Raw genomic sequence first — 72,089 nt, 5'->3', positions numbered from 1 at the left:
CTACACGCACCCCCCATAGGGGCCTCACGCCCCCCTCGGGACTCAGCCTCCTCGCTGAGGTTTGCCCCACCACCGCGCTCAGAGGCTCGGGGGTCGGCTCTGATACCATTAATAACATCCAATTCAAGCGATAGGAAGGACCGGAACAACTTACCCTAATGGGCCTACACGAACTTCCCAGAGGGGTCACCCATCCCTGGATTACTCTAGGTTAAGCACGCTTAACTTGGGAGTTCTTTGCCAACATTCAGCCCAAAAGGTATCCAGCTGGTGTTGTTTCCTTTCTTACACTATCCTCGATATATACTAACTTCTCTGGGCTCTCGGGGTATTACACCATGGCAAGGAATCAATTTTGATGAGCCTTGGCGCTACCCAACCCGACGACAACAAAGCAGTAAAGGTAATGGGGAGCTCACATCCTAGAGGGTCCAGCTCAACAAGTGGCAATTTGATGCTAAGACCACGAACTTCCTTGATTCCCGAATCCATTTCGATGCAATGCCGGCAGGCTAACCTGGATCCCTTGCGTGAGTTCGGTGTTAAACCTATAAGCTAACCTTGACTCCTTGGTAGATTTGACACTAAGCCTCTTGGCAAACTTGGATTGACCGATAGTAGTCTAGCGAATAATCTTGGGTCTAACCTAGAGCCCATGCGTCAAACAAGCCCAAAAGGGCCCTAGGAAAGCATAAGATGGCAGTTAGCCTTATATGATGAACTCGCCCAGCTGTTATCTGGCGCAATAGCCCTTGACCCTCCTCGATTCCCAGATGCATTTCGATAAAATGCCCCCAGGCTAACCTGGATCCCTTGCGTGAGTTCGGTGCTAAGCCTATAGGCTAACCTTGACTCCTTGGTAAATATGACTCTAAGTCTCCTGGAAAACTTGGAACATTTAATGGAATTCCAGTTTTTAACCCTAGGTTGAACCTAGATTCCCTGTGGTAGACAAGTTTGAAAAAAGGCATGAAGATATGGGAAGTGCGTACAAGGCTAAACGACTGTCTCGGATACCTGAAGGTGATCTAGCACAATGCCCCCTAGACTAACCTGGATTCACCAGTGAAGTTCGGCATTATTATGGGAAACCAACTTGGATCCCCTTGGTGTTGACTAGAGTTAAGCTGCTGTGCATAGCCTAGACTCCCTGTGAGGATCCAGGGTTAAGTTTCTCAGCAAACCCGAACATGTGGTTGGAATCTGATGCCAAGTCCCTTAACAAACCTGGATACCCGACGACCATCCTACGCAAAGAAAATTCAACAAGAGCCTACAATCAGGGAAAGATCGGCTTGAGGGGCCCTACATTGACCTACAAGGCCTAAAGCCTTAGCTTGAACTGGTACTCGACACTAACTCCAAATGGTGGAGGCATACTAGAGAGGTGCCACAGTCATCCGTCAATGGGGGCTAAGGATACAACGAATCAAATAAAAGAAGCCAAAACGGATCAACTCCCTGAGGTGGATCTTTCGGAGAGGATCTACTCTCCGCATTCACCTAAAGGTAAAGATAGAGAGTGGGGGTCAATTATTGTACCCTCCCTCTTTGTTAGAGAGTTCTCTTTAAGAGAGTTATTTGGGAGATAGAGCTCTCGGGGACTTTTTGGCAGCTGCCGATGGGCTCTCTTGGGGGAGAGCGGATAAAGGTCTTTGCATAGTCAAGAAATTACTCTCTCGAGAAGCCTCTTCGAGAGGCCAACAAGGCATTGCACACGTGTCCCAATCGATAATTGAGATCATTGAGATTTGTGGGATCAAAACATTTGGTAACCGAATCTTGATTCTCTCAAACTTTCCTTTCCAAAGTCTTTTACAGTTCTTTTCGCGAGCTTTTCCTTTTTCCCATACTGACGTTACCGTTGGAAGGTCTTTGCAAGAGATCCTTCCCACAAGTCTTCTAATGTTTGTCTCATGTTGTAGTTTTTCCAGAACCTAAGCCCAGGTCATCATTATCCCAGGTCATCATTGTCCTTCCAAGAGAACCCTTGTCTTTTCCGAGGCCTTTGATGCACCTTTCTAAAAGAGACTCATTCTCTTCCTGAAAGCTGATTGATTCCTCCTCGAAGGGTGTTTCTGACCCTTTCCAAGAATCATCTACCGAATCCAGGCACTGGGCCTGTAAGATCCTATATTTTTGCGAGGTTGCCACGTAATTTAAGTAAGTTTAGAATACTAAAAAATTGCCTTAATAGCAGTTACAAGTACCAAATTGACTGCAGGAAATGCCTCAGAGTGTAATTATCTAAGAAAACAGGTACGGTCTTGACGAGCATCCTGAGATAGAATTTATGGTATCAAAAGAAATTGGAATTGAGATGGTTTTCGGTACAGGTAAAATACAACTTCAATTCAAGCTGAAAAACTGAATCATCATATGAGACTTCCAAAAAATAAATGAAATCTTGAGGGGGCTCCGGTTTAGCGTATGGATCAACCCTGAGGTGGTTTCAGGATGAATCAATAGCCTGGTGAGGACAGTAGGGCGAAATCATCCTTATCGAGTAAGCTATGAATTATTAATTTTGCATTTTCAATACTGTAATGCAAATTAATTAGACGTTAGAGGGTGTATTTTCAATTTAAGAAATTCTCAAAGGTAATAAAGATGTAAAATGAGAATTAATTTGATGTTTGAGGGTGTAATTGTAATTAAAGAATTACCCCGATGAAATAAGTATTAAATTAGGAGTTCATGTGGGAAAATATCAAAGCTTGAGGACATGAAATAAGGGCCAAAATGGCATTTGGAAGAAGCATGGGGTATTAGTTTGGGATTTCAAAACTCAATCTAATATGGCTTAGGATTTCAAGCAACATTCAATTTTAGTTTTGAGTCTATGAAGTACAAATCTTATCAGGAGACAAGTGGCGTCATGTGATTGGTGGATTTCAAAACTCAAACCAATATGGATTTGGATTTCAAATAACATTCAATTCTAGTTTTGAGTCTTTGGAGTTCAAAGCTTATCAAGCGACAAGTGACGTCATATGATTAATTCCAGAAATCTATAAATAAGGACCATGAGTCATTCTCAAATCATTCCAAGGGAGTTTGAGACTTGAGGGATTCTAAGGCGAAGATTTTGATCTTGAGAGAGGGGAGAAAATTCTGTAAGAAGAAGGGAAGGAACCGGAGGAGAAACGAAGGAGAACGAGCCTATACGGAGTTTTGGGTCTTCGTCGAAATTCATCCCAAACATTAAGAAAAAAGGCAATATAAGACCAATTTGTTTTAATATTCCTATAGAGGGGGAAGAAAGGGACTTGCAGGTTCAAACGGGGGTTAAATCGGAGTTAAAATGAGGTAGATATGGCCGAAATACGAAAGTGATGCAGTGCTATCATGGCTGTGCGTGAAGGTGCGTGAGCCACATTCAAAAGGCGCATGTGGGGCCCATTTTCATCGAAAATTTTCAATTATGACCCATATTTAATTCCTTTCAACCCTATGTAAAAGTTTTGGAGGTTAAGTTTACTAAAACTCGTGTTTTCTACAGAAATCTAGGCCGCTTGTTATGAAACTGTAACTTCTAAAGATAAACCTTCAAGGTGAGTAATATTTTTGAGAAAATTCCAAAAATTTAGCAATATTATTTTATGAATTTTTATAGTAAAATATTTGAGAAAATAATTGAGAAATATTTAGTTTGAATTTATTCAGGAAAAATAGGAAGAAATAGAGAGAAAAATAAGAAAATGCAAGAAATTATGAAAAAATAGGTTTTAAAGCTTATCTAAATAAATATGATGATTAGGATGTTTTGAAACTTAAGTTGAAGTGACTTGTGCAAATTTTGAGGTTGGTACGCAAATAGAGATGATACATGTATTTCGAAGCAAGGCGTGAATATCGAGGTAGCCGATAAGCTTGAGAAGGTGAGTGGTTCAACTCAAAACCCAATTTTAAGTAAATGATTTTATCATGTTGTCATGCCTTGATGTGAATATATCATGTGGATTGCATTTACATGTATTGATGATGAAATGTGCATATGTTTATGATGATATTATTGATCATGCATCGCATAAGGGTTTGGGATTATGGACTGGCACCACTGCTCTACCAAGGGTGCGCCCATACACCTCGGCCTGATAAGGAGACTGTAAAAATGGGGAGCAGCAATTGGGTGTGGTCGACCCAAACTAAGATAAGGAATAAGACATTTTGCATAATTGCATCTATGCAAGAGATATATTTATTGTTCTCTTACTTAGATGATTCATCATCTAACTTGGGTTTTACCCCTGGAATATTCAAACGTTCCAGATGGAGAATGTAGCAGAAAAGATGATGAATGAGGCATGAAATAGCACTTAGCAAAGTGCATGATAAATTGAATGTATGTTATATAGCCCATGTATTTAAGTTTTACTACTTCGAATTCTGAACGTTTTGAGGAATTGTGATGTATAATCTTATTTATGGTACATGAGGATATAAGAATTGATTTGTGATTAATGTTAAGATGTTAGGTTCGATTCTAGCTCCCGCATTTGATGTGTATGATGATTCTCTTTCGAGATAGATGTATGGAAATTGAGAATGATCAAGTTAGGAATGATTTAGTATAGATCGAGAATCCTAGGATGGTTAGATTAATGCTTTTGCATAATAGAATTTGAAAATTTTGACGTTTGATTTTGATGATGGATATTGAGATAAGGTGAAATAGGAATTGAGGTAAAATTATCTCAAGAAAAACATCTCACATGAAGGAGCCATGTATGTTTGGTTTAGTATTGAGTTATGGGACCCTGATATAATTCATGTCAGAGCGAAATTTTATTTAGAGACTGAGAAAAATCTAACTTGGAGATTAATTATTATTTTAGTTGGGGACTCTCATAGCATAGCCTTATTTGGAGATTTAGGGAATAGCAACTTGGAGACTTAAGGTGATCCAATACGGTTAGAGCTAGTTAGTAAGAACCCAAAGTGGAGACTAGGGGGGGAAAGAAACTGATGGTTCGTAGAATGAAATCCCTATGTATAGATTCAAAGATTGTCAACTAAAGTCTAAAAAATTATTGATTTGAGGATTCTAACCTTGTTAAGCAATAGAATAGCTGGTCGGAATAACCTAAGCTATGAAAGGTAGGATCCGATAATATGGTTCGGACATAAGGATGATTCAGTAATCATGAATATGGAATTATGAGATTTGGAGACTATTGATTTGAGGTCATTAATCGAAAACATTGCAATGAATGATAGGATAACCGGTAGTTATCAAGAATAACCGAATCATGAGAAATTAGTCTTATGTGACATAACCTAGCTGTTGAGTTAGGATCAAATGATAAGTATTTTCGAGGAACATTTAGTGACTCTGAAGAAGAGATGCGTAGATCAAGGATCCTCGGGATTGGGTCGAGTGAGAGATCAAAGGTGGACAAGTGATGGCGTGTGAGTTACACTAGTTGATGAGGCGATAGTGGTGCATCCAAAATGACTCGCAGAGATGGGACAAGGAACCCTTGCAACGTGACAACACTACTAATTTGGTGTTCGAAGTGAACAGGTCTGGATCTAAGGACCCACTGCAAAGGCCTGGTGGATGGCTTATGGTAAGGTACAAGAGACCCGTCAACCAAAGCGTCATAGCAAACGGTATAGGAGATGATCAAATGCTGAAGATCTAGAACAATACAATAGGGTTTGTACCTTATATGGGGTTCAACTCCCAATGAACTAGAGTGCGAGGTGTGCCACTAGCTGGTGGCATGGCTATGGATTGTTGTTCCGATAATTGTGAGAAATCTTTAAAGCAATCATTTAAGGTGAAGGTAGGAAGTTATGAATATAAGGAGCATGTTAATATATGGTACAGGCACTTGCGGTCAATGAAAAATCGTAAGAAATTGAGGTAATGAGAGAACTACCAGAATGTATTCTCGGAAGACGTATTGGAATTATTTTCTCGATAAATAAATTCACTATCAACAGCTTAAGGTTATTTGATGCTTAGCTATGTGTGGCTTGACTAAGGATGAAAATTATCAGGTTTTAAATAAGGTGATAATTAAGAATTAGTATCTTTACATCGATTTCAAGAATTATTGCAAGAGGCTGGGATATTTTAAGATTGTTATGCAATCAAGGGTAAGACAAGGGAATGAGATATTAGAGTAACCAAAACATAACTTTCATTCCATATGTTCAAAATATTTATAAGAGATCCAAACCATGAGATAGTACCAAAAAAAAAAAAAAAAAATCAAACCATAGAACTGATAATGTTGCCGATGCTCAGTGTCGATGATGATTGCCAAACACGACGGGTCCGAGCTCATCGATGTCCTCTCGGAGTGGGCTTTGGCTACTACTAGTATCGACAGGGTAGAGGAGCAGCCTCTAGGAAACTAAGAAGAGGGACGTTCCCTGGGATGATGGGAAGTTTGAAGCTTCAGTTTGGGTTTTGATCAGGTTGTGGGAGAGACCAATTTGGAACAGGTCGGCGATGTGCAGAATAGGTTGCGAAAAGTAAATCCTATAGTAGAGCTCGATAAGATTGCAGATCACTAACCTATTGTTAAAGAGCAAGAATATGGGATACACAACCATAGACGGGATTCTGAAGCTAGGCTTGAGCTTCAATGAAGAGTGTATCGGCAGCCCTAAACCGGTCACCTAAAGAAAGATGGGCCAGAAGGTTGGAGGCATTTCTGGCACCGAAAACATAATAGATGGTAGCAAAATGAATAGCACTTTCCGTATGACCGAAGTAAGGGGCAAAAATGCACTAAGGAATGCATCCTCTATTCAAGACTATGCAGGCACCACATCGAAACTGGATTCTTGGCATGATAGATCTGAGTTATGTCAAGATCTAAACAAATCAGGTATGGATCAGATCTAATTGGATGGGTCAGATCAGGTATGGGTTGGATCTAATCAGGTTGGGTCGACCCTGATCTGATTTCAGATCTAGAAACAATAAGGCGGTCGGGCAGTTCCGAGGCAAGCAGTGGCTGATCTAGTGAGGGCAACCGGTGGTGAGGGAGATCCGATGAGAGGCAGAGGTGGCGTTGGTCGCGATAGCGGCTGGTAAGGCCAAGACGTGATCGGTGGCTGCACGAAGAAGCAGGCGCAGGCGGCAGTGAGGCTGGATCTGGCCGACAAGGGCGATCGATGATGGTAGAGGGTGGTCGCAATGGTCCGATCGGTGATCGCACGACTACTGGAGGCGGCCGAAGGTGGCAACGGTTGGTTGGAGCGGCGGGGGCGCTATGCGCTTAGGAGGTCATGGCTAAGGCGGTGGAGGCGTCGGTCGGTGGAGGCAATCGAGAGGTCGATGTGCTGGCCATAGGCAGTTGCAGCGGCTGCAGCGAAGGCCAGGGGTGGCGGTGGCTGGTGCAAGTGTTCGCGGAGAAGAAAAACAAAGGAAGAAAAAAGAAAATAAAAAGAAAAAAGAAAAAAAAAAGGGCAATAGAGAAGTGATATTGATGATTTGGTGAAAGCAAACTAGTTGATGATATGAGAGTCGTGGGCTCATGTGTGTACTGACTGGGATGGTAGCTCAGGTTGGGACTCGTGGCTCAAGGATCGGGATATGTGGTTATAGGCCTTGAAAGAGAAATTTGAAAGGCATGCATGGTTGACAAGTGTACTTGTATAGGGATTAGTGAGCATGGGCAACCCAAGGGTTCTAATTTTGAGATGCGCAATGGTATCCTCAAATTTCGAATAGGATATACACACCAAAGATCTTGTGATTAAGAGATGATTATAGACGATATAGTTTTCCTTGGGATAGGAGATTACTTGTGAAGAGCTACAATAGGATTATATGAAATAAGATATTAAGGTATGTTCAACCCTAGATATTTCATTAGTCGGTGTTAATTTCGATGATGAAATTTTGAGATTTAAAACATATGGCAAATTTCGAGGACGCAGTTTTTATAACAAGGAGAGAATGTAAGATCCCATATTTTCATGAGCTTGTCACATAATTTAAGTAAGTTTATAATACCAAAAAATTGTCTTGATAGCAGTTACAAGTACTGAATCGACTACAAGAAATGTCCCAGAGTGTAATTGTCTAAGAAAACAGATATGGTCTCAACGAGCATCCCAAGATAGAATTTATGGTATCAGAAGAAATCAAAATTGAGACGGTTTTTGGTATAGCTAAAATACCGCTTTAATTCAGGTTAAAAAATTGAATCATCATAGGAGACTTCCGAAAAATAAACGGAACTTGAAGGGGGCTCTGGTTTCACGTAAGGATCAACCCTGAGGTGGTTTTTGGATGAATCAATAGCCCGGTGAGGACACCAGGGTGAAATCTTCCTTATTGAATAAGTTATGAATTATTAATTTTGTATTTTCAGTATTGTAATGCAAATTAATTGGACGTTAAAGAGTGTATTTTCAATTTAAATAATTCTCAAAGGTAATAAAGATGGAAAATGAGAATTAATTTGATGTTTAAGGGTGTAATTGTAATTAAAGAATTACCCAAATGAAATAAGGATTAAATTAGGAGTTCATGTGATAAAATATCAAAGCTTGAGGACTTGAAATAAGGGCCAGAATGGTATTTGGAACAAGCGTGGGGTATTAGTTTCGGATTTCAAAACTCAATCCAATATGGCTTTGGATTTCAAGCAACATTCAATTCTAGTTTTGACTCTTTGGAGTACAAACCTTATCAAGGGACAAGTGGCGTCATGTGATTGGTAGATTTCAAAACTCAAACCAATATGGATTTGGATTTCAAACAACATTCAATTCTAGTTTTGAGTCTTTGGAATCCAAAGCTTATCAAGAGATAAGTGGCGTCATGTGATTAGTCCGAGAAATCTATAAAAAAAGACCATGAGTCATTCTCAAATCATTCCAAGGGATTTTGAAACTTGAGGGATTCTAAGGTGAAGAGCTTGTTCTTGAGAGAAGGGAGAAAATTTTGCAACAAGAAGGGAAGGAATTGGAGGAAAAGCGAAGTGAAAGAGCCTCGACGGAGTTTCAGGTCTTCATAGGAATAAATCCCAAACAGTCAGAAAAAAAAAAAAAAAAAGGCAAGGTAAGCCCCTTTTTTTTAATATTCCTTTAGAGGGGGAAGAGAGGGACCTTTAGGTTCAAAGGGCACGTGAGGGCGCATGTGGGGCCCTTTTTCATCCAAATTTTTCAGTTATGACCCATATTTAATTCCCTTCAATCCTATGTAAAATTTTTGGAGGTTAGATTTACTAAAACTCGTATTTTCTTCAGAAACCTAGGCCACTTGCTGTGAAACCGTAATTTTCAGAGATAAACCTTCAAGGTGAGTAAAATTTTTGAGAAAATTTTAGAAATTCAGGAATATTATTTTATGAATTTTTATAGTAAAATATTTGAGAAAATAATTGAGACATATTTAGTTTGGATTTATTGAGGAAAAATAGGTAAAAATAGAGAAAAATAAGAAAATGCAAGAAATTATGAAAAATAGGTTTTAATGCTTATTCAAATAAATATGATGATTAAGGTGCTTTGAGACTTAAGTTGAAGTGACTTGTGCTAATTTTGAGGTTGGTATGCAAATCGAGATGATACACGTATTTTGAGTCAATGCGTGAATATTGAGATAGCCCAATAAGCTTGAGAATGTGAGTTATTCATCTCAAAACCCAATTTTAAGTAAATGATTTTATCATGTTGTCATGTATTGATGTGAATATAACATGTAGATTGCATTTACATGTATTGATGATGAAATGTGCATATGTTCACGATGATACTATTGATCATGCATCGCGTAAAGGGTTTGGGATTATGGATTGGCACCGCTACTCTGCCAAGGGTGCACCCATACACCTCGACTTGGTAAGGAGGCTGTAAAAATGGGGAGCAATAGTTGGGTGTGGTCGACCCAAACTAAGATAAGGAATAAGACATTTTGCATAATTGCATCCATGCACGAGATATGTTTATTATTCTTTTACTTAGATGATCCATCATCTAACTTGGGCTTTATCTTTGAAATATTCAAACATTCCAGATAGAGATTGTACCAGAGACAAGGCTGAATGAGGCATGAAATGGCATTTAGCAAAGTGTATGATAAATTGAATGTATGTTATGTAACCCATATATTTAAGTTCTGCTACTAGTAAAAACCTCGATTGGAGACTTAGGGGTTGTAACACCTGGTGTAACCGGTGTTAAGAGAATAGGAAAGGAAGTAAGTAAACTTCCAAAAATGCCCTTGAGAAGGAGATGGATCCTTGAGATTGAGAATGTCCATGAGAAGGGTATTTTGGTAATTTGGAAAGAGAAATCCAATAAAAAGGTATTTTGATAAATTAAAAATAATTCCTATGTGGAATTAGGTGTCTAAGTGAATAAAAATCCCAATTTGGTATTTATGAGGAGATATGTGGGATTAATAAATTCACAAATAGTATTTGGGAATTTTGGAGTGATTCCATGAAGGAAATTAATTTTGGAAATAGGGAAAATAGTGGATATTAAATTATTTGAGGAGAATAATTAAATTTTCCCTAAGTTAGTGAATTAATGTGGTAATGCCACATGAATGACCAAGATAAAGACTTGGAAATCAAGGTTAGTGTCTTGTTGTGACACTTGGCATTTTGTGGTTCAAGTATAAATGAGAGATTTAATTAAATGCAAAAGAAAAGTTAATTGGTCTTTCAAGCATTTAATGAGAGGCATAATTATATGGATTAAAATAAATCCAAAAGAAAATGGTAAATGGTCACCATTAATGCCTTGAAAAATATGAGCTTTAAGTAAATGCAAAAGGAAAATGGGAAAATGGTCACCCATTAATGTTTGGAAAATATGGGATTTATTTAAAGGGAAAGAAAGCATTTATGTCTTTCAAGTGGTCTCTCATGTGATGGTAGAAATTAGTCCCATTAATTTAAATGGGAAAGAAATGAGAAATGAGAGATGGTGGTTAGTGACACATGGCTTAATCTTGTGAATCAAGAATAGGCATTTAGATGAAATTCAAAATTGGAAAGTAAATGGTCTTTCTAGTGTTAAATGCAAGCCATGATGTTGTTGCCTAAAAAGAAAATACAAAAGAAATGGAAATTATTCACTCATTTATGAGTGAAAATGGGAGGATTTATTTAAATGAGAAAGAGTGAAATTAGTCACTCAAGTTGATTTGTTGAAATTAGTCAAAATAAATATTTGAGAAAATGGCTAATTATGGTATTGGAAGACTAAATGATCCAAGGGTTAGGATCAAGTCTTGAAAAGGTGAGATATATCCAATGGCTTATATTTAAGTCTTGAAAATGGATATGAAAATTGTCTCATTAAAGTAAATGAGAAAGAAATGAAATTTTCAAGAGGGGTTCAATGGTTGAGATGTATTCTTGAAATAGAGAATAAATCCAATGGTGGGGATTTAAAAAGAGTAAATGGCATGGATTGCCAACCTATTTAAAAGTGTGTTTTCTCCTAGAGAGAAGTCTTGTTTATTTGAAATGGATGGTTGAGATTAAGTCTCCCTTAAGCACATGGATTGTGCTTTAAATGGATGGTGAAGATCCATTCTTGAAATTGGAAAATGGTAGTATATAAGGGCAAGTATGGAAGACTTGTTTTCCCTTTGGCCATTTGAATGAAAGAAAAGAAAGAAGAAATGAGAGGAAAGGGAGAAGAAATGAAGAAGGAATCAAGGTAAGTCTCATTCTTCTTCTCCTTATTTAGTGTTCTTGTATGCAAGGAAAGTAAATATCTTTTGGAATGCCATCTTAGATGGGAGATAATGAAGATAGAAGCTCTCTTGAAATGGAGATTTAAATATTCAAGAAGAGGTAAGGGATGGCCCCAAGTGGTGGAGGCCTTGCATTGCATTGTAAGTAGGTTGCATAAATTTTTATGTATCTTTTTGCATGCTTTACTTGTTCATGAGACCTATGGCCATGGGGTGGGAAAGAAATGGTAGGTTGATGCCTCAAACCATGTTGGGTTGTGAGGATGGAATGACCTAACCATACTTGCATGCATTTGTCATTACATAGACTTGTTATGCTTTTATTTACCTTGCATATGCACCCTTACTGAGCTTTTAAGCTCATGAGGTTTTATCCTCCCCTTGTAGGTTGTTCTCATGTCAAAAGAGAGAAGAAAATGGTGCAAGCTTGTGGTGGGAAGCTCATGGTGTTTAATTATTTTTGTTGTAAATTTATGGCTTATGGAAGCCTATGTGATTGTGTTTGATTTATGAGATGTAAGACTCATTTGATTGATAATGACTTTTTAAAGCCAAAGCTATGGGTGCATTTTCGTTGAAGTGTTGATTTTAAATTGAAATGAGATTGAGGTTTATGGCATGTTGAAGCCTAGGTTAAATCTCACTTTGGTATGAGTTGTTGTGGAAGCATCAAGGGTGTGGTTTAAGCCTTAATTTTTGGAGAAAATAGGCTAAATTTGATGGAAGTGTAGTATTTATATATATTTTAAATTTTTGGGAAATTTGGGTTTTTAAAGCCCAAAGAAAAAAAAAAGAGAATTAGAGAAGTGAAAAAGGCAGCAGGAGGCTGCAGGCGCGCGCACGGGCGCGCTGCCCCGTACGGGCGTGCGGCCCCGCGTCACGGATGCGCGCGGGCGTGCGGCCCCGCGCGGGCGCGCGGCCCGCATTACGGGCGCATCGTGGGGCCCCGGGCGCGACAGTGGGCCCCGCCGGCCAAATTTTTTTTTAAATTTGGAATTTTTGGAGAAATTGGGGCAATTCTTAATTGATTTTGGGCCCCGGAGGAAATTTCAAAATAAAGGGATTTTTCGGGATTTTTGGAGAAAATGCCGAAATTTTGGAAAAATTGAAAATTTGAGTTTTTCCTCCAAAATTAGTAATCAATCAATGGATTGATTTAAATGGTGATTTATGGAGCCCGGTAAAATTCTTGGATGGAAAAGAATTAAATAAAAAAATTGAGAAAACGGCGATTGGGCGTCTAAATGAGATTTTCTTCATAGCCAATGCGGTGTGGTTAAAGCCCAATTCTGCTAGTGAATCCTAGGATTCAGCGAAGGGAAGGACTAGCCTAGTTCCCACCTAGGGCGTTTCGTCTTGAAACATGGTCCACCATTCGCCAAAGGCCGGGCAGGTGGACAATTCGGGTGATTATTCACGAGTAACACCCGTAAGTGGGAGCGGGGCGTTACAGGGGTACTAGTGAAAATTGAGAATGATCGAGTTAGGTATGATTTAGTATAGATCGTGAATCCTAGGATGGTTCGATTAATGCTTTTGGAGAATAGAATTTGAAAATTTCAACATTTGATTTTGATGATGGATAATGAGATAAGGTGAAATAGGAATTGAGGTAAAATTATCTCAAGAAAAATGACTCACGTGAAGGAGTCATGTATGTTTGGTTTAGTATTAGTTTTAAATAAAAAAAATTATTATCCCAAAATTATCCTAAGATATAGCACGCCAAAAAAGTGGGGTGTTATAGGGCCAATCGTACCTTTCCGAGAGACGCTGCCTCTTTGAGAGATCTAGCTTTCTCCAAGAGACGCTTCCTCTCTAAGGGGCCCTATTTGTAAGGCTTTCTCAGCCTTTTCATAGCATTCTTCTCTCGGGGTGCCTTCTCTCCGAGAGAGCCCTTTCAGTTGTTGTACTTTTGGAGACCAATATCTCTCTTGGCTTTAAACAACGATTTCCCTCACTCCGATGAAGTTTCTATTATTGTATTTTGGCAACAACAATCTCAATAAAAGTAGGAGTTTGAATAACATTAAAAGAAATATTATTAAAAAAAATGTTGAGCTATTTTCATGTCCACTGTATCCTTATCCTTTTTGCTGTATATGGAAGGTATTAAAGTTTGTAGTAAACTTGACAAAGTTTCTTGACTAGTTCTGGAACTTTCAGTAGATAATTTTGCCTTTTTACTACCACCCCCAATAGCAATAACAACTAAAGATTCTACCTCATCTAGCACACTTGGACAAACCATAACATCATACCCTGTCTGACTAGATAAATGCAATTTTACTCGAGATATAGCATCGGGATACTATTTTTGACAAAATTTACATTTGTATTATAGGTCTAGATTATCAGCATACTCTCAAAATTTGTCTCTTTGTTTCATTTCACTTACTAATATGCATAACCATTAATTAACAAAAATTAACATGTACAAGGAGAAACAAATTGATCAAAAATTTACAATTAAGAAAAAAAAAAAACAGATTCAACCAACCTACATTAACACAAGATTACACGAAAAAACTCAGATGCCATAAATGAACAACAGATTCAAGTTCTAGAACAAATTGATAAAGCTATGTTGAAGCAAAACTAAACTTCAAATTCAAACATTATCAAGTTAGGCCAACATTAATGAATTCACTCATATGATTTGTGTATTTTCAATTTATTTCTTTTTTTTTATTTTGAATAATGAGTTCATAACTTTTTTTTTTATCAGAAAGGTAAATATGTATAAATATGAACAAACTGTACAAGAATACTCTGGGTATACCAAGGCGAAACAAGACATGAAGCTAATTACATACAGCCCAAAGCTAGAGATTCAAAATGGACCAAAAGATAGGGATACATGGTAAGCATTACTTTGTATACATATGTTTTAATCCTCCTAATGATGGTATCTTCGTTGGGAGTAATGCCTTCAAAAATGAGTCGATTGCGAGCATCCCAAAGAAAATAAATCGTGTTGCCAAAGACCAACTCTTTTCACCTTGCTTGGCTAAAAGGATCCACAAGCCTCCTTCTTAAGCCACTTGAGGGCACTAGCAACTGTAGACAGATATCTAGAAAGACCAAGCTAGTCCCTTATGCTGCCCCAAACAAACGAACTGAAAGGACATTGGAAAAATAAGTGGCGGACAGATTCTTCCACAACATTGCACAACGGGCATGACTGATCAATATCAAGAAATGTGATCTTGTCCCTTTTTAAGAGACTAGATTTGGCACATAGCCAGAGAATAAACGCATGCTTTGGCATTAGGCATGAGCTCCAGACCACCGATGCCCAAGACTTGATCTGTCCCTTAGGCTGAAAATAATCATATGTTGCAAATAGGTGCACATCAATCCCGCAAACCCAGCTAGCCAACAAAGAATGGCATCAGCTATTGACCCTTATCGATGACAAATCATGTCCCTAATATCCAACAGTCATTTAAAGAGGGGCGAATCATCCTTTTTAGGCGATCGCTCCCATATGGAAGATGAGGAAAGATAATGGTGGTGAACCCATCTAATTCAAAAAGAATCTTTTTTGTTATGAACATTCCAGAGGGCTTTGGAGAGGAGGCCCATGTTCCAACTCCTAAGATCCTTGAGACTAAGGCCGCCCTCATTTCTCAAAAGGCAAATGCTTGACTAGGATACGAGAGAAGACTTCGAACTCCACAAAAAGAGCCTGCAGATTCTATTAATTGTCTCAATAACAGTAGCGGGAATAGGAATAATGGACAGCTAGAAACTTTGAATTCCCTGAATAACAACTTGAATGAGCTCCACCCACCTCGCATAAGAGAAAGAGGCCACGTTCCATGCCTTAGTGCAATCTGAAATTTTGTTCACCAGCGGAGCAAAGTGACTGACCTTTAACTTTGTTGCAGCCAAAGGGATACCAAGATAGTGAAATGGCATAGTGCCCTTAGTGAACCTCATCATATTAAGAATCTGGAGAAGCTTTTGATTAGTCAACCCAGCTGTGAAAATGCTAGACTTAAGGGGATTGGCATGAGGCCCCAACTTTCCTCCAAAGTCTCGAAGACAATCCATGATAATTCTGATTGATGGAACGTCACCCTTGGCAAACATCAATAAGTCATCGACAAAGGCTAGATAGGTGATATGAAGACTGTCGCATTTCTGGTGATAATTAAAATCGGATGCCTCTATTGCTACTTTAAGGCTCCTTGAAAAATATTCCATGTAGATAACAAACAAAAAGGGGGACAATAGATCACCTTGTCAAAGCCCTTTTTCTACCCTGAAAGAAACCATACATGAACCCATTGATGATCAATGAAAAAGCTAGGGTAGAGATGCATTCAAGCATCACTGAACAAAAGATGGAGGAAACCCCAGCCCCTCCAAAACTTGCTTGAGGAAACTCTAAGAAATAGAATCAAAGGCCTTACAGAGATATACTTTGATAGAACATCTAGGTGAGATCCTTTTCCTTGAGTACTTTCTTAAAAGCGCTTGGGCGAGCTGGACATTATTAGCCAAGTTACGGCCTTGAACGAATGTGGATTGAGCCTGATCAATAATGGCATCAAGGTGCGGCACCAACTTGGCAGCCAGGATCTTGGCAATGATTTTATAAACCACGTTGCAATAAGAGATTGGACAAAAATCTCCCACTGACGCTGCATGACATGATTTAAGAATGAGAGTAATAGCAATAGCTATGTGGTTGATCTGCTTAAGTAACCTGCTAGACTCAAAGAATTCCTTAATTGCAAGGGAGAGTTGGGGTCCTATAATATGCCATGCCTTCTTAAAGAAGCATGATGAGTAACCATTAGGCCCAGGGGCTTTATCATCCCCTATATCGAACAAAGCATTCTTAATCTCCTGGTCATCAATAGGGGCCACTAGCCTACTGGCTTACTCGTTGGAAAGCTTCACACTGAAAGAAAAAATAGTAGGGTCAATTAGATCACTAGGAGCAACTATCCCCAAGAGATTTTCATAAAATCTGATAAACTTCTTAACCACCTGAGAATAGGAAATGGATAATTCGCCATTCTCCTTAACCACCACCGCAATAAAGTTGCGCTTGGCGTTACGCTTGACCATGCCATGGAAAAATTTAGAACATCGATCACTGTGCTTCAAATAGTCACATTTAGCCCGCTGGAGGAAGAAAAGCCTCTCCACTTGTAACGGCTCTCCTCTTCAGGGCATTTAAATTTATGTTATGATTTTTTTTTATATACACAAATCATAACAAAATCCTTAACATAACCATGTAAGAAAAGCATTCCCCATAATATAATTAAGGAACGATAAACTTAATCATAAATGAAAGTAGAATCAGAACCTAATGATCTTGCAACTTAATACGAAAGTAAATTCATACATATTACCCGTCCAACGAATAATTACAACAATAGTATACTAAATACAAAACTATCTAAATGACTAGTCCTAGTCCTGGCATAGGACCTATAACTTCCACCATGCTCACGCCTCGATAACCCCTTTGCCCTTCCGGCTGTTTGTCTTGATTGGAACATGGAATATTTCAAGGACATAGTCCAACATTAGAAGATGAATTTTCTAAGAGAGCATTAAAATAACATGAATGAATGATGCACGGACATGTATAAACAGATACCCTAGTGTAACTTCTCTAGCAAACTAGTCTGGTACGAAACCCTAGGCAGTAGTCCCGACTTGAACACAAGGCAACGGGGTACCCCAAATGTTGTTCGAGCAGTACCCTTGGGGAATTATGGCTACATTATCATGGTGACATCCCAATCCCATGCACAAGTATCAATATGTCAATAACATCATGTCATGTGAAAAATTTGACTAACGATGCAACAATACATGAACAAATATGACAAAGATGATCATAAATCTGGTGAGTATCATGCATAATATAAGCAATCACATCACGTATAAGCTTTTTAGAGTAAAACCACTCACCTTTTGACAAGATTCAAATCACTTTGAAAAACGTACACTGCCTTGATTTGCATGCCAAGGCTCAAAAGTCGCACAAACACTCAAATCTTGAGCCACAAAGCATCCTATTCATCATATTTCTTTAAATAAATATCAACCCTATTTTTCCATAATTTCTTCTCATTTTTCAGTATTTTCTTCCTATCTTTCCCTTCGAGAAATCCAAAATAAATACGTACTCAATCATTTTTTCAAATATTTTTGCACCAAAATTCCTAAAATAATTTTCCAAGAATATTAAAAAAATTACAGAAAATACCTCAAAGCCACGCACCTAGCGCGTGTGCTACGAGTGAGGACTGACACGTGCACCTCACACGCCATTTGTCTTCTCCAGCACTGGCACACCGACGATACTAGTTTCTTCTCTTGGTTTGTTTTACTCCTTCCGTTGATCAAGATGGTGGGCTTGGATGCTTGAAAAGATGGCCGGAAGTGGTCTAATTGGAGGTTTAAACTTTCGCCCGATGCACCCATCTCGTTTTTTTTCAGTGACCCTTGAAACCTCACCAAACCTATGCAAAAGCTCTCCAAATCCTCCAGAAACACTCCTCAACCATCAAGGAACAAAATCCCCTTATCCCTTGCTCTCAATTCAACCCAAAATGAGAGAAATTTGAGTTTTAATTTTTGAAAACTCTTGGCCCTTTTAACCCCTATTTCTAGCCAAAACCAAGCCCCAACACATCCAATCATGTCTAATCCTTGGTCATTAATGGCCTTACCTTCCTTAAATCTACCTAAAGATATGATTAAAGCTCTGAAAATGACCCCCTAAAGCCTCGATTCTCTAACCAAGACACGGCTAAATTTTCTTGAACAAACAATAACGACGTGGCCGAGAATGACAATTCCCAAAGCATCCCTAACCCTCTAGAGCCCTTCCTCGAACCCCCTACTAGCCAAAATCGGTGATGGGAGAGGTGGTCGATGGTTGGCAGTGTTCACACTACTAGTTTTTTTTTTTTTTTTTGAAATTCCACTTTTACCCTTCTGACTTTTTGAAATTCCATTTCTGCCCTTTTCAAATAGCCCCTGAACTTTCCAAAACTTCCATTGAGACCCTTAAGTTCTAAGTTTCTCATCCCCACCTTGAAAATTTAGAAATTACATCATTTTGACCTCCCTCGGGCATTTTTAAGAAATTTACTTTGGCTCAAATAGCTAATTTGATAGTAAATCCTTTTATTTCAACCCAAAACCACTTAAGAGTTATTTCTCATGCAAAATTTGACTCTTTTAAGGGTTCTATTGACTTCCCAGAAATCCCTTATATCAATTCGATTTTTTAGCCTGAATTATAACTGTACCAAATACTGTTTCCAATCCGACTTCTTTTGATGGTAAAAATCATACCTATTTCCTTAGGTATCTAAGTTTTTGGGCCTTCCCTCTAGTTGATTTTATCATTTTCTCAAGCTATTCTGATCCCGATTCCTATGAAACTTCGCATTTTCTTCCCAATACTATTCCAAAGACAACCCAAAGTTTATGGGTATTACATTCTCTCCCCCTTAAGAAATTTTGTTCTCAAAATTTTTTCTTTTGTCTAACCAAATTTCCAATATTTTGTAGACCACTTGCAATTTCAATGGCCTTAATACCTCAACCATAGATTATCATTGATCTTCTCAGTAATCATCCAAATTCGTACCATTATACAAGCAGTGCATTTTAGGCATGCTATGTTTTTCACATAATTTCCCATTGTACCTCTTTACCAACGGTCACATTCGCCAAGAATGGCCTAAATTGTTGCAAAGATAAATACACTATTCGCAACCATTTCTTTATTTCACAAAATTCTTGGTAAAACCATTTCTTTATTTCACAAAATTCTTGGTAACATTTTACAAAAAATTGCTATTTTATTTCCATCTCTTTGAACAACTGGGGATATTTTTCCATAATCGTATCCTCAAGCTCCCACGTAGCTTCTTCCTCAATGTGATTTCTCCACTGACTCATTACCAGCGGGATAACTTTATTCCTTAAGGCTTGGTTGCGATGATCCAAGATCCCTTCAGGCAGTTCTGGATAAGTCAAATTGTCTCTCAGCTCGATTATTTCTACCCAAATTTCTTGGGTCTGGTCCAATATATGGCTTCGAAATTAAGAAACATGAAAAACATCATGGATGTTGGACAAGGTAGAAGGAACTTCTAGACGATAAGCCAATGGTCCAACTCACCCTATTACCGGATAAGGTCTTATAAAATGGGGTCTCAACTTACCTTTCTTCTTTCCTTGAGTTGTCAAATGCTGAGGTGATACTTTTAGGTACACATGATCTCACACCTCAAATTTCAGATCTCATATTCTCTTGTCCGCATAAGACTTTTGTCGACTTTGTGTGGTTCAGATTCTTTCTTGAATCTATTAGACCTTCTCTATAGTTTAATGTACCAGCTCGGGCCCCAATATCTATCTCTCTCCTACCTTAGTCCAACAGATAGTTGATCAGCATTTCCTTCCGTACAGAGCCTCATAAGGTGTCATTCCCATACTGTTTGTGATAACTGTTGTTGTAAGCAAATTCTACCAATGGTAGGTGCTCTTCCCAGTTACCCTTAAAGTCTAAGGCGCAGGACCTTAACATATCTTCCAATGTTTGAATGGTCCTTTCAGACTGCCCATCAGTCTATGGGTGATTAGTAGTACTAAGGTTTAGTTACGTTCCCATGCATTCTTGTAATCTTCCCCAGAACCTTGAGGTAAATCTCGGGTCTCGATCTAAGACTATGCTTATTGGTGTGCCATGAAGTTTGATTATCTCTCCAACGTATTGCTCCACAAACTTTCAAATTGGCCTATCCATCCATGTCGACAAAAAGTGTGTTGATTTGGTCAATCGATCTACGACAACCCAGATTGCATCGTTGTCTCTTTGACTCCTAGGAAGTCCTGTCACAAAATCCATCGTGACATGTTCCCATTTCCATTCTAGGATATCTAAGGGTTTCAGGTTTTTGGTGCTTGATTTTTACTCTCTGGCATGTGTCACACTAGGCTACCTTTCTTGCCACACTTGTCTTCATCCCCGGCCACCAGTAAACCTCTCGAAGGTCTCTATACATCTTTGTGGCTCCCAGGTGCACTGTATATTGTGTGTTATGTGGGCTTCGTTCAAGATTCTTTGCCTTAGTTCCCTTTGGTTTGGCACGTATATTCTTCTCCAAAATCTAAGTATACCATCATGCATCTCGAAATCGGCTTTCTTAGGCTGGCCATGCTCATCTACCAATAAATATATTCACTTATCATCCACATACGCCTCTCGTATTTCGTTCACCAAATCCAGTTAAACTACCATGCCAACAATAATGATGGATGATTCTTTCAGTGCTACACTCATCGTTAATTGGCTAAAAACCTCCAACATCTACCACTCAATGGCCATCAACCTGGCCATAGAAATAGGCACATTCCTACTCAAGGCATCGACCACCATATTGACATGCCTCGGGTGATATTGAATGGTGCAGTCGTAGTCTTTGAGAAACTGCATCCACTGTCGTTGCCTAAGGTTCAGCTTCTTTTGCGAGAACACATACTTCAAGCTCTTGTGGTCTGTGAACACTTGAAATGTTTCACCATATAGGTAGTGCCTCCACAGCTTTAGAGCATATAAGACGACTGTTAATTCCAAGTCATGTGTTGGGTAGTGTACCTCGTGCCTCTTCAATTGTCATGATCCATATGCAATCGCTCGACCATGTTGCAATAACACGCAACCTAAGCCTATCTTTAAGGCATCCATATACACAAAAAATCCTCCCAACCCATCTGACATAACTAAGACTGGTACCAAAGTTAACTTAGTCTTAAGTTCTTGAAAGCTTTCCTCGCATCTTGTCGTCCATTCATAAGTAACTTTCTTCTGCAAAAGTTTTGTTAGGGGTGCAGCTAACTTTGAAAATCACTCCACGAACCTTCAATAGTAGCCCGCCAACCCTAGAAAACTTCATATCTTTGTCATATTAGTCGGCTGCTTCCATTCTTGAACAGCTTCGACCTTGGCTAGATCCATCGAGATCCCTTTGGCTGATATCACATGACCAAAGAATGCAACTTGGGACAACCAAATCTCACACTTCGAGAACTTGGCATATAATTGATGTTCCTGAGAGTTCCTAACACTATTCTCAAGTGCTCTTCATGCTCACTCTCATTCGAGGAATACACTAATATATCATCTGTAAACATGATTATGAACCAATCTAAGTAGGGTCTGAACACCCTGTTCATAAGATCCATAAATGCTTCTAGAGCGTTTGTTAATCCAAATGGCATTACGAAATACTCAAAATGGTCATACCTCGACCAAAATGCCATCTTTAAAACGTTATCTAGCTTAATCCTCATTTGATAATACTCGGATCTCAAATCAATCTTTGAGAATACCTTCACTCCTTATAGTTGATCAAATAACTCATCTATTCTTGAGAGCGGATACTTATTCTTAACCATGGCTTTGTTTAGCTGACAGTAGTTGATGCACATCCTTATATTACCATCTTTCTTCTTTACAAACAGTATTGGCACCCCTATGGCGATGTACTTGGCCTGATGAATCCCTTATCGGTCAGCTCCTGCAACTGACTTTTTAATTCCTTCATCTCTGCCGGAGTCATCCGGTATGGTGGAATTGATATTGGTTAGGTTCTTGGTATTAGCTCAATCGAGAACTTGATCTCCCGAGACGGAGGTAGTCCTGGTAATTCTTCTAGAAACACGTCCTCATATTCTCGTACCACTTGTACATCGTTAAGCCTTAATTTTTCCTTCTTTTCCAAATGAGCATAGGCCACGTATCCATGAGCTCCTCAACTCATCATCTTCATCATTTTTATTGTCAAAATCAGCTTTCTAATCTTGAGGTTACCTTGCCCCCAAAATTTGACCCACCCTCATTCGGGTTTTCTTATGGTCATTATTTTCCTTCGATAATTATATTAGCATCATAATTGGACAAAAAACCATTCCTAATAAGATATTGAAGTCATATACTTCCAACAAAATCAGATCGGCCTGAAACTAAACATTACTTAGGCTAATTTTAACCATTTTATGATTTTCGAGGATCTCATGCTTTTACCCATAGGTGTCAAAATTATCATAAACCATAGATTTAGTTTTTACTCCCAACCTCCCCGCAAATGCATGTGACATAAATGAATGCGCTGACCCAAGGTCTATCAATGCATGAATAGAGATTTTCGAAATAAAGAGCATACCTTGGACGACTGCTAGGTCTATCCTCACATCTTCTTTAGTTAGGTTGTAGACGCGTCCTTGACGAGTTCAACAAACTTCTCTTGTTTTCTCAACTGGCCCGTTTGCTTATCTGACCTTCAGCCTTTTTAGACAGTTCAATCTTTTTAATACTTTGTTGTACTAGCGTTAGCGGACGCTATCGCCGATATTGTTCCAGCACATTATCAGTGTGTCTGGCCGGTTCTCCCCTAGTTGCGTAGGTCAGAAGGTTCTCCATGACCTTCTCCATTCGATTTAAGCATCCTTCTAGACTATAACTCTGTTTCTCGTGCCCCACTCCTGATACTACTACTGTTGCTACGACTATAATAACAACTCTCAACATCTTCGACATCCTCAATTCTCTGGTTGGTGATGAGAGTCCTGTTTCTTTGTCGCCTTGTAGTCACCATCTGAAAAGGAAAGTAAGGACAATATTATTCTACGAAAAATTCTTTCCAAAAAGGGATTTCATTTCATTACTAAGTTGAAGTACAACATATAGTATTGCTTAAGGAAAGCAACAAAATATCATAACTGACACACTACTAAACAAAAAGCAAAGCTGTTCGAGACTTCTTTTAGGGATTGTTCAACTTCCAGACCCAAGCATCATTGCCTATCATGTTGTCCCCAGTCTCGACCTATGGACCATCAGGGTCATTATATATAGTTGCCCCCTCTTCCTCATCATCCAAGCTAAAGTAGTCGACATCCATCACATTAACCTCAGTTGCTTCGTCGGGGTCCCAGTCTCCATCTGAGTCTTCTTCATCTATTAAGTCCCCTTTGTAGATGTCAGCAGCATGATCATAGAATTGTTGACAAAAGAAATATAACGATGCGTAGTTGCCTTAGTAGCGAACCCCTTCAGCTAGGGCTCTCTAATCCCCCTCCAAGTAATTGATCAAGAAGTTTACCTAAGCATGCGTCAGGCTCGGCTGCACATAACTGCTTGGTGTCACGTCTCTTAGGATACCCTCGAGAACATCTAGGCGGCCAAAGACATCTTCCACCATTGGCTCACTATCCACCCATCGAACGGTCCAGTAAGTCACCCAAAATTGCTCTAGGTAGTCTCCTTCCATTCTGACATATCAAATATTGATCAGATTCATTACTCTAAGTTTTTCTAAACCTCGGGTTCATAGATCCCTAATGACCTTTCCTAAGTCTCTAAATAAACTTTGTTTTAATACCAACTGTAACACCCTGCCTCTTCAGGGCGTTTAAATTTATGCTAGGATTGTTTTTTTTTTTTTTATACACAAATCATAACAAAATCCTCAACATAACCATGTAAGAAAAGCATTCCCAATAATATAATTAAGGAACGATAAAATTAATCATAAACGAAAGCAGAATCAGAACCTAACGATCTTGCAACTTAATACGAAAGTACATTCATACATATTATCCGTCCAATAAATCACTACAACAATAATTATAAACTAAATACAAAACCATCTGAATGACTGGTCCTAGTCTTGGCATATGACCTATAACTTCCGCCATGCTCACACCTCGATCACTCATTCGCCCTTCTGGCCGCTCGTCTAGCCTAGAAAGTGGAATATTTCAGGGACATGGTCCAGCATTAGATGATGAATCTTCTAAGAGAACGTTAAAATAACATGATTAAATGATGCACGAACATGTGTAAACAGATACCTTTGTGTAACTTCCCCAACGAATTAGCCCGGTATGGAACCCTAAGCAGTAGTCCCGACTTGCACACAAGGCAACGGGGTACCCCAAACATTGTTCGAACAGTACCCTTGGGGAATTACGGCTACACTATCATGGTGACATCCGAATCCGATGCACAAGTATTAATATGTCAATAACATCATACCATGTGAAAAATTTGACTAACGATGCAACAATACATGAACAAATATGACAAAGATGATCATAAATCTGGTGAGTATCATTCATAATATAAGCAATCACATCACGTATAAGCTTTTTAGAGTAAAACCAGTCATCTTTCGATAAGATTCAGATCACCTTGAAAAACGCGCACTACCTCAATTTGAGTGCCAAGTGATTAGTGGTTAATTTTGTAAAAATTTTGTTATAATTATATCCTTCTTTTAATCTTAAATATGGTTTAAATTAGATATTAATATATATTTTATGGTTATATGCAAGTTTAAATTGAAAGATGAATGAAATAAAGTTCTAAAGTAAATAATAATAATATATAAAATTATATATAATATATATACATTATTATATGCATGCATATAATATATATATATAAAAAATATAATCTAATATATATATATGTGCCATGTGTAATACATATATATAATATATAATTTATTAATAACATTAAATTATTTTTTATTTTAGGCATGAAGAATTCAAGCCCATGAAGATTTAAAGTCCATGAAGAAATCAAGTCCATGAAGAATTCAAATCCATGAAGAAATCAAGCCCATGAAAAATTCAAACCCATGAAGAATTCAAGCCCATGAAGAATTAAGGCCCAATTTGAGCAACCCATGGAAGATATTATTTTGAGAAGGCCCAAGAATTATTTTTAATCCTAATGAAGATTAAAAAATAATTTATAGAAATCTATTTTTATTTTTTTGTGAGAGCTTTATTAGGTGTGTTTTTTAGCTAAAATCCATTTAACTATTAGGTGGATGTTATAGCTAAAATCCATTTAACTTTATGAGTGTTTTATTAGGTATGTATTATAGCTAAAATCCATTTAACTTTAAGTGTGTGAGTGCCCATTAGATATAATTATGTCTAATTGAATAATTGAAATTGTGTGGTTTGTATTGCATCTTGTGGCCTATAAATAGCTCACTTGATTGCATTTGTAAGTGTGATTATTATTCTTGAATCAAAATTTAGTTGTTTCCTTATAATTCTCTTCTTGAGAATTGTTCTTGTTCTTTCCCCTTTTCTTTAGTATTCTCTCTTGTAATCTTACTTCCTTCATTTCTTCTTTTTAATTCTTATGTCATTTATTATTACTTTATTATTCACCGCCTAAATGGACGGTTAATTTATGTCTTTAAATTTCTGTAATTTTTATTCTTGTCATTTAAATTATTCACCGCCTAAATGGCCGGTTAGTTTATGCTCTTTAATTTCTGCAATTTTAATTCTTGTCATTTAAATTATTCACCGCCTAAATGGCCGGTTAGTTTTTGCTATTTTAATTCTTGTCATTTAAATTCTGTTATTTAAATTATGTCATTTAAATTCCTGTCAATTAATTAATGGAAATGAGTAGCTAAATCTAATCTTGGGTTAAGGCAAGGACAGTGTCCAACGCCAATGATTCCCAAAGAAAGCTACGCTTTAAATGAGTAACATTAATTTAAATTTCAGTATGAGTGTGTTTTAATTATTGAGAAATCACTAGGTTTGGATTGGAGCGTAAGCCTAACTTAGAGCTTTCATGTCACGCATGAGAGTTACTAGAACTGGAAACGCTATCATACCCAAACCCGGATGATTAACTTAGTTGTTTTGTGTATTAATTGCAATTGAATTTATGGTAGTTGTTTAAATTAGAATCCCGCATATCATGTATGGGGATTGCTTAACCTAGAACTATCATCATCTCTAATTGCATTTAATAACAAACCCTCATATCTGAAATTAAATTAATGTTACTAACCTTATCTGTTAAAATTTGGGAATCAACGGGTTGGCACTGAAATTGTCTTAACTCAAGTACTATCTAATTTTATATTCTCACTTTAATTATTTATTTCAATTACTGCCTTAAATTATTTCCTAGTATCTGTTGTTTAAAAAAACTATAAAAAAACTTTGTTGCCAATTTGTCCAAATGCGTGTGTACTTGTGTGTGACATTCTTTTTATTTTGCCATAAATAAATCTCTCAGTGGACGACCTGGACTCATTCAGAAAATATAAATTTAAATTTGGACTACAACTGCACTCGTACACTGACGAGTATAAACCTCTCACCTAAATAAAGAAAAAAATATAAAATTTTTATTGTGTTTTGTTTTGTGTTTTAATTGCAGGGTGGGAGTGCAGCCACCAAGCCTCAAAAGTCGCACAAACACTCAAATCTTGAGCCACAAAGCATCCTATTCATCATATTTGTTTAAATAAATATCAACTCTATTTTTTCATAATTTCTTTACATTTTCAATATTTTCTTCTTATCTTTCCCTTCGAAAAATTCAAAATAAATACCTACTCAATCATTATTCTAAATATTTTTGCACTGAAATTGCTAAAATAATTTTTAAGAATATTAAAAAAACTACAAAAAAAACCTCAAAGCCACGCCCCTAGCACTTGTGCTGCGAGTGAGGACTGGCACTTACATCTCACACATTAGTCATTTTCTCCAATTCTAGCACACCGACGATGTTGGTTTCTTCTCCTAGCTTATTCTACTCCTTCAGTCAATCAAGATGGTGGGCTTGGATGCTTGAAAAGATGGTTGGAAGTGGTCTAACCAAAGGTTTAAACTCTCGGCCAATGCATTCGCCTCGTTTTTCCTGCGATCTTCGAAACCTCACCAAACCTATGCAAGAGCTCTCCAAATCCTTTATAAATACTTCTCAACCTTCAAGGAGCAAAAGCCATCCCTTGCTCTCGATTCAACCCAAAACAAAAGAAATTTGAGTTTTGATTTTCAGAAACCCTTTGCCCCTTCGACCCTTATTTATAGCCAAAACCGAGCCTTAACACGTCCAATCCTGCTAATCCTTGGTCATTAATGGCCTTACGTCCCTTTGATCGACCTAAATCCATGATTAAAGCTCTGAAAATGACCTCCCAATGCCTCGATTCTCAGGCCAAGACATGGCTAGATTTTCGTAAACAAACTGACGACAACGTGGTTGATTCTCGGCCTAAGGACAGCTCCCAAAGCATCCTACCCTAGCCTTGACCCTCTAGAGCCCTTTCTCGAACCCTTCACCGGAAAAAATCAATGATAGGAGAGGCAACCGACGACTGGCAGTGTTCACACTGCTAGTTTTTCTAAAATTCCACTTTTGCCCCTCTAACTTTTTAAAATTTCATTTCTGCCATTTTCAAATAGCCCCTAAACTTTCCAAAACTTCCATTGAGACCCTTAAGTTCTAAGTTTCTCATCCCCACCTTGAAAATTTAGACATTACATCATTTTGACCTCTTTGGGGGTATTTTTAAGAAATTACACTTTGGCCCGAATAGCCAATTTGATTGTAAATCCTTTCATTTCAACCCGAAACCACTTAAGGGTTGTTTCTCATACAAAATTTTACTCAGTTAAGGGTTCTATTGACTTCCCAAAAATTCCTTACGTCAATTCAGTTTTTTAGCTTAAATTATGATTGTACTGAATACTATTTCTAATCCGACTTCTTTTGATGCTAAAAATCATGCATCGAGGTGCTTGTTAGGAACATACCTATTTCCTTAGGTATCTAAGTTACTAGGCCTTCCCTTTAGTTGATTCCGTCATTTTCTCGAGCTATTTTGATCCTGATTCCCATGAAACTTTGCATTTTCTTCCCAATTCCAATTCCAAAGGCAACCCAAAGTTTCTTGGTATTACACTGCCTCTTTAAAAAACATGGCCTTTTTCCTTAAGGAAGCAACCTTGAGTTGGAGATCCTCATTATTGGGCTGGACTTGCAAGAGGAGCTGGGTATCTTTAAGGTCTTGGCTAACCTTTTTTGCTCTAGCTGAGATGTGAGAGAAATTAAGATCATTGAGCTTTCTAAGCGAGAGATTGAGATGCTTTAATTTAATACAAAGGGCATACTAGGGCGTGCCCTTAGCAGGTTGTTACCATTCTGCACTAACAAAGCTACAAAAGTCTTCATGATTAGCCCACATATTATAAAACTTAAAAGACTTTCTCCTCAGCCTTTTAGGCTGGAAGATGGATACAATACTCGGAGAATGATCAAAGAGACACCTTGAAGAAAAGAAATTGGCCTGACTGAATAGCCCCTCCATCACCTAAGGATTATTAGCCATGACTTGGTCTAGCTTAGACATAATCGAGTTATTAGACCAAGTGAAAAAATAGCCCACTAAAGGTAGGTCAGAAAGCCCCACTACAGCACAACAATCATAAAAATCATAAATTTCATAGGTCGAAACATCAAGGACGTTGCATTTCTCCTCAGGCCTATGGACGCTATTGAAATCTCCTAATAACAACCAGGGGCCTGAACACCGGGAGCCTAACTCCATTAGATTGTACCAAAGTGGTCTCCTGCCCATAATAGAGTGGAAAGCATAAACAAAGTTAAGATGAAAGGTAAAAGATGATACCTTGCATTTAGCTAAGTAGTGGACAACCTGGGGGGAAATTTCAATTGGCTTAATGTGAACTTTTCTATGATCCCAAAGATGAGAATTATGCCTGCTTTGTGGGTATGAAAATTATTAATATTCTGCTAGCCATTGAACTTAGTCCACATAATGAAAGAAAGCTTGGATTGATCAATCCTTGTTTCAAGAACACACATTACATCAATAAAGTGATGCTGCATGAGATGGGATACCCCATTTTGTTTCAGGGGTCTAATGAAACCCCTAATATTCCAACAATCGATCTTCATGATTGGATAGGAAAGGCTTGGCCCTTCATCCCTACGAGATTAGAATGAGTTTCATCATTCGATGCATTAGGAACCTTCGGCTTAGGGTCCCTAGCTTTGCCTTTGTTTTGCTGTCCAAACATCCCTTTTAATTGGTCCATCGAACATTCAGCTTCACACATCTGTGGGACATCATGCTGCTTACTGCCCCTCTTAGGATCCTTTAACTTAAGGTCCCCTGCATTAGCAAGAATCTTCTTACCATCCACTTGCTGGCCTATTAACTCATCTAATTGCTTACTACCTATTTTCTTCATGTTTTTAACCAGCTGGAAAGGACCTTCCGGCTCTGCCCCTCTTGAATAGTCCTAAGAAGATGAGCCAACAGCCTGGATGCTCACGAGATCCCCTGAAATCTTGTCCCCCACTATATCAGCATCAGCAGCCTTTGCATCAATATTCTCATAAACATCCTTAGCAAAAACAACTTTAGAACCTTCTGGGAGAATATCATTAGGGCCTTCCGAGAGAGGGAAGAGGGTCCATACTCCCCTTAAGGGCCGAAGAGGGAGCCAAGATCTCTTTCTCACCCTTAGGAGCAGCTGAGGGCGGAACAGGGGCCAAGATCTTTCTCTTTTGCTTAGCCAAGCTCACCTTTGGGACAGATGAAGTCGGGCCCGACCTCGAGTTGGAATTTCTTTTGCATCCCAAAGCAGAGTGACCCAACACCTTACACATGGGGCAAAATTTTAGTTCGTTCTCATACAACACCTTCTGTTGTTTGATTTTCCCAGATGGCATATGAATTTCAACAGATCGGGTAAGCTTCTTCGTAGGGACAATCTCAACCAGAACTTGGGTAAAGGAAATCCTCTCCTTGGTGTTCATAACTTTTACAACTGCTTATGTGTGTATATATACTCTTTTTTGTTGTTTGTTAAAGAAGGTATTTTTAAATTTTTAATTTTAGAAACAATTTCAAAAATCAATTCTTCAAATGTGTCATTTTACATTATTTGATTTTCAAACTAAAAATTACTTTTTAAAAAAATGTAACAAAATAAGCCTTGAATAATCTTTTGTGCATATAAAGACAAAGATAAAGATAAAGAATTAATACAGAAAAATCACTTTAAGAAATGTTGAGAAGAGCACAAAAGAAGGAATAAAATGAAGCAATCCACGAACGGAGAGATGGAAAAGAGCTTTCTGGTGTGTGTGTGTGAGAGAGAGAGAGTGAGAAAACGAGAAACAAAGAGAACTCGATGAGGATTGAGGAGTGGGAACAAAGTCGCCAAAAACAAAAACTCTAGAGGGAAATGTGGGAACAAAGTCGCCAAAAACAAAAACTCTGAAAGGAAATGTGGCCAGCGATTCACAGCAATGAGAATAGCTTCTTAGAGAAGCCAAATTGAAAAGAAAATTCACTTTGGCTGGCGAACGTGAATAGCTCCTTGGAGAAGCCAAATTAAAAAGAAATTGAACTTGAAGAGACAATTGAGAGAGCAGGTCTATAGGTGGGTTGGTTGCATAGGTAGAGGCGCAACATGATCATGATTGCGTACAAGGCTACAAGCAATGTAACACAGAAACGAATTGTCAACGAATTTTTTCAATTGAATATTTGAAAAATTCATTTATGTTTGTTTTAAACTTTTTAATCTTAAAAATCATGTATTATTCCAAACCTTTCAAATAAATGCACGTATACTACTTTTTAAAAAATATGGAATAATTCGTAAATTCAATCTATCCGGTAGCTAGAGCTCTCTAATCTACCTGGTAGCTAGTCTTTCACTTTATTTGGTTGCCAGCTCTTCAATCTAGTCGAGAGCCCGTCGTTCATTTTACTTGGTAAGTAGCCTCTTGTGTATCTACTTTTCCTAGACAGTGGAAATACCTATACATTTATCCCACAAGCGGACATCCGATGGTTGATTGCATCGCTCTATTGTGACCAAAGCATTCTCATGGTATAAATTTTAATTGTTGTATTTTGACAACAATACATGTAATTTCAAGTATATGAACATTAATTTTTTATCGTTTCATTGTCCTATTCTATTTTCGTAGCTTTTGATTTTTCTTTCAATTGACTGAATTTGCAATGTCAGATTTGTTTATTGAAGTCTAAGAAGGGCTACTAAACTTACAGTAATGTTTGCATATTTGTTTTTGTCCAACATATGGTACCTAATTTTTTATTTTAATTATTTTTCTCTACTTCGTAGATAAATATTATAAATAATAAATGCTTACTTTTATATAAATTTAACGGTATGAATATATATTTTTTTGGGGGGGTAAGTTAACGGTATGAATGTTGATGAATATATATTATTCAATCACAATATAATTAAAAGTATTCATTAAAAATTCAATATATTACCTAATGTATTAAAAATATCCGTTTGAAGAAAGAAATATGAAAATTTAGAGGTATATGGGGTCTGGAATCGGACGGTTCCGAATCGTCCAAGTAGACAGAAGCTTACGTCACTCCACGTAGCACGTAAAATCTAGCTAGCTTTTGGAAACTGGACCCGCATTTGTTTGTTCACTCGCTCGCTCTCTCTCTCTCTCTCGATATCTCTCTCTCTTTCCCTCTTTCTTCTTAGAACCCTAGATCTCTCTCAAATTCGATCCATCTGCTACCTCTCTCGAGGGGTCTCTACGTTCTCTCGGGCGGATATTATCGATTGTTCTTTCTCTAGTCCTTCTCCGCGGCTCGCCTTTTCCCTACCTAAACTCGATCTCTTCGCTGGTTTCAATGGAGTTCGGAGCTGCTCGAAAGAGAGGGAGGCCAGACGCTGCTTTCAACGGCAATGCGGGTTTCAAGAAATCGAAGCAAGGTACTCCCTTTTTACATTGCCCTTTTCTCACTCTGTTTGCCTAAATTTCTCGGCGTATCTGATGTGCACTCATTTCTTGAATACTTGTTTGGGCTGTTTGTGATGTCCATATAGATGTCTCTTAGTCTTGTTACATTTTTTTGAGTGTTTTTCACGACTCTTGATCTTTGTACTTCTCTTTGAGTATTTTTTTTTCCGAATTAAATTTGAACCTGTCTCTGGCATGAAGGATTTTAGAGATTCGGCATCTGGTCGCTCTGGTTTAGGCCTTGTTGCTTCTTTATAATCGTTTGCTAGTTCTGCTGAGTTTTTCTAGCTGCTGGTAGCGTTCCTATCTGGCGACTGTCACTCACACTCTTAATTACAGTTCTGTTTATGTTGGAAATGAGTGTTGGGTGTTTTGTTTGTTTTAAGCTGCTCTTTTTTGTTGATTGCTGATTTTAGTCGTTTGTTCCTTTCATGCCGGTTTGTTAAATAATTTGCATAGTCTATTATGGTGGCATTTTCATTAAGATTGTGCCTTAGGGAAATTGTGGGTTTGTTATCAATATTTCGTTCAGGACTTCGATCTGTTTGTCTTGGTCTATATACAAAAGGTCCAAAGTAAATATTTCAAAAGGATATGCATAGAATAGTTGATAACTGGATCTCAAAATGCCTAAACTTTTTTCCCCAATGTCTCGGTGAGTTTTGTTAACTTTGGGACAAAAAGATAATTAGAATAATCTATTTCTGATTTATGTTATTTCTCTTGGAAGAAAAAAAAATAATTAATTTGGAATTTTATTTTCTTTTCGTCCTTGAAACAATTAAGAATTTAAGTGTGGTTAGGTCATTTCTGAGAACAATTGAAGACTTATTATGTACTTGTCGAATTATAAAATTGATCTGTCAAATAATAATGCATTGAGATCCGCAGTGGAGCTCTCCTAGAACTATTTTACTGAATGTAATAGACCTTTGTTAATGGTAGGTCTTCTATGTTGCTTCAAATAAGTGTGTGTATATATATATATATTGGATGTCTTTAATATGGAAGAGTCATGTTGATAGTGATAAAAATATCGCTAAGGTGGCCCATGGATATTATGCAAATTCCAAGATTAAAAACTTACTGGAATTTTAACTGAGAAAGATAATTAATGTTCTGCAACAGACATGGAGTTCTTTCCTACTGGTATAGGCAGCAAATCCAAGCCTTGCACAAAGTTTTTCAGGTTCAAATCCTAACTCATCTAAAATAAGTACTTTCAATGCTATTTATACTATTGTTAATGTTTATACAGATTGTAAGAAAAAATTCTCTGTACAATCATTGCACCTAAAAGTAGTGTGATTTGGACTAATGAATTGGGTGTCTCTAAAGTTGTGATACAGGTCATGCACTTCATTTAAACATGATAATGAGGACTATTGGGAAGAACTGCTTGATTTTGTGAGATTACTGATGTGTTGATTACTTGCTATACTATTTATTGTCCAGAAGAAGCTGGCTGCAATATAAACTCACAGTTGCACACATTACTTGCTAGACTATCAGAGCTGGGAAAGAAAGCTGACCTGAATTTGAAACTTGAGCACTCTAGCCAAATTCGTTCACCCCGTATACAATTGGTCTATTATATTCATGGTTGTCAAAATACAATTTGGATCGTAGGATTTTAAGTTCCTGCTATCTATTTTCAAAGAACTGTTCCTAATTACATGAGGAATGCATTCTTTAGTATCCAGCTGGATTGGAGCTGGATAATTGGATGAAGCCAATCCTACATGGTCCAGTTTTAGCCACTTTTTAAGTTAAGATTTTGCCTTATCCTTTTTGATCACTGAAGGACTGAAAGGACAATTCCTCTAATTGAAAGATTACTCAAAGAAATGGGTTTATTGCACTCATTTTGATCAATCTAAAGCATATTTGAGCTTTGCCTCTTGACTTCTTCTTCGTCTATGGAGCTTCCATGCTGCTTCTCTCTTGTTGTCAGCTTCTTCTGTACAGCTTGTGTTGGCTTATATAATTCCTTGTTTATCATGATATTTCTATTACTTCTTCCCAATGTTCCCATGTAATTTAGATTTATTCTTTTATATTTTAGACATCTTATCTCATAAAATTTTTAGACTCAATATTCCTTTCTGAAAAGATTCGATCCAGAAAATAGTTATCCTGATTTTGACACTAGGGTTATATTAATGTGCGGCTATCTCTCAAGCAGCAACCTAGAAAAATTCATTGCATGTTATGCCTAGGGAATAACAAACATTGTGAAGAAAGGTAGAGTGAGGAATGAAAATGTTTTATTTTCTTTTTGTGGAGAGAGATTTGTCAATTACATCATGTCTTCCCATTCTAGGTTGCACGTTGAAAAGGAAATTCGTGGAAGTATATTTTCTTTTTTGATAATTACCTCTTTGAAATACAGTGGAGGAAAATTTTGAGCAGATTCTTACTTGTAGTTTGTGTCGAGATTGAGAATTGGTCCATGATGATGATATTTGATAAGAGTATATCAAAGATCACAGAAAATAAGCAAAAAATGGCAAGCATGCTGGTTCTAAGTTGTGATTTTAATGTGAAAATATCAAGCTGAGATGCATATGGTCTTATGTGTTTTTAATGGAAAAGTACCAATCTATGAGATCGACATGGTTTTATGTCTGTATTTCATTCCTTGTTTTCTACCCATTTTAGGGAAGGAAAGGCTAGTTTTTGTTTTTCATTATTATTATTATTTTCATTTTTATTTCTGTGGTCTGGGTTGGTCCTTGTTGTCAATTGAAATAGAGGGCGAATGAAATTGTGGACATGGATATGACAATTTTGAAAAACAAGGATATGGACTTGACAAGGATATACAAAACAACAATCATAAGCTTTACTCCACTAGGTAGACATGAATTGTTGGTCTGCAACTATCTTGGACATGAGAAGGATATGACAACAAATAATAAATTTTTTGTTAACAACATTTTTGAAAATGGTAACCAAAAAGAACTAAACATATAGAATAGCCATTAATATGATATGAAGATATCATTCAATCAACAATGATATTAATATATAAAAATGTTGAAAACCTGTAGTAAGTTGACTCCATGCTCTCCTTTGGCCATCTGTGAGCTAGTACGGGATTTGTTGAATAGGACTTGGATAGGTTGGGAATGGGGGAAGGGAGCTGGCTTGGGTTTTTGGGAGGCTTACACATTTAAAGAATGCAGTTGGATTTTTTTTTTTTCTTTGTTTTTTTGTTGGGGGGTGGGGAGGAGTTCTTTGAGGATTTAACTCCTTATTCTTTATTACTGGTGGTGGCAGAACTCTCAGAATGTGCTTTCTAGAAATGTGGAATAGGTGCGAGATAGGAAGGAGCTTATAAATTGTAGCATTCAGGGATTTACAAAGAGATCTGATTTTCTTTTCTTGTGAATCTTAAAAATATGACTTAGAACACAAAGGGTTTGAATGCCTGGAAAGAGGGTAATGGAGCAATTTTGAGAGTGAAGGTAGATGTGCTTCTATTCATGAATGATGAGGCAAAGATGGAAATTTGAACCCGAAGCTGTAAGAAGCATTTACTAGTTTTATGGTTTATGGTTGGGTTCATTTGGGTATAATAAATTATGTAGGTAGTTTCCCTTGTCATGGGATTCCAAGTTGATGGAATAGAAAAGTGTGAGATTGGCTCTGTCAATATATGTTTTTCCAGATGCTTGGACAGTGGGCATTTTGATAGTTTTTTTAGTGGTATTGATGGTTCATTGGAGGATGCATTTTGGTGCATTTCTTGGGAGGAGTTGGTGGTGGTTTTTAGATGTGGATGCTCTATTGTGTGTTTTGGTGGACTTTATTTTGATTTCATTCTCTTGAGAGGTTGTGGTGCTATTATCTGTTTTTCTATATAGTATATACAAACTAGCATGTGGAGAAAGAAACCACCTTGAAGGGGCCAAACCCATTCCCTATCATATATTGTGGTAGTCTTTTACCATAAATATATTGTTGTAAGTAAATTTTGGAATTTGGATTTACAGCTGTGGTGGGGATTCTTGTTTATTTTTAATATTTTGGGGAGTGCTTTAAAATTTAAGTTTTTCTTTGGCCGTCCACCATGGTTGTCAAAGGCACACCCCTAGGTGCAAGGTGCAACTCTGTGTGCCTTATCACCGTTGAGGTGCAGCACCATGCTTGATGCGTTGCCTAGGCACACGAGACGGGTGCCTCATGCAAAGCGCAACCCCATCAGGCACATGCCTTGTATATACAAGTGTACTAAAATCCTATTTCTTGTCCATTTGTCATCTTAGATCTTATTTCTTATTCATTTGATTGCATATTCTTGTATATTGGTGAGGCAAACCTAGCAGTGTAAGTTGGAGGTCTGCCGGATGTCCCACTCATTGGAGAACTAATCATGTCTGTGTTCTGCTTCATTCTAATTTCTTTTGCAATTTAGAAGAAACTATTTTTTTGCTATATTGTTTTTCACTGTGTGTTCTACTGTAATTCTTGTCTTTCTTCTAATTTCTGTTGCAATTTAGAAGAAACTAATTGCTAAAGAACAAATGTTTTCATTGTGTGCTCTACTGATATTTTCTCTCTCTTCTAATTTCTCTTGCAATTTAAAAGAAAATAATTGCAAAAGAAACTAATTGCTTAACTGTTTTTGCTGTAATTTTTTCTCTCTCCTAATTGCAAAAGAAATTAGAAGAAACTTGTTGTTTCCTATAATTGTTTTTTTCGTTGTGTTGTGCTATAATTTTCTTCCCTCGGATCTTTTTTTGCAGTTAGAAGAGACTAATTCCAAAGTAAACTAATTGTTTTTCTGCAATAGTATTAGTTGTTACTATGGGGTTGGTTATTTGTCATTTATAATTTTGAGTTTGCATCTACCTCCTTATAGATGGGTACATGTTGAAAAGAATAGTGTATGAGTATTTTATAAGCATTTTGAATTAATGTGTGCCTCATGTGCCTGAGGCTCACTCTTTGCCTTGTGCCTCGCACCTAGGCCCTAAACATTAATTTGCACCTCAGTGTGCCTTGTGCCTTTGACAACTATGCTGCCCCTTGCCTTATTCCCACCGTATGAAGGGTTTAAGTTCATGGGGTACAAAGATCTGTGCCTTTTGCATGGTAGTTGCCCAAAATTCACAACAAAATCTAAGAGCATGTAAGGTTGGGTCATTTTCTTTGCTACACCAACTACTATACAAAATACAGAGAAGCTATACTTGAACAATAAGGCTCTTCTATTTCTTGAAACACCCTATTGTTTTCACTCCAAATGATCCATCAAAGGGCTTGTGTCTTAGTAAAGCACATGTTTTTTCTTTTGGAAATTGTAGCTCTTCTCCAAAATAAACAAACACAAAAAGAGATCCTGACATGTTGAGGGAACTCCCAGGACAATACTAAATTGCCTTAATATGGTCAACAAATTTTCCAGTACTCTCCATATGCAACATTAATATAACCAAACAATTTTGAATTTCCAAGAGTTCATTGAATTGTCAAATTGTCAAAGCAACAAGAAGATGATTAATAGATTTACTCCTTGGGTTGCACACAGAGAACACTAATGAATAAGAAAATTCTGTCTCAAAATCAAATTATCACTAGTCAGAAGCATTGCAATGAATAAATGTTCTAGCAAAGAACATGACCATAGGAGCAGTGAAAGAGTCCACATTAGGGAATAAAGCCTCTATATGATTCACTGAAACTTCTAAAAGAAGGTCACCTCAAAATGACTAGGCTTGCAAAAATTTCAACTTATCCACATTGTCTCTCTCTCTGAAACAAGGAAATGAATATAGGAGATCTAGAAGCTCCACTTAACTCTCAGCATTGCAATTAATTAATGGCTGACAAAATTCAGTTTCCTCCAACACTTGGGGCCTTAAAATTTAGCTGTTCGGTTGTGGCAAAAAAACTTCTTTTAATTTTAAACAGTCATTTCGATGTTGATTCAAAAACTTATTCTCTTTCCTTATTCCCACTTTAAAATAGATATCTTTCATCTTCTAGCCTACACTAGACAAAATTCCATTGTAGCCTAAAGCGGGGACATAAAGTAGGTAAGAAGGCTATACAAAAGGTTAGCACCTTTTGGATAGATGTTCTCTTTTCCAACCCATGCCTGTGGCTATGAAGCCTCTCTGTGTCAGAAGGTTAGCTAACTTTGAACTAAACTGATCTGGAATGATTTCGGTCTTTTGGACCTACCATGGTATGGAATGAACTAGGTTCAGATTTATTTTTCTAATAGAGCACTGAACTGAACTGATCTGGAGGTTTCAGTCTTTTGGACTTACCGTGGTATGGGATGGACTGGGTTCAACTTTATTGTTTGGGACTAATGGTTTAGTTTTGAGCTTGTCTGAATTGCCGTCTCCTTGTTTTGATGAACTTGTTCAATCCTATAACAAGCCAAAGATATATCAATCAAAAACAAGTCTTTTAACATTCTGATAAGTCATCAAGAAGAGTGTAATATTGTTTATAGTGTGAGTTATGCATAATAAAAATCTCTGTAGAATATGATTGGCTTTTGCTTAATGCTTGGTCAGTTCTGGTTCTATTCATATTTCCTGGTTTGTTTGCGATCTGGGTCGTGCTTGTGTGGATACAAGAACAGAATAGCTCTCCTTTTGATTTGGTTAGTTTACACCTTGATTGAAACTATCTCCTAATGTTGAACTCAATAGAAGCATTCTAGTTGGAATTATCTAGTACTTGGCTCTCCCTGTCCATTTGTGCACTCTACTAAGTACTACATCCTGAATTTAAATTACAGTTGTAGGAGAAATCCTAAAGACGAGTAGGATAATTGATATGGACCTTGTGTCTCATTATGGAAGATGTCCTATGAGATTGAATTCTATCCTCCTTGATTCTCAGACTAGGGACTTCCTCAAAGCACCGAGGACACAAAAATCATGTTACTGTTGTCTTGAAGATGGCTGAAAGATTGTCGTACCATTGCATACAAATAAGGCACAGGCAAAGAAGAGATGTAGCTCATTTTAAAATTTTAATAGAAGACCCTGTGTAAGCAGTGAAATATATGGATCTAAATGAGGATATGACAAAAGACAGAAATACATGGAAGTCTAGAATTCATGTAGCCGACTCCACAGTGGGATAAAGGCTGGATATGTTGTTGTTGTTGTTACCCTGTGTAAGCAGTCCCATCTGTCATTATGCCTTCTATAACCAAGATACAAAACAAAGTAGAAAAAGTGGAACCCTTTTGATGACCCTCTGGAAGACTGAAGCAAATTCACTGATGCCCACCACATATGTTCGAACTTTTTTTTGAAAAGAGAGCAAATATATCACACGTAATATTTTCTCTAATCATGTCCATGAGCCTTGCTGAAAGGTGGGAGCTAATGACACCATGCATGGACATGCAGTCTTATTTCTGTTATGAGATTTTGGAGCCCCAGATACTTCCTCTGAATCTCCATGATACCTCCCCCCCCATAGATTATTGGACTCAAAAGGGCTTCATGGCCTCCTAATTCCTTGATGAACAATATTTAATAAAACAATGATCCCATACAGGTCTGATCTCCCAATTGTTTGGAGCTTATGAAGAAAAAGTTGATAAACTTGCACTTCCTCACTGTTCTCCCTTCACGCCACTATCTTTTTGATTTGTAGTTAATATTTTGAGCATATTGGGTTCTGTTTTCCAGTGGTTTACTTCTTGTGGGCAAGATCATGTATATGGTTATAACCATAAACCAATGTGGAATGGAATTTCTACCTACACCTAATGGGAAAAGGTGACATGCTCTGAACTGAAGCATTTTGTATTGCTAGGATGGCTAACAGTGGGATTGTGAGGTTAAGGTTGATGACCAAGCAGAGCTAGTAGGTTGTCAAATAATATTTCTGTCGTATATACCATTTTATTTATATTGTTGAAAGGACAACCTTATATCTGGAATCATCTGCAGCATTTTTAATGTTAGTAGAAATTTATCAAATTGGAACTAGGGGTCTTGTTGAGATGATTGATTGATGGATGGCCTGCAGAAGAATGAGTTAGGTACACATTTCAGGCATGATAAGTTGGATGATATGCTTTGGTCATGTGATTGATGACTTATTTGCACATTTAGCACAAATTGCAACTGTTTAAAGACAAGTCTGGCGTTATCCAAGACTGCAAGCATAAACAAATTATGGAGTGCGATGAAACCTAGAAACATGGCCCTTTATGATTTATGCAACTGAGCTTATCTATTATGTATAAAGGTCAAGGGGTAAGTTTAGGAGTAGTGTATAATGATTTATGCATTTGACTTTCTATTATTACTGTTGTTTTTGTTGTTATCATTATTATTATTATCATCACCACAAATAGGCTACATTACAAGAGAAGACAAGCGTGTTATTCTAAAAATCCTGAATTTGAAAGCTTTCCTTTTGTCCATAACTTACACCTACCCTAATTGATCTTTAATAAGCCTGGTTGTTTTGGGAATGTGAAAGCAATTATGTGTTGTGTTCTAGTCCTTGGATGCTACTGAATTACTCTTAAGAATTTCTGGACACATAGCAACCATAACTTCAGGTTGCCAAAATTTATTGGGAAACAACCTTTTTGCAAAGCAAGGGTAAAGTTATTAGTTATGTATAAAGATAATCCTCCCCCAGCTCTCACATAGTGGGGACATCCTTTTTCAGGATAAAGGAAGTTCACCGTTGGTAAAACTTAGCTCAAGTGTAACTATTTAATTGATATGGTTATTGTGTTTGTCTTTTTTTTACTCGATCAATATGTTTGCAATTTCATTGGATATTTCTAACTGTCTGTTCTTATCTTGCTTCAAGACATGCTGTTTTGATTGTCTTACTTTTGGTTGGTCTTGGTGCTTGTGCTGCTTTGGAAATCTCTGATGTAGTAGAATGTTAGAATTAGTTGTCCTGTTAAATCAGTATTGCTTAGTATGACTATAGTATCAATGGCTGAGACTCAAACGGTAGATTCTCACTATTTTTTATCTATTTATATTATGCCAATTACTGGTTGATAAATGTTCTAATTGTAAATATTGGAATGGGACCTGTTATTTGTATGAGTATCTTCTCTCCCAGAGTTGGACTTGCACCTTAAATTAAACCGTGGAACCGTTAACTATAACTTGCAATGCAAACTGAGACATTTGCAGAATTAGAAACCTTTCACAAGTCACTTCTAATCTCCAGAAGGCTATTTGGTATCCTTTTGAAGATTTAATGCTACTCAGTATCAATTTATTAGGCATTGATGACCATGTTATGTTGGATTTAGGTACAAGTATCAGTTGAGGGTGTGTGTCCACGTCTGACCTTCCTAAACCCTTAACCATAGGTGATAGGGATATTTTGATATGTTTTCTATTTTAATTTTAGTAATTAGATTTAGATTAGGTTTTATCTTGTTCTGTTTTGATTTATCATAGTTTTTTAGATGATAGAATTATATTTGATTTAAGTTTAGATAGAGATATTTGATTTAGAGATTAGAATCATATTTTGATTAGTTGTTAGTCTTTTAGACAGGTTTATCTTTTCATTGCCTATAAATAAGGCACATAATATCATCTTCTATTCAGGTTTGGATGATTGAATAATATGATTTTCCCTTCTGCCCCCCCCCCCCCTGGCGGCTTCTTCTTGTAAATCTCTTCTTTTCTTTCCTAGTTCCTGCACTTTTTACTTACTGCATCAATAGGATATACTTTAGCTATGTATCCAAAGTTGGATATGGATACATGGATGTCTTGGTAAATAGTTAGTCTTAGATGCATTGCTTAATATTCTAGAATAAAGTGATATTGTTATCCATGAAAATAAAATGAATTTAGAGTTCGACAAATTTTCATAAGTATAAAAAATGAGCTGCTTTTTCTTCAGACATCATTTCTTAGAGATCCAAGTTTCCAATGTGGGTGACAGGTGCCAGACAGAATTCTCATACCCTTATCTTTTACTAATTTGGTGAATTAGGGGTGCACAAGGGAAACAAAAGAATCCATGTAGCACAGGTTTGCAATAACGTGAATGGCTTAACCAGAAGTGACTGAAGGCAATGTGAATAGCTGGATGATGAGGCTCGAGATAAGTTGATATTAGGATTATTTCATAGGTCATCCTCCCTTTATAGATGAGTGGTGATTACAAATATTGTGATATTGCCCCAAAAATGCTGCAGCAAGTAGCAAAGACAAACGCAGCTGGTGCAGCAGAAATGAACAGAGGAGGTAAGAGAAATTGTCAGGGAGAAGGAACAGCACCAGCCAGAATAAGTAGAAGTGACAACAGAAGGAGTCTGCAGAAAGAAAGAGGACAATATATAGAGAGGAGAATGGAAGAGACAACAGAGGAGGATGGAGAGGATATGAAAATAGAGGGGATAAGAATAACAGATGATAGAGAAAGAGAAAAGGGAAAGGAGAAGAAAAAGGCTGGAAATAAATGAGAATAGAAGAATGAGAAACGAGGATGAAAGTTAACCTCTTCCAAGTATGAAGTCTATTTTGTGTTTCATCAATGAGGCCAATTTATAGGTTTCATGAGATTGTTAAAAAAGAAAAAGGTAATTGAAATATGTGAACAACCTAATACCATTAAAAAAATCCTTCCTTTAATCCTCTAAAACTCTTAATGTAGCAAGAAAAGACCAAAGACTCCCGGTAAAGTTTATATGATTAATACCTGTCTTTACATGGATCTTGTATTATTTTGATTGCATCAAATAGCATGACAATGGAACTTAATGCTCTCCTCCATTGAAAAATGATGTAAATGTTGTGTCAATATCTTTGGACAAATGGGGTATGGCATATTTTTTATATTGAAAAAAAGGTTTATGCTTTATCTTGTCACTAAAAGCAAATTTAGTACTTTCATGTTTGTTTATCCTTGTAATCTTAGGTTGTGTTTTTTTATAGTATGCGGAGAGAAGTTCATGGAAAAGCATCTAACAAATACATGCTGCCAATATTAACTTTTTATAGACATTTGAACTACTGAGCATGCTGTGAATTACTTGAATTGTTTGTGAAGAAAATAAAGTTATTTTTCTTTGTTTTGTTGTTGAGGTTCCTCATTGTTATATTTGTATAGGGGAAATTAGATCTATAACCCATAAGATTAATACCTAATATGTCTTCCTCCATTGGTTCTGGGAATTGCATTTCCTCTGTGGTTTAATATTAGATTTCCCCATTCTGGCTATTCTATTCATTCAATGAAATCTAGCTCATGTCTGAGATTCTTAATTTGACAAGAAGTGCCCATAATAATAAAAGATCTAAGCAACCTTGCTATCCAAACAAATTTCCTGTCTTGCATCAAAATGGGCTGCAGTAGGAAACCAACTTCAACATTTGTATGCCCATGTGCACTCATTTCTCCTCACTGCCCCAAATTTAACATTCTTGGTCTGTCAAAGCTACACAATCACTACTGTCGTAATTTACTACCGCAACACCTGTTCCATTATTCTCTTGCCCCACTCATCTCATCTGTCTACCTGTCCTGCCCCAGTTTTAAGTATTCTGTTCCTTGTGCTGACCATTAGCAGCACTGGGTCACTGGATTTCTGCTCCCTTTGGCTCTTCTGTCAGTTACCAAAACAATTACCCGCCACTTCCAGCAGCACTGTGTCTTTTCCCTTTTTTTTATCCCTCTGTTGATATAGCCCCATGACCATGAGCAACCCACATGATCCCCCCAGTCCCCTGCACTGGCACCAACTCTACCCTTTCCCACCGTAATCACTCATCCACCATCTTTCCTATCCCTTTATGCTGTTGTAGCATTTGCATAAACCGGGAACATCTTATTTCTCCAGTGGATAGAAATTCCTATAGACGTTACCAGCACCAATCCAACCCAACTTAGAAAAGAAGAAAACTCCAATCCTTAGAAAAGGGAGGGAACAACCAATCTGAAACCAATAACTTTACTTTGATGCATTACTTAGACCAATAGCAATTACTTGTTAAGGAAAGCTATTTAGGCCTGTTTGCCTGTGCGGTGAGAAGGCAAAAAGTGCTTCTATCAGAACGAAAGCACTTTTCAGTTTTTTGTGGTGTTTGGCCCAAATTACAGAAGTGCTTTTACTGACAGAGAAAGCTGTTTTTGTTATAAAGTAGAGGCAGAAATTTACAGATTTTTCTGTAAAGCAAAAGTACAAGCAGAAAATAAAATTATTTTGGAAAAATTTACCCCCAATAAACATTTAAAATTGCAACATTATATTTATCAAATATTATTAATCTCATAAACATTTTTGTCAAATGCCCTTTCTGGTAATTTTATTGTTAGAAATACACCTTTTTTAATGATGAGCCAAACACAATAATAACACTGAAAGCGTTTCTCTGATGATCAGGCCAAACATTAAACTGCTTTCCTTTTAAAGTGATTTTTATAAAAGCAATTTTTACAGAAGTGATTATTACAACTGCAGAAATTTCACTGTAATACCAAATGAGCACTTAATAAGTCCTCTCTTTATGAGATTGTTTAGAATTTCTCTTTTCTTGTTTCTATGTATTGTCATGCTCTAGACCACATTCAACACATTTTTACATGTTCACTGATGGGTTTGCCATTTGTGGCTTTTGTAATTCAGTTACTGTGTAGAGAGTAGAAGTTACTTTTTGTTTTTTAAAAAAAAAAGATTACAGTGGCAGTATTAGTGGTGATGGCAATGGTGATAGCTAGGAAGACCGTGGGCCAACATGTGCTTGTTGGGTTGATATGTGGAGATGATGGTGCAGGTGACATTGTGATGGTGGTTCTCAAGAGTGGTTAGTGGTGATGATATGGTGGTAATGTCCTAATGTGCTAGCCGACTGATACTTGGGATGTATTTCATTAAATGACATAGGTGGTACTATATGTTTTTAATAAAGGGAAATGCTATACCCATAAACAAGTTTGACAAACAACTATCACAAATTGATGTGGCAAACGTAAGTTTATAATAGCTCTACCCAAATTCACAATAGTTATATCCAAAATTAACAATAGTTCATAGTAGATTTAGTGTGTAGATTTATTTGTTAATTTTAGGTAGGACTATTATGAATTTGGGTAGGAGCTATTATGAACTTGTGTGTGCCATACCAGTTTGTGAGGGTTGTTTGTCAAACTTGTTTATGGGTATAGCATTTCCCTTTAATAAACAACTCAATGGATACAGCTCCTTTCACTTTTGTTGGGTTGGCAGAGTTGGTGGTGGATTATTAGTGGCCATGGAGGAGACCAAACTATTAACAGAAGTGGGGAGCCTGGTTGTTGGGCTAGTGGCAGGTGGAGTGAATGTTTTGTGCTCTTGGAGGTGCATTTGTCTGAAGTGAATGAAATTTCTTCAATGGATTGATGACTTTTCTTACTGAACCAACTTGGTGTATTTCAGTAATATTTTTATAGGTTTGAGTGTAAGAGGTTCAAATGTCATTTCACTTCTGTTTCTTTCCTCCCTTAGAAACTCCAAAATGTGTGAGTAGACTTCTAGAGCCTCGTGGGCAGTTAATGAGTTCTCCCTTTTGGGATTACGCCCCCTTGTGGGCGCCCCGCCACCTGACCCCTTCAGTGACGAGGAGTAAACCCGGGTATAATCCACCAGCAGCTGCGCTGGGGGAGGATTCGAACCTGAGAACCAGGATTCAATGAGTTCTCCCTTTTGCTACACTTAAAGATGGTGCATGAAACATGGAGGCGAGTTGATTTGTTAAAATAGAAAAGAAAAAACGTGAAGGTGCTGCTGCTGCTTAGATAGAAGAACACAAACTCATTGAATCCTATTTATTGTTGTCATTATTTGAACCAATATTTTCCATCTGGGCTTTGACCCTTGGAAATTTACGGTCCATGTTACTTTTTTTTATCCTTCTATAGTTGACTTATCTGGAAATTACATCTGCTTTTAGTTCATATGAGTTGTTACAAAATCACTATTGGCTTGGGAAGACGTCAATCCTGTATACTAAGGTTATGGGCATGTTTATTATACTCTTCTTCCAGTTTCTTTCCGACCTTTCCCTCATCAGTTGCTGTGGTATCAATACCTTAAATGTGTTGACCAGCTATGTATACTTGAGCAGTAGTTTTATCTTCTGGGACTGGCATGGGCTTTTATTTCTGGCATGTGATCCGGTTCTCATCCATTTGGTCTTTTCTTGGTATGCAGTACTTCAGGTTGCCCATTTGGGGAGGGATGCCATTTTTTGCATTATGTTCCTGGTGGTATTAAAGCTGTGACTCAGATGCTTGGCAGCAATCCTGCTCTTCCATCAGCTCCCAGAAATCTGGTTGCTCCTCCATCCTTTCCAGATGCTCCATCAAACCCCGTCAAGACCCGTATGTGTAACAAATACAACACAGCTGAAGGCTGCAAGTTTGGGGACAAATGCCATTTTGCTCATGGTGAATGGGAGCTTGGCAAGCCAACAATTCCATCGCATGAAGATCCTCATGGCATGGGCCCAATGGGAGGCAGGTTGGGTGGTCGGATGGAGGCACAAGCACCAGGTCTTGCAGCTGCGGCAAGCTTTGGTGCTTCTGCCACTGCTAAGATCAGCGTTGATGCATCACTGGCTGGGGCTATCATTGGCAAGAGCGGTGTAAACTCTAAGCAAATTTGCCGACTGACAGGTGCAAAGCTTTCCATTAGAGAGCACGAGTCGGACCCGAACCTAAGGAACATTGAGCTGGAAGGAACATTCGATCAGATCAAGCAAGCCAGCGCAATGGTTCGGGAGCTCATTGTGAACATTGGTTCAGCGTCTGGACCTCCGGCAAAAAACCCTGGGATGGGAGGCTTTGGTCCTGCAAGCAACTTCAAGACAAAACTGTGCGACAACTTTGCGAAAGGATCTTGTACCTTCGGGGAGAGGTGCCACTTCGCCCATGGAGCAGAAGAGCTGCGGAAGCCGGGAGTGTGAAGCTACTTGAGTTGAGACCTTCGGTCGGCTTGGGTGATGGATGATATTCTGCTTTGCTTTTCTTTTCTTTGCCTTCTTACTTTTGCTGGTTAGGACAGATTTAGATTTTGTTATGTTATGTTTTCAATAGTGGGTTGGTTGGTTGCTTTGTTGGTTTTAATTTTTCGATCCAAATCGAACCGAACCGAACTGGATTGAACCAAACTGAACCGAAGATAGTCTGGCAAAAGAATATGCATGCAGGTGGGAGTTGTTTAGCTTGTTATATTCAGTATTTTGGTGGATTCTAATTTAATTATATTTGAGTACGTACGGAATGTAACTGACACGGGTTAATTCAGGTTGGCATTCCAGAAAGACTCCATATTGCGGAGTGAGGTAGGGTATGTTCGGTGGTCAATAAATGTTATTTTCTTAGTTTTTTTTTTCCAGGAAAAACATTTTTTTTTTCTATTTCTTGCTAGGAGGAAACAATTTTATTTTATACGCAGAAAAATGTCAAATTAGCTCGCAGCCATGAAGCTTAAACTGATCGTTTGTTTGTTTAGTGCAATTATGAAGGAAAGAAATTTTTAAGATCTATTTTGTGCATTGCACTGCCACTTCCTTCTCAGCTCCACCGTGGGATTTGGTGGTGAGTCAGAAAATACGTTTAAAAAACAATAAATTGAGATTTTAAATAAAATAGATATTTAAATATTACATCAACAACAAAAAATTGATTACGCAAAATACACATTCAGGTATAGAGAAACAGAACAATTTGAACAATGGGAGTTGTTGTGGAAAATAATCGGCGGCAAATCCGGAGGTTATAAAATGGGTTTACAATTACAACCGAAAAGGATGGGCCAAGTTATGAAGATGGGTCGAAAAATTAATTCGAGTCAGAGTAGACGAAAAGGGTCAGGACAAAGCCAAGTGGGGTCACGTGCAAGCAATGCAAACCGACGGAGTGGATGGCTCACGTGTGAACAAAACAACCGAGTGACTCTCTCGGTATTAATTAAACGCAGTCTCTCGGTGTGTAAAAGAATACCTGAAGCACTGCAAAAGGCTGGGCTAAATTCGCGTGAAGGCAGGTGGTGTCTCTTGGTGGAATAAACAAAGCATCCACAGTGGCCAAACTCACGGGGTGAACAATCCGCAATTAACCAAAAAAGTGGCAGACATCACAATAACCGAGTGAGTGAGTACACGATGTGCCGATAGCCTATATATTGACGGAGTGAGTGTTAAGGTCCCAAGTGGCAGCAGGCGCACAGGTGAAGGTCACAGCAGGCAGCAGGCACCAGGCAGCAGGCGCATGTGAGGCCACATGGCCGTGCGGCCGCGTAAGGTGGCGCGGGCATGTGTGTGTGGGGCATGCGGGCCCTCCCCCCCCCCCTACAATTGCACAAGCCATGCACGTTACATATGTATAAATTATAATAAATGGACCGTATCAGCCCAACCCTTGGCCCAAGGCCCAAATCTCGACTCTCAGCCCTGGTCCGATCTTGGCCCTAGGCCCGCGGCTTGATCTTGGCCATGCGCTAACCTATAACAGTATCATTGTAACTGCATGATGGGTATTCCCGCGCCTACTCAAAATCTCATTTTCATTAATAGCAGATCATATCTTCATTAATGACGGATCATATCCACATTAATGAGCGTTTTATCGATACCATACTATCATCAGGAAACCCAATCGGCATTGGATATCCAAGTCCCATCACCCTACAAACGCATGCATACATGCAAGAGGATCTCTCATATTTCTATATAAACCAACTCTCTTCAGAGCCAAGGTATGTTCTCTTCTTGAGCCTACTGATACTTTACTCGTTTACTCTCTTATTCACTTGAGTGTCAGAGTGTTTGTAGGTGCCCGCCACCCCCCGATGGATCGATTGCCGGAGTTCATCCCTTGCCGTTGCAAGCCTCGGTCCGACCATTCATTTGGGCTGGAAAGAACATCTAGCGCCCACCATGGGGCCCGGTAAAACTTACCTACCCCATAATCTCACTAGAACCTTTCAAGCCGATCTTATCACCTTCCCATGGTGCGAACTAGAAGCGTCCCCAACCAAGAGCCAGATGCCACCAACCACCCCCCACAAAACCCATCTGTCATGGAGGTCCTCCTCCAGACTGTCCAACAGCTTCAAAACCAAGTTGCTGAGTTAACCCAAAATCAGCAGCCTGACCAACGCAGCGAATGGGTTGACTACGACACAGAGGGTAGTCGCCACCAACACCATCAAGCTACCCATACACCTTCTACACCCTATATTCTTCAAGCCATCTCTTCTCAGAGTTCATCATGGTTGTCCTTTTGCCTTCCCAACACCTTGGAGCCATATGACATCACAACTGATCCTCAGGAGCACCTTACCATGTTCAATGTCGCGATGCTACTGAGTGGAGGTACGGATCCAATCATGTGCCGATCATTTCGCATCATGTTGAAGAAGTTGACCATGTTGTGGTTCTCTTCTTGGAGCCAAACTCCATCCACGACTTCTCCAAGTTAGCCACTCGCTTCCTCACCCATTTTTCTACAAGCTGAGCTCATCGAAAAATACCGGCTAATCTCATTAACTTGAAGTAGACACTCCTAAATAGATTTCATTAGGATGCCATCCAGATCAGGGACCTCAACCTGACGGTTTCCTTGCATGCCATTATGGCTGGGCTGAAAGTAAGCCCCTTCGCCGATTCGCTGGCCCGAAATCCCCCCGCTAACTTGGGCTACATAAATATGGAGGAAACGTTGGTTGCCAGGCATGGAAACACCTAGTCGCAAGCTCGACCACAACTAACCCACCAGCCGAGGCCTCCTACTGAACAATAACGCAATCTCGAGAGAGACTCCAACCGAAGATAAGACAACAAAGACTGCTACAGGGGACTAAGGGAGCTAGCCTTGCTCCTTGTACCACCTTGATTACGCTATGATACCTACACTCCCCTCATGACAAGCCAAGATCGAATTCTCCAAGAGGTTTACAACTTGAGGATAATCCCACTCCCAGACACCTTGGACTAACAACCTTCCTCCGGTAACACCGACATTAGCACGCGATGTGATTATCATTGCATGTTCGAGTACAAAACCGAAGAATGTGTCGCCTTAAAAGACCAGATCGAGCACTTGGTCAGAGAAGGCCACTATAACATCCCGCATTGAGTGATAGGAAGAACCATATCAACTTTTCCAGATGAACCTACGCAAACTTCCCAAGGGTCACCAATCCTTGAGCTACCCTAGATGAAGCACGTTAAACCCGGGAGTTCTTTATCCACATTTAGCCCAAAAAGTATCTAGCTGGTGTTGTTTCCTTCCTTAATATCCTTGATATATACTAGATTCTCTAGAGTTCCTTCTTGGACTTGACCTTGGGCTCTCGGGTTATTACAGCCACCTCCACCAATACACTTACAGAATAGATTGAAAACAATCCCCACAAGGCAATTCGGACAGGCAAAGGAGCCACAGCCCCTAGAGGCGACCGCGAGCTGACGAAAGGTAGAATGTTGGATCGCCCCCAAACAATCAGATAACTAGTGTCATTGACACCATTTTTGAAGGGTTCATGAGAAGAGGAGATTCGATCTCAGCAAGAAAGTGACACCTCCGAGCGCTAATGTTAATAAACAATGTCGAGAGGAAGCCAAAAAGGATAGCCCAATACCTCGCGATCTCCTTCACTGACAAGGACTTCGAGGCGATTGATCAGAACCTTGATGACCCCATGGTAGTCTCGGTCATCGATGCCAATTTTCTAGTAAGGAAAGTCCTCGTCGACCAAGGAAGCTCGATTGACTTGCTATATCTGTCGACCTTAAGAAGGATGGGAATCCCAGAAGAAGATTTGAAGTCATTCCACGAGATTCTAATAAGCTTTTCTGGGGAACAGGTAGGAGTCAAGGGGTACGTCGATATGCTGACTTCATTTGGAATGACCCTTCTCGTCAAGACAATCAATATTCGATATCTAGTCATTGACTGTTAGACACCGTGCAACACACTCCTTGGTCGCTCGTCTCTCAATGTCTTGGGTGCAGTTGTATCAACTCCCCACCTGGCTATGAAGTTCCCAGTATCAGTTATTGAGGTCAGAGTTGTTCAAGCTGACCAGAAAGAAGCCTGACAGTGTTACCACGACAACCTCAAGGCTTAAAACCCTGGACCTAACAAGGATGATGAGGGAAACTGACCTTTTCATAGCAGTAGTCAAGCCGCAGGCACTACTAGCCAGGTTTCGTGTAATACCCCGTGTTATTAGTGTTAGAATATAAGGAAGGTTGTTAGAAACTTCAGAAAAAGTGCCCTTGAGATAAGTGGATCTATGGGAATAATGGTACATTCGAAGAGGGGCATTTTGGTAAATTAGGTAGTGAGATCCAATAAAGGGTAAATGAGAAATTTGGAAAGTATTCCTTGTGGGAATGATAATTTGTGGTGAATTATTCTCATTTGTGCATTTGTGTGGAGTTTGATGAGATTGTTAATTCCTAATAGCATTTTGGTAATTTGAAGTATAATTCCATGAGGGAATTAAATTATCAAAGAGGAAAATTAATTATAATTCCTTTATATGTGAGAAGAAATATATTTTTCCTAAAATGGGGAATAAATGTGGTGAAGCCACATGAATGGCTTGGATTAAAGCTTGGAAGCAAAGGGTGGTGTCTAAGAGTGACATTTGACAAGCTAATGTCCAAGAGAATTGAGAGATTAAAATAAAGGAAAAAGGAATTAGTCTTTCAAGTGATGGTTTGAAAATGGTCTTAATTAAATAAATGGGAAGGAATTGATAAATCGAAGAAAATCTAAGGGTAGAGAATTAGTCTTGAGATGAGATTTTATCCAATGGCTCTCATTCATTCTAGAAAGTTGGCATGGATTGCCAACATGATTAAGTTTTTAATTAAAAAGAAAAGAATGGGTGGATGAGATTATTTTGGAAAGGAAATCAATGGCTAAGATTAATTCTTCTTTTAGGAAAGGATTGTGCTTTCTTGGATGGTGAGCATTAAGTCTCTCAATTCCCATGCATGGTTGAGATTAAAGCCCTTTAAAGCACATAAATTGTGCTTGTTGTGGAGGGTGTAGATTTAACCTAGTATCAAGAAGATCTAATGGCCAAGATTTAGTCTTGGAATGGGTTTGGATTAGTGAATAAGTGAAGGAAATGGAAAAGAAAGAAAGAGAGAAGGACGGAAACTTCAAGAGGGAAGAGATTGGGAGAAGTCTTCTGTGAAGGTAAAGGGAAAGAAAAGAAGAAAGCAAGGTAAGTTTCATGCTTCTCTTCATCTTTGATGTCATCTTAGAAGGAAAAGTCTAATTTTAAGAATTTTTCTTAGATGGTAAGCAAGTTTTTGGCAAGGGTTTCTCTCTTGAAGTTAAAGATTTGAAGAATCTAACAAGAAAGGTAAGGGATGCCCCAAGAGTGGTGGTTTTGCATGCATTTGTAAATGTTTTTCTTTATGAGTTGTACGTAGTGGTTAACACTTGCATGATATGAGTTCTAATGTACCTATGGAGGACTAGTGTGTGGGAAGGGTTGGTTGATGCCTTAACCTATGGAGGTTATGAGGGCATGGAAGACTACCCATGATGCATTGTATTTTTGCATTGCATGTTCTCTCATGCTTCATTTACTTATGCATTGCACCCTTACTGAGCTTTATAGCTCATGAGGTTTCATCCTCACCTTGTAGGTCTTTTATGAGCCAAGAGAAAAAGGGGAGTTGCAAGCTTATGGTGAATTTTTGTTAGTTTTATGGCTTGTTGAAGCCTAAAGCATGTGTTGTAATTTTTGGTTTATGTATGTTGTATAAGTGTGGTGTGTTGCCATGTGTATTTGGGCTAGACCCTCATTGTTTATATTGGTGGCTCAAATGAATCAAATTTTTGTGAGGCTTTCAAGGCCAAAGAGTTGTGGTGGGGGGGTGCAAAATGACAAGATTTTAGATGTATATTTGTGGGATTTTAGATGTATATTTGTGGTATTTTAATTCTGGAAAATTTGGGCTAAGAAGCCTAAAAAAAAAAAAGAAAAAGTGGTGAAGGCGGGTGGTAGCAGCAGGGGCCACCAGGGGGCCACAGCAGGCAGCATGTAAGGCCCAACACGCAGGGGTGCGAGCCCAGGGCACGCTAGCAGGCCCCGCGAGCCAATTTTTTTTTTTTTAAATCTTGGAAAATATGGATTTTGGGGCATTTTGAATTAATTTTGGGTCTTAGAGGAATTTTCAAAATTAAAGGGATATTTCGGACATTTTTGGAGAAAATGCTAGATTTTTGGAAGGTTAAAATATTTGAGTTTTTTCTCGAAACTGGAAAAATTGTTGGCTTATTTTGGAATTTTAAATTATATGGAGCTCGATGGAATATTGGAAAAGAAGAAGTGTCCTGCTAAGCTTGGGGACCCTGAAGAGTCTCTTGGGATAAGAGTCCCTCGGGGCTTGCAAAGAGTTCCTGGGATGGTAGAGCCTTATACCCTGCATAGCTTGAAAACTCCCCTAGAGTTTTTTGGACCCAACTCACCTGGTGGCTTCGAAGAATCTTTGGACCCACCCGGAGATACTCATTGGGGCCTTTTTACCCCAAATATACCTCTAGGCCCTCTCGCCTCACCCGATGCATCATCCCAAAGAGTTTAAAGATTCTCATCCATGGACCCTAACAAATGTCTATAAATACCTGCCTACTCCTAGGAAAATAGATCATTTTGGAACCTCGCTCAACTCACAGTCTCTCTTTAAAACCTTAAACCCGAAGACTTAGACTCTAAACCACAGATAAGTCATTGGGAACCTACTCCTCTAAAGACCCATACCTCATACATCAATATTTAGCATTTTTCATACATCCACATTATACTTCAAGACATTTATGTCTGACTTAGGAATCAGAGGGCCCGCATGGGGAAGATCCCTGTGTGCCTTTTGAATGCTTTTGTGATTGCAAACTCAGTTTGGGTAGCAACACCCAAAGACTAACCATAGTTTTCCCCTGAAGACTCTTTGGGACCCTCCTATCCTTGGTCCCTAGTAGACTCCCCCGGGGATGGCGACCTCGAAGACCCCAGAGACCCATCTGGGTCTTCGAAACTTTAGCTCTCCCAGATAGTAGATCAAGCTTTGACCTTGTTGACTCCCTAGCAGCATCCTGAACCTCATGGCCTTACCGAGGGGCTCTGCTTTGGCTGTTTTGAAGATAAATAAATTTAATTGTTGTATTTTGGAAAAATTGATGTTACACATTTTTGTATATTAGTTTTGATGATGAAAAATATCTATTGACTTAATCCCTAAGTCATGAGTTAAGATTATGGTTTTCAACATATATCAATTTCAATATCGAGTATTATTTTGTTCAAATGAAAACCAAGTTAAGTTCATTCTTATACATATGGAGATTTGCAAGAACAACTATTATGATTTAAAAAGAATCTCCTAAAGTGATTTTCAAAATCAGCCTTGAAATAGTTGGTCAACATAAAGCTAAACTTGTTCTAAGGCAAAAGACCAACTAGAACATGTTTTTGAAAATGTTTTCTTTTCGGAAAACTATCTCCCGATATTTTGATATCTAATATCCATTGGTATTAAAATGATTTTTAATGAATTTTTCATGAAATAGAAAGTATATATTTTGGAGGTAGTAATATTGCTAAATCTTGAATTTGTACTAAAACCAAAATTCTACTTTCTTATTGCTATGGATTTTAATTTTTTGGATATTTTTATTGAATCCAAATAAGGGGTACTTTCTTATTTACATTTATGTATTAAAGTAAATGGAAGGTAAAATATAAATAAAAGAAAATGTGGACATTTACTTGTAAATAAGTTGTGATGTATACATGCTATGGATTATGCTTTCAAGTAAATCCTTCTAAAAATTTGTCATGTTTCTATGCATGTTTCGAAACCCCTTTGAAAAGGTTTTCAATGTTTTCTAAGTGTATATGTTATTTCAAAACATCTATGTAATGCATATGTTTTGAATTCAGGTTTTAGACTATGTTTCGAAACCTCCATTCTATGTTTTGAAACCTCTGAAATTTCTGTCAGCAGATCATTTAAAAATCTAAGATACATATGTGCTGCAATTTTGTATTTATCAAAATCATTTGCTTAATGCTTTGTCCATGCTCTAAGAATTCAAATTCAAATTTGAATTGGAGATCATGTGTATAATCATAGTGGGCATAAGACCTTGTCTCTCACTTAATGCTGTCTCTAAGTGCAAGTCCAGCTGGAAAGACTGTATGTTTCGAAACATGAGGAGTATGTTTCGAAACCTTAGTGTAAATTTATTATGTTTTGAAACTTGTATGCTATGTTTCAAAACCTTATTTTCTGTCTTGTTTCTAATGATTATAAAAGGCTAGATTTCTATCTCTTGATATAAATAGCAGGTGTTTGAAGACAAGAATAAGTTACAACAAGAGAGTGTCTAGAGACACATACACAAGCACAAGTGTTGATCAAATCATTTATTCAAGCTCTAAAAGAAGATCCTCTACAAATCCTATTCTTGTGCATTATGAATGAAAAGGAGAAGTAAACAAAAACTGAAGTCTCGTCTTGTTTAGCTCTCATCACCTTAAGTTAAGAGGTTTGTCTAGCCATTGGTAAGATATTTATTGTAACACCCCAAATTTTTCGGGCGTGTTATAATTAAGGATTTAAGGAATTCTTTTTCTTTTTCACACCGCAACCATCAAAATATGACATACCATTCCCAAAATCCCAAATTTCACCTTCTCAGCCTAACAAACCCAATAAACAAATAGCTAAGGCAAGTGGTATAATTACGAATACGGAAGCTAGATCGAACTTGATATGGTTCATAACCAAAATGATTTATTTATAATATAAGAAGTTGTTCAAGATGTTTACAAGACGAATTACATGGATATCATCTCTCTAAAGCAATAACCGAACGTCTCAAACATAACCACGACATACTAAGGTTTGCATGCATAACAAAAGACGTGCTAAAACATGCTACAAATGGAAACACAAACTTATTCTTTAGTTATCTCCTTTCCCTTAGAGCCGCTCATCGAACTTGGAACGTTTGAATATTCTAAGGACATAGTTCAATTAGAAGATGAACCTTCTAGTGAGAAACTCCAAACAAAGTTTATATAAATGCAAGAACAAGTATAAAACATATGAGGAAATAACGAAGCCTACTCCGAAGTGCCTCAAGAACATGTTAGCCTCCTCCAACTAGAGCTTTCTCAAAGGCGCATGCACAATGCCTCTCGAAAGGTCCCTAATCATGTCACCTCGGCCCGACCTCATAGAACTCATGCAAACACCATATCTATCGTCCCTTAGACTCATAGTTTTCCCACGAGAGCTTTCTCGGTGGCACACGCATAACGCCTCTCGGGGGATATCTGACTTTTTCCTTCGACCAACAACAAATAGGTGCAACAGTATGGCCACATGGATTTTATAAATGCAACACTTGAAAACCCAACAACATATATTTTTCAGAAAAATACATTTCATATATGCAACATGGTTTCTCATAAAAGAACAATATGATTTTGGATACAAGAACGTTACACAAATTACGTTTCATACAATAGGAGCTTTACAAAAATAGGAGTTTGAGTACTAGATTCTCACATAAGAGAACAAAAATAAGATTTGGAGTATAGGAGTCTCACATAAGAGAACAAAAATAAGATTTGGAATACAAAAGTCTCACCTTGACTTAATTTTGGGATTCCTCAAAATTTGTGCAAATCCTCAAGTCTTTTGACCAAACCACCTCCTTACACGCCCTCATGCGTTGCGTAAGTTCTTCTTCTTCTCTAGGAACAAAAGCCTTCTATCCACCAAGCTCGAAGCACTCTTATCTAGCATGAATTTATCACAACTTAGAATGAGGAAACCCTTGGCCATGAGCACCCTATTTATAGGCTTGGAAAATTGGCCACCAAGTAAGTCACAATCATTTCAAATCTTTTCTAAATCTTCCAAGATATTCTAATCATTTCAAATCTTCTAAGATATTCTCTAATCATTCTAAATCTTCTAAGATTTTCTACAATCATTCTTATCCGAATCAAATCTTATCCAAATAAGATCTTATCAAATCTTATCCAAATCAAATCACATCCAATCAAATCTTATCCAAATCAAATCGCATCCAATCAAATCTCATCAAATCTTATCAAATAAGTCATCATGAGATTTCATCTTATCTCTAAAGTCATCATGAGGCTTTATCCTTAATCTCCTAGATGCCCCTAGGAAAAAGGTTTCAAAAATTACATTTTGGCCCTAACTTTTTAGGTAATTACACTTAGACCCTTTTCAACTTGGTCACTAGGCCAATTTTTTAATGGCTAGATTTGAAGCTTAGGGGTTATGTAAGCTCGAGTTTTGGCACATTCCGATTGAAATTGCCTATAAATAACGCATCCAAGGCCTAGGGTTTTTCATTCAAGTTCGTGATGTTTTAGAGTGATTCGAGTGTTTTGGATAAGGGGCTTTTATTCCTTGTGTCTTGGAGAATTTTTTTGGAGATTTTGGTGAGGTTTCATTTAGGTTTGAGTCAATTTTAGAGAGTTCACCGAAAAATTGGGACTCGCCGGAGCTGGACCTGTAACTGACCGTTTAAGACTATTTTGGTTGCTTTTGGGGGCATCTAAGGGTACCCCTAGGATCGACTTGAGGAGTACTTCAAGGAGGTGGGATCAAATCAGTGATTGGAGCAATCGCTAGTGATAGAAAAAAGGTAGAAGACGACCAGAATCTAGGGCACGTGTAGTACACGCCCTGATTCCACACGCTAGGCACGTGAGGGTACATTGAGGTTCCGAATTGAGTACATTAGAAGCTTGAAATGAGAATTAAGATATTCTAAAATATGTTGAGGTAAGTGGTTTTATCCAAACTTAGCCTATTTTACAAATCAGTATGATTCGTATATGCAAGTATGCTTCACCATCTGTCTGACATATTGACATGCCTTGATATGTATATATCATGTAGTTGCATTCACTTGTCATGATGATGAAATATGCATATGTTCATGATGATATTGTTGATCATGCATCGCATATGTTTGAGAGTACGGATAGGCATCGCTGCTCTACCACGGGTGTTATATAATACCTTGGCCTGGTAAGGAGGTTGTAAAATGGGGAGTAGCATTAAAGTGTGGTTAATGCCTTGTTGGCTCAAACAAAAAGAATGAGGACATTTTGTATTTTGTATACATGCACAAAATATGAATTTTGTACCCTTACTTAGATGATTTAGCATCTAATTGGACATTGTCCCTGAAATATTCAAACATTCTAGATGAAGATTGTAGTAGAAGTGAGCATGGAAGAAGCATGTAATGGCACTTAGCAAAAGTGCATGTTATATTGGCTATATGTTTATGTAGCCTATGTATTTAAGTTCTGCTATTTTGAATTCTGAACGTTTTGAATGATGGTGATGTATAACCTTATTTATGGTTAATGTTAAAGTTAAGGTTTGATTCTTGTCTTTCGTTATCAATTAAGTACCTGGCCTAGCTTATATGATGTTTGAATCCCATGCTAGCTGGATAGATGGAAATTCTGGGTGTTTTGTATTATGTTGAGATTGTATCTTGAAAAAAAATATATATATATATATAGCCCAAAATTTCCTAAGTTATAACACATTTGAGAAAGTGTGGTGTTAAACTTAAGATTGGGATCCCCATATTCCTACCAGTTGTAGATGCCTCCCCTGACTTTTTCGGCTGTGAAAACGACATCTGAGTGATCGACCTCTGGGCGAGTTCTATCTAAATAGTCCCAGGCTAGATAAAATCCATATTTGTTTAAACTCGAGCCATATCTCTCATTTTCCTCAAAGCATGCCCTGGAGATTCGGTATTCCTTAACAACTGCAACTTAGGTGGCGTCAATGTCTGCCTTTTTGAGTTGGCGGGCAAGTTCCTCAGACTGTTTCCTCGCCTTTTGGAGTTGCGTCAGTAGGTTGCTCCTCTCTTCCAGGGAATAGTTGAGTTTAGCAATGGTCAAGGCGTTACCTTCCTTAAGCGCCGCCTCAACCCCCTATTGCCTCTTTAACTCATCCTCTAGTCACTTGGCCTCGCTCCTTAGGGAATCCTTCTCTCTTTGCCTCCTCAGTTTCTCGCTCGGGGCGTCGGGCTTGGCCCCTAAACTCGCTTAAGTCCCTGACCTTGTGCTTGAAGCACCTTTGCTCATCTCTTTGGCGAATGAGGTCTCAGACCATCTTATCTTTGTCCACCTTAGCCTTAGCTAAATTCACCCGAGCATTAGTCGTCGCAATCACTTATCGCTGGATTCCCTACTAGTCAAGTCAAAACCCAAATATTAGTGGCTACAATAAAAGGAGGGAAAGGGTTAAAAAGAAATTCAAAACGTTTCATACCTCAATCAAGTGCTGCTTTGCTGTGTTCAATTGATCCCAAGTGCTCTTAGAATAATTTGGTTCATTGCGGGGCATTACCATGGCATAAATCAATCTTACCCTAACGCTTGACTCCTTAATAGAATCCGTGTCCAAAAGTCTGGGCGCACCTAGATTTTGAGCCTCCTTAATCGTCGATGCCTCAAGGGCACCACCTCTTAATGGATGGGGGTCTATGTTTAGAAATATGGGTGGGTGTGCTTTGGATTCCAAGTCCAGTTCTCTTTGCCCAGGAACTCTATTGGCTGTGGGAAAACAAGGTTACACACAACCTAATCTTTTGTCGTGGTGCCTTTCTAGCTTGGCCTACACCTTAGCCTCCTCCCCTACTGCCCTAACAACCTTGCTAGCCTCTAAAGTGACTTGTATCCTTGGGTTTAATGGTGATAGAGGCGGCAATATCTCTCATTTCTTAACATATCTACCCGAAGGTTGAGGAGATGGTAGAAGATCTAGCAAGGGGAAGTTAAAGAAGTCATCTAAGATCAGATTCGTAGTAACCCCCAACCCACTCATCCCCTCTCCATGTATTTTGGCTCTTTTGTTCCTCTGAGTCAAGGAAATCTCTCCCTCTTCAAGATAAGGAGGGGCCTGGGAATTTTGTGGATGTGTCTCCTGTCGGGCCTCCTATGCCCATTGCATATCTTCCTTAAGCCTACCCAGCATTCAATTTTTAAAGGAAGAAATATTGGTGTCAGCCTAGTTGCATCCAAATGGAAGGGTCGTGCTAGCAATATTTTTTGTTTTGTCCAAAGAGTGTGGGGTGGAACCCACTGCGTCCTTATTGCATTGCTTTTATATAACCCAAACCATAAGAGGAGAGAAGGAATTTGTGTCCCTCCAAAGGACATCTACTAGGGTTAAATTGTTTAGGGACGGACCTCAAAAGATGGATGATTTTGAAACTAGGTGGCTAGTGGTCACGTCGTCCCCAGGATGTTGGAGGTTATTGCGATATTAGCACATTGAGGAAATGAGGAGCACGAGGAGCGATTGGCTAGATGTGGATTCACTGGTGAAGGACCACCAAGATGAGATCAATAAAGTAGCCCAAGCGGGTCCAATGGTTTTATCGGGTTTAATAATTGAGAAGCACGTTATTTTAGTAGGATGGATGATTGTTGAAGGGAGCAATGATGCCTGTCCTTCGGGACCAATTGAGTTCCAAGCAATCGTGTCCCTGTTCTCATTTTCGTCGAATGATAGCAAAGAAGAAAGTGAGGAAAATGAGGACAATGATGAAAAGATAGATATTACAGGGGATACGGATGCTATCGGAGAGGAGGAAGATGAAGGGTGTGAATGGGAGACAAACCCTGAGGGTGCTCACCTTGACCCTTATCTTTTTACTTTGCATTTTATTGCTTTTAGTATTTTGATAACTGTACTGATGATTTGAATTTTTTTTGTTTGCAGGAGTGAGGTGACTTCAGAGGGTTACATTGGCCAGGTAGGAAGAATCAGAGTAGTGGGCGTAGGAAGCCCTCCAAAGGACAAACTTGTAGATCAATCAGGCTTTTCCTTTATTAGGGGAAGTTGAGGAAGGGGAAGCTCTGCGGGCCTTGAGAAACAAAAGGGCTAGATTAGATGGCGAGGGGCCAAGCATAGTGGGAACTTCCATGGACCCATTTTCAGAATATTTTTTTCAATTTTCCTTTGTTGGATCTTCCACCATCTCCTTTACTTGTAGGTGGGAATATTGAAGAGTGAGATTCCACCGTCGTAGTCCCTAAGTCCAGGGGATCAAGCTACTATTGAGGTTGGTAGGGTCGAATAGGAGGCGAGAGAGGATGTTGAGGCCCGAGTTGACTTAGAAAGGCACTATGTCCAGAACCAGGCCATTAGCAACTTACCCTATCCCCAACCGACGGAGCGGCTTGAATGGAGGGTGCTGGAAACGGAGTCCATAAGACATCCACACATCTTTCTAGATTTGGGCCCTATCCACCAAGGATTGGTACCGGTAGGGGACCAACAGCTAAGGGGGCATGATTTTTTGGCTCACACGGGGCTCCTGGATACAGACTCTATTATAGAGATGGGTGTCATAGTAAGGCCGATGTATGCCACCATAATGTTGTACGATGAGATGAGGCATTTGAGGGACACTCAGAGTTAGCTGAACCTAGATAAACAATATTTGGACGAGGTATAAGCGACTTTAAATTTGTTTTAATATTTCCCCCCCTATTTATCGTGATTCCTGATATTTGGGCTTTTGTTTGGCAGGAGATGCAGGGCCAGGCGATGGCCACAACCAATGCTCAGGTGGACCTAGCCTAAGCTTAAGCGAATAAGACTAGGATGGTTTACGAGTTCCTCCACCAAAGAGATGAAATGAGGTGGCTGGAGCATGAGGTTAGGCACCTTAGGGAGTAGAGAGATCAAGCCTTCCATCATAAGCATGAGGCTAAGGAGGTTGAGAAGGAAATAGACTCCTTAAAGGGCAATATTTAGGGGGCTAACATCGTTATAATTGCTGAGCATAATCAGGCCTTTCTAGAGAGGGATAACGTATACATCCAATTTCAGGAGGCGTAGAGGAAAATTGAAAAGCTATCAAACTAGTTCGAGGGGGTCAACATTCATGCCATTCGAATAGAGACAGTGAAAGAATATCGGTCATCGTGAGTATGCCACAAGAAGAAGTGTAACGCCCCATTTTTTTGAGCGTTAAATAACTTAGGAATTTCGAGAATATTTTTTTTTCAATATAAACCATTTCTTGACAATCCCGTTTTACTTTCCCAGCATATTAAACAAGAATCAGTAAGTTAAGACAGGTAATCATCATAAATGCGGAAGCTTCAAATTGAAACCTGATAAGGTACATAATCAATTCACTTTATAACAATATAAGAATCTGTACCACCATCATATTTTCAAAAGCCTTAACGCATAAATACATGGAGACTCGCTTCTCGAAATATTAACTAAACACCTTAGGTGCAATCTAATGATACCTTAATCATACATTACTGTAACACCCGGTGTTACCAATGTTATGAGAATGAGAAAGGAAGTAAGAAAACTTCCAAAAATTCCCTTAAGAAGGTGTTAGATCCTTGAGAATATCGGTGCCCTATGAGAGGGGCATTTTGGTAATTTGGATAGTGAAGTCTAATAAAAATGGTATTTTGGTGAATTGGAAATAATTTCTATGTGGAGTTAGGTGTGTAAGTGAATTAAATTCCAATTTGGTATTTATGTGGAGATATATGGGATTAATAAATTCACAAAGGGTATTTTGGAAATTTTGAAATTAATTCCATAGAGGAATTTAATTATGAAAAATAGAGAAAATGGAGAATATGCAATTATTTGAGAAAATAATTATTTCCCTCTAAATTGGTGAATAAATGTGGTAATACCACATGGATGGATGAGATTAGAACTTGAGAGTCAAGGTTGGTGTCTTGAAATGACACATGGCTTAATGTGGTCCAAGTTAAAAGAGGAAATTAAATAAATGCAAAAAGAAATGATATTGGTCATTCTTGCATTAATGAGAGACATGATTATATGGATTAAGGAAAATCCAAAAGAAAATGAGAAATTAGTCACCATTAATGCTTGATAAAAATGGTGATATAAATAAAGGAAAATGAAGGATTTATGTCTTTCAAAATGGTCTCTCATGTGATGGGGTGAAAATAGTCCCATTAATTTAAATGGGAAAGAAATGAAAAATTGGAGGGATGAGATTGATTCTTGGAATTGGAAATGATCTAAGGGCCACCATTTAGTCTTGAAGGTTGGCAAGGATTGCCAACATATTAATGATTTAATTTAAAGACTAATTTTGGATGGCTAAGATTAATTCTTGGAAAGACACATGGATTGTGTTTCCTTTTAAGGGTAGAGATTAAGTCTTGTAAAGGCAAAGAAATCCAATGGATGAGATTAATCAAGGCAAAAACACATGGATTGTGCTTTCTTGTGTGGTTAGGATTTTCTCTCAAAAAGCAAATGGAAATCAAAGGCTAAGATGAAGTCTTGAAATTGAGATTTCAAGACAAGAGTAGTATATAAAGGGAAAGAGAGCTCTTGTCTCAAATTTTGCCATTTGAAAGAAAGAAAAAAAAGTATGAGAAAGGAAGAAGCCTTCCAAGGAGAAGAAAAGAAAAGGAAGAAGATGAAGGTAAGGGTTCTTCCTTAGTTTAGTAATTTTTTTTATTTCTCTTGAATGGTAGCTTAGTCTCTTTAAAATTTTGTTTTAAGGAGCTCTTAAGGAGAAGAGTGGGAAATGAAGCTAGGAGATTCTTGAAGCTTCAAAGAAAAGAATGAGGTAAGGGATAGCCCCATGGGATGGTGGCTTCGCAAGTTGTAAGTATGTATTTAAACTTTGAATGTGTGCATTGGCATGTTGTTTGTGTTCAAAGACCTATGGCCCTGAGGTTGTGTGGGGTAGGGTAGTTTAAAGCCTCAAACCAAGGTGGTTGTGAGGATGTAGAAGCCCTAACCATGTTGCATACATGCATTTGGCATCACATATTATGTTTTTGTTCATACTTATGTTCATTGCACCCTTATTGAGCTTTGTGGCTCATGAGGTTTTACCCTCCCTTGTAGGTTGCTCTTATGTCCAAAGAGAAAAAGGAAAAGTTGCAAGCTTGTGGTGGGAAGCTCATAGCGTTTATTTATTTTGTTGTAAATTTATGGCTTATGGAAGCCTATGTTGTGTTGATTTAAGAAATGTAAATTTATTTGAATGGTAATGGCTTGTTAAAGCCTAAGACTATGAGTGTACTTTCCTTTGAAGTGTTGATTTTAAATTGAAATGAGATAGCAGCTTATGGCATGTTGAAGCCTAGGTTAAATCTCATTTTTGGTGTATGTTGTGGGAAGCACCAAGAAGTTGAATCATATGCTTTATGTTGGAAATGTGGATGTTTGGATGCAATTTAGAGGTGTGCAATTTTCTGGAAAAATGTGGGTTTAAAGGTCTAAGAGAAAAAAAAGAGAAAAAAAAAAAAAAAAAGAAAGAAAAAAGTTGCAGCAGGTGGCAGCAGCCACGCAGGCGGGCGGCCGCGGGGCCGTGCGCGACATGCGCGGCTAGCACACAGCGGGGCCTCACACAGGCCCCGAGCACGCTAGCAGGCCCCGCTGGCCATTTTTTTTCAAAAAGTTGGAATTTTTGGGGGTTTTTGGGACATTTCTTAATTGATTTTGGGCCCCAGAGGAATTTTCAAAATAAAAGAATTTTTCGGGCATTTTTGGAGATGAATGCCGAATTTAGAAAAATGAAAAATTTTGAGTTTTTCCTCCAAAATTGGTAAAATCAATGTATTGATTGAGCTTGTGAATTTATGGAGCTCGGTAAAATTCTTGGATGGAAAAAGAATTAAAAATAAATAAGAAAATGGCAATTGGGCATTTTCATGAGATTTCTTTTCAACCAAATGTGGTGTGGTTAAAACCCAATTCTGCTAGTAAATCTTGGGTTTGAGAGAAGGGAAGGACGAGCTTAGTTCCCACCTAGGGCATTTCGTTTTGAAACATGGTCCGACCTTCACCAATGGCCGGACAGGTGGACAATTCGGGTAATTGTTCACGAGTAGCACCCGTAAGTGGGAACGGGGCGTCACAATTGCCATTTCTCATCTCATCTGATACATATCCGGATCTTCCTGAACAAACGAAATACCGAATCAACCTGCTAAATCATCAGATACGTCACCTCGTGCCGCCATACTTTAATCACGTTCTTACCTAAGCTGCAAGTCTAAATTGGAACGTTGAATGTTCCAGTGGCATAACCCATTAGAAGATGAAACTTCTAGTGAGGTTCCAAAAACATATATATGGATGCATGATGCAATAACGTGAACAAACATTCGCCTTAGTGTAACTTCCCTGGCCCACAAGCCCGGCACAGAATTCTAGGCAGAATCTTGGCACCTCCGGCAAGATAATCCTAATGTTATTCCATCAATTGCCCTTGGGGAATTACGGCTACACTCTTAGGGTGATATCTCATTCCCATGCACAAATATCAATATGACAATAATATCGTGCCATGCAAATATCAAGACTTTCCATGCAATACGACAAAATGAATCATATCTTTCATAAATATCATGCATATATAAGTAATCATATCTTTCATAAATATCATGCATAATAAACAATCATATCTTACATAAATATCATGCATAATAAACAATCATATCATATAGGATAGGACAACACACATTTTCACGAGATAAAATCGATTTTTCTTGAAAAGCGCACATCGCCTTGATATGCATACCCAACCTCGATTTTCGTGCCAACTCTAGAAAGTTGCACCAATCACTTTTCCTTGAGCACATAAATCATACAAAGTATATTTAATCACTAAATATCTAAATATTCCATTTTCTCCTATTTTCCTTTATTTTCTCTCATTTTTCCTTCTAAAAATCCGAATAAATACACTCGAGACTATTTTCTCAAATCTCTTTCCATAAAAATTCATAATAACCTATGAACATCAAGAGAAAAATACTGGACTTACCCGGATGTTGCATTTTCTCGCAAAACGAGGCTATTTGGTACGAAAACTGAGACATCTGGAAGGCGAACCTCAAAACTTTTTGCACAAACCCCCATAAAATATTTTTCTTTTTTTTTTTCAATTTTTTTCAGATTTTTCCAAGGCTCCATGCGCCCGCACGCCCTGGCGCGTGGTTTGCGCGTGATGACTAGCGTGTGCAGGCCACGAGTCGGTCATCTTCCTCTGCCACGGCACACCGGAGATTGGAGATTTCGATGCCATCTTGTAGCCCTCTTTGAGTCGATCCAAATGGCTAAGTTTTAGCTCGAAAGAAGCACCAAGGAGCCTCTGACTAGCCGCTTGAAGTCTCGGCCTAGGCCGACCGCCTCCTTCTTCGGCGAAGCTCGAAACCCTACCAAACCTTAACTAAAATGGCTCAAATTCTCCAGAATGAATCTACTCCTCATGGGTAGAAAAAGCCCCTTAATTTGGTCTCCCAATTTGTTCGAAAAAGCCCTCAATTTGAACCCTCATTTCTCTCTATTTTCGGTCATCGCGAAACCCCTATTTATAAGCGAAATCGAGCCTCTAAATGCCCTTTCTCGGCCAACCCAAGGCCTTAAGAGCATATACCTGCCCTAAATCGACCTGCTAGCACCCTTACCCAACCACAAAAAGCGATTTGCAAGCACTTGACAATCCGATCGAACTTTCGATTGGTTTTCTTGCTTTTCTAGCCAACCCAGTGGCCGTTGTTGGATCTTCCTTTACAAAAAGTCATCCCTGATCATTGCTCGTGCAACCTTGGTGCTCCAGATGGTCGGTCGATGACCGTCAGAGGGTTGATCGAATCCTATGGCCAAACTTTGTTAATTTTGCACTTTGGCCTTTCCAAGTTTTGGTTTCTCGCTTTAGCCCATTTTCACATAGCACCTGGACTTTTCATAATTGCTTTCAAGACCCTCAAGCCCTAAAACATCATTTTGACCTCCATTTGACAATTTTAGAAAACTGTACTTAGGCCTGAATCTTCATTTTGACCCTAAACCTTTTCGTTTCTTCCTGAAATCGCCGAAGGGTTGTTCCTTATGAAAAACCGAAACCTCCTCAATCTTTTGTTGACTTCTTGAAAGTCACCTATAACATTTCGATTTTGCAGCCTGAATGACAGTTACATTTTGGCTGTACCGAAAATCGTTCCAAATTCCATTTCTTTCGATGCCATAAATCCTATCTCGAGATACTCACTAGCGCCACATCATTTTCCTTTGGCATCTCGGCTCTGGGGTACTCCCTACAATCGATTCGTTCATCCATACGGTAATAAAATACCCTTATATCCTTCATTTGTCTGAAAATTCCCTTTTTACCCCAAGATAAATTACTCTTGAGTCCTTTAGAATTTTTCTGGTATTACAAGAAGGGGAGGTATGCCTCAGGCTTTGCAAAGTATGGGTTTTATTTAGCTCGGGGGTACTTTGAGAGAATGCTCTTAGACGTCAATTTATTTGACATCGTCTTCTTGAGTGACAAGAATATGGGAATCAGCGATTGTTAAGAGTATGGGGATCCTGACCCTATAATGCCAAAAGAATTTCTGAATGTTGAGGTGAAGGATCTATCCAAACCTGCAAGTCTATGGAGCCTGTACGTATCAGAGCCAGATTCAGACTGTAACACCCTTTCTCCTAGAATTGCCCGAGAAGAGGTGCTACGGGGAAATAAAATAAAATTAACTGATAAACTAAAATATGATACCATAAATGAATATCTCAATCAACTGAAATAAAAACTTTGAGTTAAATAAATGAAAATTCATAAACTCTGTCTTAAGGAAAATCCCTCAACTGAAATGTAAAATAACCCTAACCGACAAGACACTATAAACTGACAAACTCCCAGACATCTTTTATCTTGAGCGGCTTCACGTACACACACTATTGACCACTGTTGCTAGGCCCCACATCTGGTATTGCCCCACTAGGACCTGGAATGGTGAAGAGTACAAGGTGAACTACAAAGCTCAGCAAGTAATAAGCTAGAAAAAATAACTGAAACTGAATCGAGAAATATCGATGCTAAAAAAGATAATAATTATCCTTGTACTGAGAAATATAAGAATCACTATAAGGTTGCATTTACAAGATGTAATGCACATAAACTGTAAAGTAAATGCAGGTATGCAACTTTGGCTCATATGCCCATATAACTGTAATACATACCTGATTGATCTGAATTCTGTAAACATAAAAACTGCAAGCATATATTGTGGGCAATATGCCCCTAGCCCCCTGGTTGTCATCAGGCGGGAAACTTACAAACTGAGTTGTAATTGAAATTGATACTAGTGGGATCCCCGTGGACAAGCCACCTAGTGCGCATAATGCAATGCTCATATAAATGCTAGCACACGATATGAAGTGCTCCATATAAAGTTATACTCAATGCTCATACAAATATGCATGCACATAATCTCACAAAATAATGTTGAACACGTCATAATAATTTTTAAACATGATATATGATCTTCATCAGCTATATTAAGATACGAAGATTTTGTAATTTCTGAATATGGGCATGGCATATTGGATTTTATCATATCTTGACATGAAAATTCAATATTTGAAGTATTGAATATTTATATTAAAATTAATGATTTGCATTAAGGATTTACTGGGAGTCATTCGGATGTCTCAAGAGAGTCATTCGAATGCAAGGAAGGTCATTTGAATGCAAGGGAAGTCATTCGAATGCCAAACAGAACATTCAGATATCAGGGGTAATACTGGGGGGGTACATTCGAATGAGGGATAAGGGTCATTCTAATTATATCTGATGATAATCGAGTAACAGCTAAAGCATAAGTGAGTTATTTGAATGAAAAGGGAAACATTCGGATGCTTTAAGAAATTCATTCGAATGATACTACTATAGCATTCAAATGCTACACATAAATCTTTGAAATCAGATGAAATTCATTCGAATGGAAGGGCTTACATTCGAATGCTAGATGATACAAAGCACATGCTATTTGAATATCTGAATCACTAATTTGAATGACAAAGAAGACTCATTCGAATGACACACTCAAGACCTTAGAGACACATTCAGATGAAACAATAATACTGAGAACTCATTTGAATAACACATGTCTCATTTGAATGTCTGAAACAACATAAGAGAAAAACTTACGATAACACTGAGATTTCAACTTGAATAAAAAACTCAACATTACTGCACCATTCCGAAAGAAATCTTGGGAGACCAATCCCAATTGACATGAACCAACATAAGGATAAATCAAAGATCATTTTTGAAGGAAAAACACTGTAAGAATTTATGCATCACTTATCAAAACTCACTGGATACTGATATAACTGCGTGTATACATATGCATGTAAACACAAACTGATAAAGATTTGGGAACAAGAACGAAGAGTCTTGTTTAATCTGAGAATGTATGCTAACATGATTCGAAGATAATATTTAAAAGAATTGCTATAAAGAATTATGCATATCTTCTTCATGCATTCATTGTTCTACGCACACACACACACACATATATATATATATACGCATCTGCAACTGCTAAACTATGAGAAAAAAAAGACCGAATAATCTTGAATAATTGAGAGTAATACTGAATCATAATCCTGTAAAGAAGGTTTACAGGGATGGATACTTGCCTTACGATGATCCTGGATCGACCCTAACTATTTCAAGGGAATGCCAAAGCACTGATGCAACCCTTCAATCCTCAGCCATAACCTCTCAAGCTCTCTGTTCTTCATGATGTGAATAAACTCAAGCGCTATGAATATATATATATATATATAATGGAGAGGCAGCCCTAAAGCCCACATCTCATTCTCCTTATACAGCTAGGAGACTTCTCAATCCTTTTCCTTCTCACGTATGAACTCCCAATCTCTTAATAACTCTAATTAAAATAATTAAATTCTTATAACAAATTCTTAAATGACCATCATGTCCTTGTATTTAATTAAAGAGAATTAAATGCTATTATTTTCCTTTAAAATCTCTAAATTGCCACATTAAATAATTAATTGGTAAATTCTCAAAACTTTAATAAATACTCAAATAACTCTAAATAAATACTGGGCCCCCTAATGGGTCATTACACCCCATCTCCTAGAACTGCCCAAGAAGAGATGCTACGAGAAAAATAGATAAAATAAAATAAACCCCTTTGATAAATTGAAATCTAGAGTAACTCAACTGATCAATCATAACTGAACATCTAAATCAAATTGTAATAAAGTCCCTGAAACAAAATAAACTGGAAACATAATCCACTGACTAAGGAAAATCTCTTAACTGAAAATATAAAATAATCCTAAACTGACAAGACACTATACAACTCAACAAAACTCCTAGATATCTTTTTATTCTTGAGCGGCTCCGCGTACACACACTACTAACCACTACTGCTAGGCCCCATGTTTGGTACTCCCCTGCTAGGACCTGGAATGGTGAAGAGTACAATGTGAGTTACAAAGCTTAGTAAGTAATAAGTTGGAAAGGAATAACTGAAACTGAATCGAAGAATATCGATACTCATAAAATACTGACTGTCCTTGTATTAATCGATATAATAGTCACTGAAAGATATCATTTACAAGATATAATGCACATAACTGTAAAATAAATACAGGCATGCAACTTTGGCTCATAGGCCCACATAACTGTAATACATAGCTGACTAATCTGAATCCTGCAAACATAAAAGTTGTAAGCACATACTGTGGGCAATATGCCCCTAACCCCCTAATCGTCACTAGGCAAGCAACACATAAACTGAACTAAAACTGGTGGGATCCCCGTGGACAAGCCACCTAACATGCAAAATGCAATGCTCATATACATACTAGCGCACGATATGAAGTTCTCCATATAAAATCATGCTCCATGTTCATATTAAGATGTATGCACATAAATGTCACATAATAATGCTAAACATGACATATGATCATCATCAATTATATTGGAATACAAAGATTCTATGAATTATGAGTTGGTCATATTAGATTTATCATATTGTGCATGAGAATTCAATATTTGGAAGTATTAAATAATTTAATTTAATTAAAAACTTGAATTAAACATCACTAGAAGCTTAATTGGATTTTCTGGAAAGACCATTCGGATATGAAGAAAGCTCATCTAGATCTTATACAAGCTATTCGGATATCTGGAAGAAGTATTTGGATATGAACTAGGGCATCTGGATATGATTCAGGTCATCCAGATATCTCATGAAGGCATTCGAATGCTAAGGAGACTATTCGAATATGAAATTCAACTTTGGAGAGAGGCATTCGGAAATGTTGGACCTATCCGGATACATGAAGAAGGCATCCAGATATCATACGCAAAACACTTAAGACTCATATGGATATGAACCAAGATATCCGGATATCACTCACAAAGAATAATTAACACATCTAGATACGACTCAAGGCATCCAGATATTATTCACAATCGGCACTAGACTCATCCGGATGTGACACAAACTATCCGAATATTTTACTAAGGCCATCCGGATATGCCTAACGACCATCCGGATGTCACTCATAGAACTATTAAGCCATATGGATATCCACATAGGCCATCCAGATGTCACTCACATAAAACTTTTTGACTCATTCGGATAGCCTCTAGCCCATCCGGATATCACTCACATACTCTGAAAAATCCATCTGGATATGAAGGAACTCATCAAGATGTCTGCAACTTGATAACCCAAAAATGAACGAACGTAGAGACTTTGCTCTTGAATAAATCTTAACAAAACTACACCATTCTAAAAGAAATCTTGGGAAATCAAATCCCAATTGATATGAAACA

The 72,089-nt window shown here is 38.1% G+C and overlaps 1 protein-coding gene across 1 annotated transcript; it reads left to right on the top strand.

Moving 5' to 3' along the window:
* The first annotated feature begins 32,093 nt into the window (after positions 1-32,093).
* Positions 32,094-47,701, top strand: LOC127812956 (zinc finger CCCH domain-containing protein 14-like). The gene is made up of 3 exons (XM_052353579.1): positions 32,094-32,332; positions 33,489-33,549; positions 46,531-47,701. The coding sequence occupies exons 1-3, from the start codon at positions 32,251-32,253 to the stop codon at positions 47,282-47,284; spliced, it is 897 nt and encodes a 298-aa protein (XP_052209539.1). The 5' UTR covers positions 32,094-32,250; the 3' UTR covers positions 47,285-47,701.
* Positions 47,702-72,089: the final 24,388 nt, after the last annotated feature.

This window comes from Diospyros lotus, chromosome 1 (assembly GCF_014633365.1).
Source record: "Diospyros lotus cultivar Yz01 chromosome 1, ASM1463336v1, whole genome shotgun sequence".
Lineage (NCBI taxonomy): Eukaryota > Viridiplantae > Streptophyta > Magnoliopsida > Ericales > Ebenaceae > Diospyros > Diospyros lotus.
Note: the sequence above shows the minus strand (reverse complement) of the source record. Positions and strands in the feature narration are given on the sequence as shown.

Bases quoted from the DNA above. Each gene is read 5' to 3' on its own strand.
- LOC127812956 (XM_052353579.1), top strand. From the start codon at position 32,251: ATGGAGTTCGGAGCTGCTCGAAAGAGAGGGAGGCCAGACGCTGCTTTC. The intron at 32,333-33,488 runs GTACTCCCTTTT...GTTCTGCAACAG, and splicing joins TTTCAAGAAATCGAAGCAAG to ACATGGAGTTCTTTCCTACT. The intron at 33,550-46,530 runs GTTCAAATCCTA...CTTGGTATGCAG, and splicing joins CCTTGCACAAAGTTTTTCAG to TACTTCAGGTTGCCCATTTG.